The sequence below is a fragment of the Pteropus medius genome, unplaced genomic scaffold (assembly GCF_902729225.1).
Source record: "Pteropus medius unplaced genomic scaffold, Ma_sr-lr_union100, whole genome shotgun sequence".
Taxonomy (NCBI): Eukaryota; Metazoa; Chordata; class Mammalia; order Chiroptera; family Pteropodidae; genus Pteropus; species Pteropus medius.
The window spans coordinates 2714841-2786692 of NW_024341894.1; the positions used below are offsets into that span (position 1 = coordinate 2714841).

The following is a 71852-nucleotide window of genomic DNA, read 5'->3' on the forward strand; positions in this document are numbered from 1 at the left end:
AAATGGTGAGGATAGATTTTAATCAGGAACATACGGCTGCAATAGTAAAGAGGGTTAAGCATGAACTGATGCAACTTTTATTTGCATAGAGATGGCTAGGCATTTTAAATAGAGTTGGGGAAGTAAAAAATTACAAAGAGTTGGTGAGTGTAAATGCTGATTAGACCAGCATGTCTGTTAGCTGGCAATGCTCCAAGTCAGGATTCTATCCTCCCACAGAGTCTAGGAGGCAGTGGTCCTATCCTTCAGAAAGACACTTCTGAGTTGTAAGAGAAACACATACATCTCAAAGAAACAGAAAAAGAATTCACAATTGTAAGTCCCTTTTTAGTAAATGCTCTAAGAAAGAATGGTCAGGGGCCTATGATTAGATAATAGCTAGAATTGTGAATTCTTTGGGCAGCCTCAAGATTTCTCAGGCAGGCACTTAAAGGGAGCTAGCGTCATCCTAGAGATGCAGCCTTGAGACGTTAGAAACTATGTTAGTGTTTGTTAAAATCTTTTAATGTGAGGAAGTGGGTGGATAAAATCATTTGTGTTAAGAGTCTGTAGTTTCTATAGGCCAAGGTTGAGGTGTAGTCAGGAAGGAGACTCAGAGGAGCCTGGCTAGAGTTTGGTCAAAGGGATAATCTTTGTTACAAGACAGATATTTTTGACATCATGATGCTTAGAATATAATGGAATACACAGATATTAAAAAGATAACTTATTATAGTTGCAGTCAAATGTTTTGAAAAATTACGGGGTGCTAAAATGGCTTATAATAATAGAACTGGTACAGTTAAGGGATGTAGGGAGGCTTTTCTGATAAAGTAATGTTTACGCAGATACCTGAATGTTAAGTACCTGAGATTTGAAACCATATTTTAGGTTAATCTGGAACTCCCTCTGCTGGTGCCTAGTGAAAGGAAAAAGAATGGTTTTATACCTTCTGTAGAAGGATAGAGTATGTTCGCTATTTTTTGTTTGTTTGTTTGTTTTTTAACATCCTGGGGAGTTAGTCCAAAGTTTTTTATCAAATATTCTCTATTCTCAAGGGGCCCACAGCAAAAACATTAAGAGGAACAAGTTCAGTCAGATTTCTTACATTTCATTTTACAGGTAGGGAGTCTGAGTCACAGAGCAGAAAGAGGGTCTCGAACAAGTCAGTGACTCAGGTAGAGTTAGGATCTAACCCGCCATCCTCTTCAACTCACAGCCTCTGGTTAATGCCCCCCTAGAGGAAAGGAGCCTTCTGTAAACATCTGCCCCAGGCTCCAGGAGAGGGATGGGGTTTGGGGAGAACCATGCAAAGCAGCTTCCATCCAGGACAACCTGCTGCTGCTACCAGACTAGAAGGAGGTGACTCCACCCACAGAACAGAGTCTGCTGGTTGGTGCCAGAAGGCAGGTGTGATAGGAAAGACCTGGAGCTGTGCCTTTTGGCCTCTGTCTAGACACCCAACAGATTTAAGATCTGTGGTCAGATTAGAAAACAGACAAGGATTACAATTCATAGTGCCTTGAATTGGTTTACCAAATTGGAATACTTCCTGGTAGATGCTCAGTTGAAGAGAAAGAGTGATGGAATTAGACCTTAAAAACATGGATTCAAGTGCCATGTAATGAATAAAAGCTGTCATTTATCGAATGCCTATATATGCCATAAACTACTACACTTTATTTTTCACATATCATCTTATTTCACCCTCGTGACAACCTTGCAAGGTAGCATCTTGCTGCTCGAAGTGTGGTCCTTAGACCAGCAGCGTTGGTACCACCTGGGAGCTATCAGAAATATAATAGCTTGTTTGACATGAAACGCTGAAAATGGTCCCTGCCCAGAGTAGGCACTATATAAATGTTATTAATGCCGATGAGTTGACATCCAGAGAGGGCAAATCCAGCTGGGACCTTAATTCTTTTCATACCTTTTCCCAAATTGAGTACTCTGTCCTTTCCTTGGGTTTGTTATCAGTTTTGTTTGTTTGTTTGTTTGTTGGGGGGGGCTTATTTTTTCTTTGACCACACTATCTCATCTCTTCTCATCTCATCTCATCGGCTGCTTGACCAACAAATAGATTTCTCTAGAAAGCACTTTTGATTTGTTGTATTAGTTTCCTTCATGGGGGTCATTACATCTCTTTTAGAGCTTAATATGACATATGATAGACGTGGTATTTCAAACATTGGTGGGAAAAGATGGCTGATTAGGTCAACGATTGGGGCAACTTGATATCCATTTGTAAAAAAATAAAGTTAAATCCCAGCCTCACACCTTACACCAAAATAAATTCCAAATAATCAAAACATGTCAAAGTAAAAAAGAAAAAACAAATCATGAAAGTACTAGATGAAATAACCCAAAGATGTTCATGGAAAAGATTTATAAATCTGACTAATATATAAAATCTTAAAAAATTTGTAAGGCCCCAAATAATATAAACTCAAAAGACAAATCAGAAAGAGATATTTGCAGATAACATTAACCCAGTATGTGAATTAACAGGGAAATAAAAAAAACAAACAAAAATGGCCAGAGGATTTGAATAGACATTTCCCCAGCCAAAAAAAGAGATAGAAATCTCTATTTAAAATACATGCAAATTAAACTTACTCTGAAGTATTGTTTTACTTATCAGATTGGCAAAGATTAAAAAGGTTATTAATTCCAGTGTTGGCAAGGATATGAATAAACAGACACTTTCCTACACTGCCGGTAGGAATGCAAACTGGTATAACCTTTTGGAAAGCAATTAGGCAACATTTATTAGAAATGTTAATATTCACATCCTTTTGATTCTGCAATCTCACACCTAGGAATTCATCCAACAGTAATAGGTTCACAAGTGCCTAAGAGGTGCCTAAGAAAATTTATTGCAGTATTGTATATAAAAGCGAAAAGTTGGAAACAACTCAAATGTCCACTAATAGAAGATTATAAATAAAGTATTGTACCTCCATATGCTAATATACCACAGCATCATGAACAAGAATGACACTAATTCTGAGCATGTAACATACAAATGTGCTTAAGATGTGTCATTAAGTTAAGAAAAGCAAGTTGTAGAGCTGTATGAATAGTACGATCCTATTTTGGCAAAATATGTTAACATATACACACAAAAAGACTCTACAGGAATATTCACCAAACCATTAACTACATTACGTTTACTTCTGACAACTGAGATTCTGTGGCCCTTTCATTTTCATTCAATTTATTTATTTTTCAAAAAATACTTATTGGTCACCTACAACTTAGCAGGCAGCACGTTAGATTCTAGGTAAACACCCAAAGCCATTCACAACATTGGAATTCTTCACACCAAAAAGTCTTACCTTATTAGGAAAAAAACATTAGACATTTAAAAGCAAACAAAGGGAATAATTTACTTCCTCGCAAACCCTCCTTACCTCCTTTCTAACCCACTGCACCAGTCTCTGGTCTCCCTACCCCACTGCTCTCTCTTTCCAATGTTTCCTCTCTATTCCTATAACTATCCAGACTCCATCCGGTCTTTGGGTCCAACTTGTGGCCAAGCTCTCCCATGAGACTGTCAGTGTTACCCACAAAACTGTGATACTTTCCCCTGAACTGACGATGAGAACTCACAACCATCCTGTTCTGCAATCATGTCTGATTCCCTAGGAGTCGGGGGCTACGTCTCTATCATCCAACACATAGAATGCCTGGCATGCAGGCACTGGATAAACATTGGTTGAATAGGGATCATATTGGCAATGGAGCTGCACTGCTCAGATCGCCCCTTGAGAGAACCTGCTGGAGAGCACAGCTGACTGAGAGCCTTCAGCAGCTATGCCTTTGGAGCCTCTTTGGAATTCTTGCTGAATTCTGCTTCCCTGGGCTTCTCCCAATCAGTGACCGAATGTAGTGAGGGAACCAGAATGCACCATTTCTGTCTGATGCAGGATGCCTTAGTAGGTCACCTTTGTTTGGTGACTCCCCATTAGTCTGGCTGCATGACAGAACTGCTCAGAAGCCTGAATCTCCTCCTATTCAAGCCCCCTTCCTTCCCACTCTCCTTTCTCAGTTGTCAGACCCTGCACCATGGTCTGAAAGCTTTTCTTCCTTTTTCCTCCTCTTTCTCTCTTTATCCTACACGACCATTTCTCCCAGAATAAAAATCATCTTGGCTTTTGATTTTCAGAGGTCCCAAACCAACACAGAGATCAATGGAAAAATACTAGATGAAGAGTTCATAAATACTAAGAATATAAATACACTTGTATAAGAGATTTATATACAAAGATGTGCTGGATCCATGTTTCAAAAATTCTGTGTACATGATCTGGGGATTGTGTTGAAATTCAGATCCTGGCCCCAAGATGCTGTGTTTCTAAGAAGCTCCCAGGCAGTACCAATGCTGCTGGTCCAAGAACTACACTTTGAACAGCAAGGTGCTGGAAACTTTATTTGCCCTGCTGAGTCTCTCTCCTCTCTGTTCTGAATCCTGGGAAGCCCACTGTGAGGACTCCATCAACAGGCTCTGAACCCCTGGCTAAAAGTAGAGTTTGGCCAATGAGGAGCATGGGCAGGAGATCAGAGAGCAGAAGGAGGGTGAGACCAGAGGTTTTTATTCCTCTGGGACTCACTCTCTACTGGGTTGCTGGGGGTTAGCTATGTTCTTCTCCTGAAGGCCATAGCTCCTATCAGGTAGATCTGTCCAGTTTCCTCTCTTGCAAAATTCCAGCAATTGCTCTCTCCTGTTCCCCCTTCAGGTCTGGGGTGTAACAGCCACCAGCCTTGGAGTACTGCACCAACCCTGTGGCTCTTAAACCTGCTCCACATTTCTGGACTTAGTCCATTAGTAAATGTTCCTCATTTCCTTAGCCAAGTGTGCCATCTGTCTCCTACAAGCACAGTTCAATGCAGGATTTTTTAATAATAGCAGAAAACTGGAAACAAGTTAATTGTGCATCATTTAAAATGATTAAATTATGGTACATCTGCTTAATGGTATCACACGCAACCATTAAAAAGGATGTAGTAGATCTATATTCACCTATATGGAAATATGCTCAAACCATTTGCTAAGTGAAACAAACAAACAACAACAACAACAACAAACCCCACAAGATTCAGAACAGCGTGCATTGTATGAACCCATTCATTTCGAAAGTAAAATAGGCATTTGTTAAGGCTTGGATTGCAAGTGACTGATGACAACCCTGCTCAAAACAAACCTAATAAAAAAAAAGGGGAGGGGATTGGAATTTCTGACTCCGTCTTTTCCTATCATTTTCTGCCTCTGTTTTCCTGTGTAGTGGCTTCACTCTCAGGCAGGCTGTCTTCAGGTGGTGGCAGAGCAAGCGTCAGGTTGGCTTGCAATATCCTGACCTCCTGACAGCAGACAACCTCAGAAGAGAGGGCTTCATTTCCAGTGGCTTTAACAAAAAATCCTGGGCTGAAGCAATCAGGATGGGCTTGGACATACACTAACCACTGAACCACATGGACTGAGAGTAGGGGAGGGAGGCTTCCTAAGAGAAAGAAGGTGACTCTTCCCAGAGAAGGTGAGGCAGTACAGGTGTAAGCAACAGGTGTCTACTCTAGAGGGAGTATTTGTAGTGGGCACTTGTTATCCTTTCTGACTGCCCAGCATCTGAATACCTTTCCTATGTTGGAGAGTCTCCTACCTTCTGGGGCACCTATACTGGAGCTTACCTTCCTCTATAGATATTGAAAATGCCAGAAACACAGTTTCCCGGCCTCCCTTTCTGCCAGGCAAAACATGTGACCCAGGCTATTCAGACACTCCTGTCTCAGATTCTGACTCTAAAAAGTTGATGACACCAAAAAGCACTTGTGCAGATGCCACTCTGGTATAGGGTGCAGCCATGGAACGATTTGTTCCTGGTTGTGGGGCCTCTGAGACTGGTTCTCTGGCCCTCATGGGATCTGTGAGCTACGAAGAAATCTTGGATTAAATCTCCTTTCTGCTTAAAATCTCTAGGGTGTTAATTTCTGCTGCTTGCAATCAAGAACCTTAATTAATGCCTATATGAATGTGTGCATTTTGGGAAAAATAAACTAAAATGTGACTATTGGTTACCTATGAGGAATAGGGCTGGGAGGGTGAGAGAGGAAGAAAAGGAGCTTTTTCTTTCTCTTTATGCCCTTTTTTATTGGTGGAATTTATTTATTTTTACCATGTATATTACTTTCATAGTGAACCAACCCCTTAGTAAAAATATAAGATACCAGAATAAATAGAATAAGACAAGATTGCAATTGCTTAGGATTATCACAGAAACAGAAGTCTTCATTAGATCTTCAAAAGGAAGTCATCCTCACCTCTATTGCGGTGAATGGGGCCAAATCTGGAAATGATTGACAATGTACCACCTCCAACACTGGGCCTAAGTGATTCGCTCTATCCCTGTAACTCACCTGCTCAAACATGTTCCATGGCTCCTCACTACTCACAGAATAAATACCATTGTGTTAAACTTGGCACTGAAGCATTTTGCAAGCAGAGCCCTGTGTACTTTCAAGACTTTTCCTTATCTCTACACTTTGCCTGGAAGACCTTTCCTTCCAGCTCTACTGGCCCAGATCCTAAGAGCATCACCACCTTCTTTAATCTGCCAACACCATAACTCATTCCTTCCTCGCGCCCTCATCAAATGTTGCTCTATATTATAACTCTCTATATATGAGACTCAGTCATTTAAAATTCATGTACTGATCACCTACTGAATGGCTTGGTCTTTTGCTAGGCTTTGGGACCACAGCTCGCAATCTATGGAAACCAATTAGCCCATAACAGAATGCTAATGTTATCATAATGAGCAGATGGCATCAGCAATTTGCAGGCAGGACTGCTCTTGTTAGAATCCTTCTTTTTCCCTCTGCCTGGATTGCACCCTCCTCAAATGTCCATATAAGTCGACTTCTCAATTCCTTCGGGTCTCTGTGAAAACGTCACTTTCTCAGTGACCCCTTCTCTACTCACCCTATTATAAAATAACATCGCATCCTCTGTCCTACCGACTTAGATTTATGTTACATTCTTTCTATTTATTGTTTGAATAGACATCCATCTTGTTTGTGTGGTTATAGCCTGTCTCTTTCCACTGTCAGGTCCAGGAAGGTAGGGAGTTTATATTGTTCCCTGTAGCTTTTCCAGCACCTAGAACAGTACCTGGCACATAGCGGGTACTCAGTATTTGTTGAGAATAGAAAGAGAATTGGACTAGATGTCAGAAGACCTGGGTTCCAGTCAAGCTCTCCCGCAGAATAGTTGTGTGGCCTATCGCAAGACACAGTTGTCTCCTCTGTAAATTGGGAGTGATCATCTGGTGGCTGACAGGACTGCTGTGAAGGTCAAACAGTGGGTCCTAAGATTTAGTTTGCATCAGAATCACCTGGGGGGCTTGTTAAAATTAGGCGACAGGACTCCACACTCAGTTTGTAAGTAGGTCTCAGTGAGGTCAGAAAGTTTGCATTTATAACGTCTGCCATGGTGCTGTTTCCAGAACCAATAATGAAGAGAAATAAGATAAGGGCGCCTGTAGCCCTAACGGCCCGGCTCAGCTAAGGTCTGGCACTAAAGGCCCCGCAGAACATTCTGGAGGGACAGAGTGGACTCATCCCTTCTTTAATTCAGTCAGCAACTACTTAGGACGTGCCCTGGCCAGGCAGATACGACGGTGGACTCAGACTCGGCCTAAAGGTCCGGCACTAGCGGCAAGTCTGGTCAGCCAGGCTGGTCAGCCAGTCCGTCCTCCGCAAGGGAAAGGAAGTTTGTGGAGCAGCGAGGACGGCTATAAGCGAGCGCGGAGAAGGCAAAGGTGGACCAGCGAGCTAGAGCCTCGGACGCCGCTGGGAGCTTCCGGGAACTCGCAGCTCCTCACCCCGCCCCGCGACGCGGCAGTGTAGGCGCGACCTCGCCCCCCAGGCGCGCCCCCGGCACACAGTAGGCGCGCGGCCCCGCTCCCGGCGCGCGCCCGGCACACAGTAGGCGCGCGAGCGGGCGGAAGGGGGCGCCAGCGCATGGTATCCGGGGGGCGGAGCCCGCGCAGCCTGCGGGGCAGACGGGCGTGGGCCGCGGGCTGCGGGCCGCGATGGGCGAGGGTGGGCTGCCCCCGGCCTTCCAGTTGCTGTTGCGCGCCTGCGACCAGGGCGACACCGAGACGGCGCGGCGGCTGCTGGAGCCGGGGGCAGCGGAACCGGCGGAGCTCAGCGCGGAGCCCGAGGTGGGCACGGAGCCGGCGGGGGCCGAGGCGGCCGGGCCCGGGGCGGCGGCGGCCGGAGCGCCGGTGCCGGTGGACTGCTCGGATGAGGCGGGTAACACGGCGCTGCAGTTCGCGGCGGCCGGAGGCCACGAGCCGCTGGTGCGCTTCCTGCTGCGCCGCGGCGCCTCGGTCAACAGCCGCAACCACTACGGCTGGAGTGCGCTCATGCAGGCGGCCAGGTGAGGGGTCAGGGGCACCGGGGGTGGTGTCCAGCGGTGTCCGGGTTCAGGCGGCAGGAACTGCCCGGAGGCCCCCGCAGACGCCCCGAGAGGTAAAGAGTCAAGGACTCGTTGGAGAGTTGGAATGGTAAACTTTGAGCAGCTTTGGGATACAAGGAGAAGTGGAAGTGCATTTTAATAACATCATAATCTTGGAAACACTGGGCTTTAAAAACAATCCGGACACTTGAGAGTAGAGTCTTAGAGACTCAGAATCTTAGAGGTGTTCATTCATTCCTTCTGCAAGAAGATTTTCCTAAGAACCTACCTACCTACTCTAGATTGGTGATGGGCATACCGTGGGACTCAGGTAAAGACCCCGTTGGGAGGAGCTCACTGCCATTGGGCAAGCCAGACAAGGGAACAGGATTGACAGGGAAAGTTCAGGGAGTTCTGGAAGTTCCAGACCCAGTTTGGGGAGGTGGAGGAAAGTTTCTAGTAAGGATGATGTATGTATTCAAGTGGAGACCTGAGGATGTCTAAGAATTAACCAGAAGTAGGAGGTGGGTTACCAGGTGATAGGAGGCCCATGTAAAGGTTTGGAAGCAAAAGCGAACATGAGGAGTTAGTCGGACTGTCAGATGTTATGGTGGGAGTTGTAGGATATGAGCTCTCCCTGCAGAGAAAGTGGCAGTTGCTAGGTAGCAGGTCTGAGAAAAGTGAGGTATCCTAAGGGCACTGGGGAGTAATGAAAGGTTCTAGGTACAGCGATTGACTGAATCAGATTGTTTTGGAAAGATCACTTTTCCTGTGGTGTGAAGATGGATTGGAGTGGTAGGCTAGAATCAGAAATTCTGGTTAGGAAGGGATCGCAGCAGACTATGAACAGGTGATGCTGGCCTGGACCAGAGCAGAGACAGCAGCGGGACAGCAAAGAGATGGGTTTGAGAGGTACAGGCATACCTCAGAGATATTGCGGGTTCCATTCCAGACCACTGCAATAAAGCAAGTATCCCAATAAAGTGAGTCATAATCTTTTTGCTAGTGGAGGGTCTTGCCTTCAATTTGTAAAAAAACAAACAAAACAAACAAACAAAAAACTCCACAACATCTGTGAAGCACAATAAAGTGAAGCATGGTAAAACAAGATATGCCAGTACTCAGGAAACAGGATGAAAGGACTTGAGACCTTGATATAAAGAAACTAGTACACAGTGAATTCTCTCACTCCTTTTGGCCATCAACTTAGGTCCCACCCACCCATTTTCTTGCAGGAGTTCCCCAAGGAGGGAATGCAGGTCATTTGCAACTGCGGTGAATATTGCCAACTTGCTTTCCATATAGGTGTATTAGTTTCCTATGGCTGCTGTAACAACTCGCCACAAAGCCAGCAGCAATCACATAACTCCGACCCCTGTTTCTGTCATCACATCCTCTAACTTTGACTCTTCTGTCCCTCTTCCTCCATATTAAAGGACCCTTGTGATTACATTGGGCCCACCTGGGTAATCTAGGCTACTCTCCCCATCTCAAGATCAGCTGATTAGCAGCCTTAATGATTATTCTATCTGCAACCTTAATGATTATTCTATCTGCAACCTTAATTTCCCTTTTGCCGTGAATCCTAACATATGTTCTGAGGGTTAGTATGTGGACATCTTTGGGAGCCCATTTTTCTACTGGCCACAGCAGCTGCACCAGTTTACCCAATTTATCCTCCCAGCAGCAGTATGAATGATTGTTTTTCTACAGGCTCACCAACAGAGTATATTATTAGACTTTTGGATTTTTATGTCTGATGGGTGAAAAATCTTATTTCAGTGTAGCTGTGATTTGCATTTGTTAAATTGTGAGTGAAGTAAAGCATTTTTCCATATGTAAGGGCCATTTGTTTTTCTAAAAGGCATTGAAAACGCAACGTTCTTACACATAATGTTCTCATTGTGACCCACAGTATTTTATTCCTCTGAATTCTGACTATTACACAGTTCTAATCTAATTTGTATTGCTGGAAAATTTTTATTCTGCATTATTTTCAAGTAGATTATTTTCAACCGCTGCGTGATATTCCAAGTGTGATGGTACTGTGTTTTGCTTAACCATTCTCCAGCCCTTGGGCGTTTATTTCAATCAGTCTATTGAAACTTTGGCAATGCATTCCATTTAGGGAATGCACACCTGGGGCATGGCAGTGTTATATGCTCTTACCGGTGTGTTGGGACCCTTTGTCTTAAGATATTTAATATCATGCCAGTCTGGGGTGACCATAAAGCCTTTTGGGCTACCTACCTTTCTTTCTGAGGTTCCCTGTCTCTCTTAGTGGCCCCTTTCCACTCTTCCAGTTTTTAAAATACCAGGTGAATCCTCAGCCCTGGTAACTGTCTGTGCCGTGGCCATATCTGCCCATCTGTCTCTGCCACACCCTCTCTTGAATTCACACCCTCTCTCCTGCCTCTCTGCCTTAGTCCAGGCCACACCTTTGGAGTGGCCTTCCACTGCTTTCCTTTTTTCAGGTGTACCTTCTCTAATCCATCCTCTATAGAGCTTCCAGATCTTTCTGAAGTGAATGTTTGATTGTTCCTCCCCTGTGATGGCTTTCTAGTAAGAGCCCTTAGCATGGCATTTGCGGGCTCTCACGCTCCTCACATCCTTTCCTCTGCTTTCCGCCTGGCTGCCTAAACGAAACTTCCTAAACTAAACCTAAACTCAGGCCAAGATGATTTCATCCAGACTTTCCCTGTCTCCCTTTGGCTTTGTTTGTTTGTTTTTTGGTTAGCATTTATTGAGCATTTCCTATGTGCCAAGAATATTATCTCCACTTTATAGATGATAATCTAAAATTACAAAATTTGCTCATGAGCATATAGCGAGTCAGCAGACTTGGGGCATCCAGCTGCAGAGCCCTTACCATAACCACATACAGGAAGCCCCTTCTACCCTCAGTGAAGCGCCCCTGTTCTTCCTGGCTTAACTTCTTCCAGGAAGCCTGCCACGATACCCTTCCCTTCTCTGTTTCCTCAGCACGGGAAGGGCACCAGCAGTAGCGCCCACTACCCCATGCTATAGCTGGTCCCCTTCCTCAGTGGCACCCAATCCTGGCCACACACCAGAATCACTGGATGCTTTTTCAAATCAGATTCTTGAGTTTCCTTTATGGAGATTGTGATTCAGAAGATCTAGTGGGAAAGGGACTGTGTGAGAAGAGGCTCCCCAGTGATTTTTGGAACGCACTGATGTGAGCCTAATCTCTGAACTCCTACTTGCTGAGTGAGGTTTGTGACTGTAGTGTCTGGCAGGCTTCAGGGTGTCTCAGAGACCTCCGATCGCCAGTTTTTTTGCTATTAACCAAGTTCTACAGGATAGTCAAAGTCATCCGATTAAGTTCATCTAATTTCTGTTCATCTTGATGGGGCAGGAAACTCAGAAGAATTAACCTAAACTCTGTTAACTAATAAGTTAACATTTTTAAAGAATTTTTCTTCCTCTCTATAACTTGATACTGTTTGCTGGAATTTGTGGTCCAAGTGTCCTGACTTTGTCACTTGCAAATCAAGAGGCTCTGGACTGATTATGTTCCTTTTTATTCCTCTGTTTATCGTCTAGGTGCTGTTTGGGGAGCGTTAGCTATGACATACTCTTGTTTACTCCTAAGAGAATGTACTAGAATGTGACAGTCCTATGAGAGGATTAGAATTGACTCTCGACCTTTAGCTGGGCCTCTACAGGGCCTGGGTACTTCAAAATGTATTGTCCCTCAGTTGGCGAGACTGACCATCTGTACTCAGGTATCCCCTCTGCCTGTGTTGGGTTGTATTTGAGCTTTCTGCTGCCTAATCTGTATGTGGAGGAATAGTATATACAGAGAAGGATATACAATCTGTCTGTCTCTCGGATCAGGACAGGCAAATGCATGGCTTGTGCCGACACGTTCCAGTCTTTGTTCTTCCTCCCTGAATCTAGATACCCATTCAAGTGCCTCAACATGATGCTCCCAGCAGCCACCACTTTTGGTGGAAGAGAGCATCTATTTATCATCGCAACTCTGTTCCAAAGCTGGTCATTGGATCAAACCAGGCCATCAGAGGCCCTGTGCCTGAACTGCAGTTTGGTTGCTTGGGGATGTTTTAGTATTAGAAATGGTTACATTCATATTTTTTCCTTATTCTTAAAATGATAACCATTATTGGGCACTTTGTGTCAAGCACCGTGCTCAATGCTTTAACTGAATTAACTCATTCAACCCACACAAAACCTTGGAAAGCAGGTATTGTTGCTCTCTCTATTTTATAGATGAAGAATCAAGGCTCAGAGGAGTTAAGTAACTTACCTAAGGCCACACACCCAGGTATATGGCTCCAGAGCTTGTGCTCCCAGCCATGAATCCTGTAGCTGACCATTTTCCACTTGGCGTTGGCCACAAGGAAGCTACTTGCCAAATTTGCCTTATGCTAAAGGGACAGGTTGCATGGTGTTTACTTTGGCTCTAACTTCATCCTTGGCCTCTTTACTTTCCTCCTCCTGCCCTTTATTTCTCTGCCTTCCAGTGTAGCAGAGCTGGACTCTCTGCCCAGTGCTTTGAGTGGTGGGAGTATGTGCCAGGTCTTTAAACACAGGTGTTAATTGCAGAAATTAATTGGTAATCGTAGCAGCTGTTCAGAAAACCCCAGCTTCCCTGTCTTTAGTAATCACCTATTAGCAATTTAGCATCCACAAAATTATTTTAGCTTTTGTTGAATCCTTTTATATTTTCAGTCTAATTGAATGACCTCTTGGGCTACCCATGAGTTCAGAAAGCATTCCAAGTGTCAACATTTCTGCTGAAATTCAGCCCTTTTGTGGCTCTGTGAAAATTTGTTATACCAGAAGAGCAAGATTTGGGGTTTTAGGGTCTAAATTCAAGTTTTGACTCTGTCACTTTCAAATTTCTGGATTATTGCTGTCCATTCTAATCTTGATTTCCTCATCTGTGAAATGGGAGGGTTATCTCAGGATTTGTTAAGATCAATGAGATAAAAATATGACAGTACCTTTAATCTGCTGTTAGGAACTATACTAGATTTTATCTCATGCTTGGTAACTATAGTATAATCTTTTAAAAATTCACCACTCCAATGGAGGATATACCAGTTCTTCAGACAATTCACTTGCCTATCTTTGGACTGCCCTCTACATGGTTATACCGTTCATTCATTCACTCACTTATTCATTTGACAGTATTTACTGAGCTCCACTCTGGGTCAGCCACCCAGTCCTGTCTTTGGAGAGTCTAATAATTGGCGAGTACAGGAGCGCATGGCCAGAGCGTACGGTGTGGGAGTTGGGAGAAGATGAGGTTGACAAAGTTGGCAGGCGTTTGGGCAGTAGGAAGTTGCCGTCAGATTTAGGGTTTGGGAATGTCATTTTAGGTTTTGAGAATGACATCATGGATGAGCAGGAAGGAAGCACAGAGACAGATTGGGGTTGCAGCTTCTGCCTTTGAGTTTATTTCAGCTTGTCTTGACCTCTCTCTGCTCTTAGAGAAAAGGCGGGCAGGCCCAGCCTTCTATAGCTGGGGGAGCCAGTTCATTAAGCTTTCCCTCTGAGAGCCGTGCTTTGTAGGCTGAGGTGACCTGGTGCTGTTAAGGTTCATGTCCCAGAAGGTATTTGTTAAGTTCAAACCAGAGTTAAGCCTTGGCTCTGCCTCCACAGGGCGGAGGGAGGCCCTGGGTTTAGTTGAGCTACAAAACCCGTGTCCAGAAAGGAGGGGTGTGCACTAAGAGATTCAAAAAAACTGCCTCACAGGATGCAGACGTTATGCAGACAGCATGGTCTTGTACAACCTAGCACAGCCGGCCCCCCTCTTGTTGTCATTCTTTCCTTTCCTAGTTCAGGGGCCCCTTCCAGCTCTGACATACACAGCTCTGAGCTCAGAAAGTGTGCCAACCCAAAATGCTACAAAACAGAACTTTTCCGCCCTCTGGTGGCTAAAGGAGAAAGAGATTTTGCTGGGAAGAAGCATCTGTTCTCTTCCTGGTATGAGAGAGTTGGTGGGCACATGTTTGTCTTCCCAGTGTCCCAGCTTCTTTGAAGAGGGTCTGGCCCAAGCCCAGTTCTCAGCCTCCTGCAGTGGACATTCCTGCCAGCAGGTGGCAGCATGCCTCGGATGAGAAGTGAGAGCCCATCTCTGCTGACCACAGTCACAGCCACACCTCTTGGCATGGGGTCCACTGCCTCATTTGGAAGGACCTTCTCTGTGTGTACATTTGGGGAGGAGAAGGGTACACATGAGTCAGACATAGGCCCTGCCCATGGGAAAATCAGCATAGGCAGAAAGACAGATTACCACACTATAAAGCAGAATAAAGTGACCTTTCTGAGATGTGGGAGGCAACATGGTGTAGGGGAAAGAGGGAGGGCAGCACGATTCAGACAGACCTGGATTCTGACCCCGACGCAGCTCCTGACCGGCTAGGTAACCTTGCCGTATTGCATAATGTAAAACGATTACAATGATCAAAGCTAACATTTATATGGTGCTTCCTTTGGCCAATCATTGTTCTAGCTGCTTTATATAATATATTTAGGCATATTAACTCAATCCTTAACATTGTCCTGAAGTAGATACAATTATATCCCCCATTTTACAGATGAGGAAATGAAAGCACAAAGAAACTAAAGGTCTTTCTCAAGGTCATGCAGAGAGTAGATGGTAGAGCTGGATTTGAACTTAGGCAAGGCAGTTGCTCATCTCTGTGGTTTCACATGTGCAGGGCCAGCACAATTCCTGGCACCAGAAGAAGGCCTTTTATTATAAGCAGCTCTTATGACTTAAATAATTAATGATAAATGGGGATTACATAAGTGTTTCCTTATCAGTGCTCCATATTTAGTGTCACTAATTCTCCATCTTCCTGGCAGATTTGGGCATGTGAGTGTGGCACACCTGCTTCTGGATCACGGGGCTGATGTCAATGCCCAGAACCGGCTGGGGACCAGTGTGCTCACTGTGGCCTCTCGGGGTGGCCATTTGGGCGTGGTGAAACTGCTCCTGGAAGCTGGTGCCTTTGTGGACCATCACAGCCCCTCAGGCGAGCAGCCAGGGGCAGCAGACAGCAGGGATGAGCTGCTGGACATCACAGCCTTGATGGCTGCCATCCAGCACGGGCATGAGGCCGTGGTGCGTCTGCTGCTAGACTGGGGTGCAGATCCCAACCATGCAACCCAGACTGTGGGCTGGAGCCCGTTGATGCTGGCAGCGCTCATTGGAAGGCTCAGCATGGCCCAGCAGCTGGTGGAGAAGGGGGCCAACCCTGACCACCTCAGCGTCCTGGAGAAGACTGCCTTCGAGGTTGCACTGGACTGCAAGCACAGGGACCTTGCAGATTACTTGGACCCAATGACCACCATCAGGCCCAAGACAGGTCAGGCTTCCCCTCCCTGCCCCACCCCTACCATGGCTTCACAGAGGATCCCAAATTGTGTTTTAAAGACTCAAGCCATGGATTGCCCATCCAAAGGGCATACAGACATCAGAGTCCAGCCTGCAGGGCCATGGGACGTAAGCTGTGCTGTGTGTAAGAGTCAGTTGAGAGTGCCTGTCACATGCAAGGTTCTTGGCTCACACACCAAAAAGAGATTTGGGTAGCTCTGGGAAGAGCCTGGAAACCTACAAAGCAAGGCCCCTCCTCCCTAACTCTGATGCAGATGGCTCTGGGATCCTTCTAGAACAGAGTCAGCAAACTTTTTTTTGTAAAGGAACAGATCAGTATTTTAGACTTTGTGGGTCATACGGTCTGTGTCTTAATCACTCATTTCTGCTAGTGAAAGCAGCCTTACGTGATATGTAAATGAGTGGGTATGTTGCAGTAAAACTATAATTATAAAAACAGGCAGCGGGTCAGGTTTGGCCCATGGACTGTAGTGTGCCAGCCTTGCTCTAGAACAGTGTGCCTGATCTCGTCAGTGATCGGTCCTCAGAGACTAATTCACATAAAGTTCAGCCCACTTTAGAGGTTTTCAACACCTATTAATGTGTCCTGTTTCTTTTTTCTTTTTGCCATCTTTCTGGATTTTAAAGGGCTGTCTAAACAGTCCTTAGCAAATCTGCCACAGGACACATCATGTTTCAAAACCTCTAGTTGTACAGTAGGACCATGAAATGCAGTGTCACACACAGCCTCAGCGCCCTCTTCCTGTGATGGGTCTGACTTTGGTGATAGGACTGAGACAGTCCAGGCTGTAGGGACCAGCTGCACTGTATAAGCATCTAGGGCTGAAAAGTAAAAAATCTGAAGAAAAGGCCAGGCAAGGGACGTTGGACTGGTTGCCTGAATTCACCAAGCTTCCATTTGCCATCCATAAGTGGGGGACAGGAGTAACACCCACCCCACAGGACTGCTGTGAGGATTAAGTGAGGTCACCTCGGCCAACAGGGAGTATGTGAGAGATGTTGGCAGCTGCCATTACCCCTATTACTGTTGTCATATTTGACAAGATCGGGTCATGTCTGTGAGTACAGACTTCCCTGTCACGCATACCTAGGTTTGAAGCTAGTTCTCCAATTTGTAGCGGCGTGGCCTTGGGCATGTTCACTGTCCTGTCAGGGCCTCAGTGTCCTTCCTGTTATAAAACAGTTGTAATAAATGCACTTACCTTATAAGGTTTTGTGAGCAGTTGGAAGATTATGCCTATAAAATGTATATCCACAACCTGGAACGTAGATAGCACTGAGTAAATGGAAGCTATTATAATAGGTTTTTATTGACCATTTGTTCATTCAGTTATTCTACAAATATTTACTGAGTGCCTACTATGTACCAGGCATCATTCTTGGCACCTGGGATATATCAGATCCAATCCCTGCCCTTGAGGACCTTGGCAATAAACAGGAAATAGACTATTAAATAAAGTAAGTTACATAGCATGATAGGTGGGGGGTAAGAGAGGGTTTGGGGTGGCAGAGTGGGGGCGATGCATGTTGCAGTGTGAAGAAGGACAGTCAGGTGGCCTCCTTGAGGAGATGAGAGTTCCACCAACTGGCAAGAGCTGAGGGAATGCTCCACGTGGGCTCTCAGGGAAAAGTCTTCAGGTAAGACAGCAGCAAGGACCAAGGCTGTGTTATTAATAATGATAGGTCATTAAATAAATAATAGCCCCCAGCTGTTTTTGCGAGATGCCAGGAAATCTAACCCACTGGGGCCTTAGGGACCCCCAGGGTGTAATTGTCATTGTGACCCCCCTCCCCACCCTCACCGTGGTTGTACCTTGAGCTGCTGTCGTGTTGACATGAAAACTGCAGCCCAGAGCAAGGAAAGGACCAGCTCAGGGTCACTTGGCATCTGGAGCACAGCTACCTCAGCCTCGTGGGGTCAGACTAGATTGTCAGCGATTCATTTGTTCCAGATGGTTGCTTAGCAACCAACACCAAGGCCAGGTGACAGGCTTTTTTTTTTTTTTTTTGTCAAAGGGTCTTGACATGAGAAGGCATCAGCCCACATTAAATTAGAATCTGAAACACTTAAAGGAACATGACATATTCCTTAAAACTAAGATGCAATATCGTTGTATACTAGTATTTCAGAGGCAAAATCAGATACTTGGTTCCATGTCTACTTTCTTTAAGAACCCTGGAATTAAGTACTTACCTTTGCTGAGGTGATTGCTGGTCACTAGTAAAGATAACAAAAATTGCTCTTTGAACAGGCCTGTTTCTGAAGCATTTGCCCATCTATATTATTAATCTCTGAACTGTCATGTGGTCTCCACATTAGCATGTTATCCCATTTTAGCGATGAAGAGACACATCACTCTAGAAACGAGTATTCATTCTGATATGCTGACTCCAGACTCAGTGCCCCTTGTACTGTTCTTCACCTTCCTCCCAGCTGCCTACTGGGGCTGATCTGGACCGGAGGTTCGGCTCAGAGCCACAGGCTTCCTGCAGCTGCTCCATCCCTGGAGCTGGTGCAAGGCTGCAGGAAGTCCTGCCTTCCACTGCCAGCGAGGGGCCTGGCCTGGTCATGAGAATGTCTACTTTCTGACAGGAGCAGGGTCCCCACTAGCCCAAGCTTGGAAGAAGGTGACGGATGAGCAGATGAGGGAGGGGCTGGCATAGGGTGGGTGCAGCAAGCCCCAGTGTTGGGGGTAGGCAGGAGATGCAGGGGTCCTGCACCAGTTGAGCACTGGGCTTTGGGGACCAACATGAGGACAGCGGGTGGGCAGTTGCCTGTAGAGAGCTGTGTTTACAGGTCTGGGGCAGAGACGACTCAAAATCATGCAGATTACTTCTTATTTGGGAAGGAAAGCAAAAATTAACGTTGGCTTTTCTGGCGGCCACATTCATGGCCTTCCTCTGGGCTTAGCTGCTCAGCATATCAGGGGTCCTCTGCTCTGGAATTATCTCATGGTTGTCCATTTAGGAGAAAAGAATCATTGTTTCTTTTTAAACATTTCATAGCAATTCAGAGTTTTCCCAAGACTGTGCTTTTCTATCATATCTAAGAAAGGACATCCCAAAAGTTTGGAATGCATAAGAGCTTTATGAGTATGGGATCAGGAAATGGTCCACTATTCATTCATGTCATTTTGGCCAAACGACCTCCCCAGCTCTGTCTCTCAAGCGTTTTTGGACACTATGATAATAACCCTTCCAGAAGGGCTGCTAGATTTGTCTGCTGCTTAGGTTTTCAATTAGATCGCTTCTGAAAAGTAGATCATTTTAAAAGCGAGGCTATGTCATTCTTACACCCTTGTGACTTTTCTGTTATATTGAACCTTTCGGTGCTTAACTTTTAAAACCTTTGTTTACCCAGATGAGGAGAAAAGACGACCCGATATTTTCCATGCATTGAAAATGGGTAAGCACTTTAGAAAATCTTTTTGGATATTTCAGAATTCAGTGCTAAATTCTCCCAACCTAATATTTCGAGTCTTCTTCAAGGCCACTCAGAGAAAGAAACAGGCACTTTGTTGTTTCCTAACTCTGTAGTTTCCCCCGTGAACACTCAGACCCAAGAGGCTGGTGGTTATGATGGTGCTTTACACACAGACTCCCCTCCCAGGCTTCGCTACCTCTCTGGCCAAACCCTATGGTGAGGTCCTGGCTTTTCCCTACTTCAGAAATGCCTGGCTGCCACCTACCCACTTCAGTTTCCCTGTGATAAAGGACCATTTAGCCTAACATTTCTTCTTCTGATATAGACCCACCTTCAGGAAGTTCTCTCTGATCCTTAGCCCCTAGCCAGACCTGACCTCTCTTTCTGCATGGGCATTGCCCTTCATCTGTCTTCTTTATCTGTCCTTTTAAGACATCAAAACTTCTCTCTTTTAGTAAAGCTACTTGTATGTTGGTCTCTGTCCCTCATAAACTGAGGATTTGAGAGTAGGGCCTACCTCCGTCTCATCCTTGGAGCCCCTGTGATGCCCAGCAGCCTAGGGCAGAGGCAAGCTCAGCATATGTTTGTTAAATGAACCCACTGGATATGTAAGCCTGCAGTGCCAGGCCCATGGCTCATCAGGGCTACCGTTTCTGTTTGTAGGAAACTTCCAGCTGGTCAAAGAGATTGCTGACGAAGACCCCAACCACGTGAACCTGGTCAATGGGGACGGGGCGACCCCGCTGATGCTGGCAGCTGTCATGGGCCAGCTGCCTCTGGTGCAGCTGCTGGTGGAGAGGCATGCCGAAGTTGACAAGCAGGACAGCGTGCATGGCTGGACAGCCCTCATGCAGGCCACGTACCATGGGTCAGTGCCAGCTCTACTTTCTCAGCGATGAGGCTGATGAGATACTCAGGCTGAGATGAGGTTCTCGATGTAGACTCCTTCTTTGCTGTGTTCCCACCCTTCTGTATCCAGATTTCCCATGACCTCATCACACAGCTTCACCAGTGGCCATGAAAATCCAGGCAGCAGGAATGTTTTATTGAGAGAGACAAGTTTTTGTAGGTTGCTTTCAGTTGAGCAGAGTGCTTGGTTCATTGGGGTTTTCACACAGACGTATGAGTGGCCTCCTATACTGCAAAATGAACATGGAAATGAACATGGGCCTTTCACACATTGGCTTCTCAGATGGCGACACTTGCTCTAACCCCCTCATTTTAAGCAAGTGTCAGCAATGACTGGTGCTTCTGAATCCTTTGTCATCCAGGAGCCCTCCTGGAGGCCTCCTCCTTAGGGGACCAGCTGACCGAGAGTCGGGGATCTGCACACAGTCGTGCAGCTGCTTATGTCTGATTCCAGGTTAGGGGCTCCATCCTTGCTCTGTTTTAGGTGATCGTAGTATTTGTCTGCGTTATGGCCAAGTAGTTTGTTTTCTTATTTGATGAGCCTCAGACTTCCACATCAAACACCTTGGCCTATGATCTGTAGTTTTCCAGTTTTCCACACCCTCCTACCTGCTCAGAGATGGGGCTCTGTAGTTAACATCACGTTTTGTTTCCCAGGAGTAAAGCCGTGCTTTCACTTTCAGTGGGCCTAACTCTGGCTTTTTCTTTCCTCCCCAGGAATAAGGAAATTGTCAAATATCTGCTAAACCAAGGGGCTGATGTAACTCTCCGTGCAAAAAACGGGTACACGGCCTTTGACCTAGTGATGCTGCTGAGTGATCCTGGTGGGTTATTTCAAGAAAAAGGTTGTAAACCTGTATCATCTTTCTCTGGCTGGGAATCCAGATAATCGCCTGTGTGTTAAGCACTTTTCTTATTATCGAGGAAGGCACTCTCAAGCCCCTAGAGCTCTCCACGTGGCCCTAGGCAAGTTTTTCCCTTCCCAGAAAGGGCTGGGCTGGGGTAGTCCCTGAGGCCTCTTCCCACCACCAGCATCTGGGAGTCTCTAAGGAGGGAAGGCCAGCAAAGCATCTGTCTGCCTTGGCAATTCACAGATCCTAGAATGGTACCTGTGCTTTGTAGCCAGAAACTCTGAGTGACTCAGGAGTAAACAGAAATGCCTTTGACAAGCAGAATCAGAGACAGAGCAATGACCCCTCAGCTAAATTGTGTAGGTAGAGGCTGCCTAGGCTTTCAAGAGTACTGTGATGGGGGTGTGGCCATTACTAGCCCCACCTCCCTTGGTTCTGGGCTGGCTGGCACCTGCTGCTCTCCTCAGCCCTTCCCCCTAAGTGTTACAGGCTGTCCTCTGGGACCTGCGTTTTCCAATTAGCCAGCTCAAGGGGCAGGGTCTCTCTCTAAATCTGTTTATAATCTTGGAGCATCAGCCCAGAGAGGGAGGGGCTGGGAGGCCCTCCTGACCCCACAGGCTTTGAGCCCCGAGCCAGATCTCATCCTGCTGGTCGTGAGGATGAGACTTTTACCTCTTTGGCCCCAAATAGGGTTATTCCTGCTGCTGCTCTTAGCTACGGGAGTGCCAGGCCAGAACGTCCTTCCTCATCGCCAGCATTGCCATCCCCCTCACCCCATCCCCCGCTGCAGGGCCCACACGTCCCAGATACACTGCTTGGTTCTATTTCATCCTTGCAGAGTGTGCAAGGGAAGCAAAGCTTCGCATCCTCTAGGTAGGGGAGGTGACAGACCAGGAGAAACGAGTGACGCAGCCGGAGAGGTGGGGCCCTCGCCTAAGTCCAGCAGTCTCTCTCACATCATTCAGATTCAGCCTCCTGGGACCCCAGGCCGAATGACGCGTGCTTTTCTCTGACAAATTCTTTGTCGCTGTGTCTCTTCTCCTTCACTCCCTGCCTGTTTTCCCACTCCCTTTCCCCATAAAGCAATCAACCCTGAGTGGATTTTTTTTGCCCCTAGTGGGTTTTTAAATGAAGTTTTTGCCTGAAATTTTCAAAGAAACACGTGCTTATTATTGAACACTTGGAGAGAAAGAAATGATTGTCAAGAGAAAAGCACTGTTAATAGTCTGTAGTAGTTTCTTTTTAATCTTGTCGCTTTTTAAGATAACCTAGTTGAGTTAATACTAACTAATGATACTTAACCATGCTTAAGCATTTACCATATGCCAGGAGTTCCCTTGATACCTCCAGATACCTTTAACGTCACCCCTTTTACAGAGGCACAGAGAGGTTCCTGAATTTACTTGCAATTACACAAGCCGAGAAGGGCAGAGGCAGAATTTGAACCTCTGCCATCTGGGTGCAGATCCTGTACTTTTTAAAACATATCACCCCCCTGCCTTCTTCGGGGAAGAGGGCTTCTGGTTTTTCTTTCTGGTTAAGTGGGTTAACCCCTGCTGGTCTTTTTGCCACCTTTTGAAGATCCGATGGCAAGGCAAGTGCCTTGATCCTGGAGTAACACAGACTCTGGAGTTGCAGGGCTGACAGGGGTCGTCTTGGGCCCACTATCCATAGCTTGACAGATTTGCAAGTAAAACGCTACCTTTTGTGCCCATAGATACAGAACTTGTTCGACTGCTGGCATCTGTCTGCATGCAGGTGAATAAAGACAAAGGCCGGCCCAGCCACCCACCACCCCTACCCCACTCGAAGATCCGACAGCCCTGGAGTGTCCCAGTGCTGCCTGATGACAAAGGCGGGCTTAAGGTTTGCCTTTTTCTTCCTTAAAGGGCTTTAGAAAGCCAGGTCAATGGAGTTGGGGATACCTGCTGCTACTTCCTATTAACTGAGGCTGGTTTACGCTGCGGGGGTTGGGGATTGGCAGGGATGGGGAGTAAGATGGAGATGAGCAGTAGGGAATGGTGGCGGCCAGGGAAAATGGGTGATTGTAACCACTTAATGGCATCAGCGGCTGCTTGGTAAGAATGTGGGTCCGTGTTGCAAGATCTTCCCTTTTTTTTTCAGGGAAAACTAGAAATCCAGGTTTTTATGTGGAAACTCAATTTATAAATGTAGGGAATTTTTTAAAAAATTCTGCACGATGTACTGAGCTGGCTGAACCGAACACCTCTCCTCCCAGAGGCCGTCTGTCTGCGGCCTCTGCTTGAGCGGGGAGAACATCTGCTGATCACACCGTTCTGGGATCTCCCTGTGGTCTGCAGGCCCCCACCAGCTTCTTCCCGGAAATGCCAAAACCAGACTCCAGTTGCTTATTTCTTACTACAAGCCTAGTATTTTTCTTTGAACTTTTTATCCTCTCCATCCTTCTCTACTTCTTTGAAATAAAAAATTCCACCCCACCCCCTGCCACCTCTATCCTGTCTGAGGTTCTAGTACCTTCTCAGATCTGCAGACTTGGCATTTGTTTTGTATTGGTCACTCACTCAAGCCCCCGATTCTTTCTCACGGTGCTGCTTGCATAGATCCCTTCATCCCCATCTTCACTGCCATATCTATAGGCCAGGCCCTCACAGCCTCCCTTTGGGCTGTGCCAGTACCTCTGAGCTGTCATGGGGTTGTGAGGACACCCTGGGAGGTGGCAACTGTCCTCTCTGTAGGTGGGGAGACATTAACTACAGGAGCAGATGGCCAGGCCTTGGTATGGACCCCCAGCATCTCTCATGTTGTCACTGGAATAGGGACAAAGGGGCGATGCAGCGATAGATGGTTAAGGTGTTCAGCATGGCCTCTGTCCATCTGTCTGTCTCTGACTCACTGTAAGACTTTGAGCAAGTTGGCATCCCTGTCTGAGTCTCCATTTGTCAGTCTGTGCAATGAGGAAATTCATTAGATGGGGGGTGGCAGTTGGGGTTCACGGCCACCTTCAGTCTATTGGAAATGGCACCTGAGGACAAGGTCAGGAAGAATTCAGAGAGAACCAGGGCTAGTTGGGAAAGGTGCTGTGGTCGATTGCTAATGCCTACCATAGGCCCAGGAGAGGGGAGAGGAGATATGTGTGAAAGGCAGTCACTGTCCCTGGGTGGGGTGTTCCTGGGGCATGACTCTGCTCTGTGTTCCTTTGGCAGTCCTGGTGGAACCGAATGTCCAACAGGTTCCGGAAGCTGAAACTGATGCAGACCCTGCCCCGTGGGCTGTCCAGCAACCAGCCGTTGCCTTTCTGTGATGAGCCGGAGCCAGCGCTAGACTCTACAATGAGGGCAGCCCCCCAGGACAAGACAAACCGCTCTGGGCTCTCTGATGCAGCCCCGACACTGAAAGACAATGGTAAGAAAAAGTCACAGGTGTGGTAGAATTTCCAGAATGGCCAAACCCAAATCCTTTGCCCTGTGTCCTACCTCCTAGGCTGATGTCAAAGGTGAGATGTTGGAATGCAACGCTGGAACAGAGTGGCTGGTCTGGCAAAGAAGAAACTTAGGCACACAAATGCTGTCAGTGTGGTAGAATGGGGGAACTGCTGGCAAGAGTCCCAGGCTCCTGTCCTCCACACTCTGCAAAGGCACCTGAGGCCACTGATGTGCGATTTTCCCACCTATCAAATGCAATCGGTCTCTGGGACTGAAAGTATTTTGAAATAGAACGAGTTACCCAGGTGAAGGAAGGGTCGTGAGCTCCCCACCTGCTAGAGGTATTCAACAGGTAGAATGACTTGGCCAGGGTGCCGAAGGAGATTCCCAAACTGATTGGGAAATTGGTTAGATCAGATGCCTTCTGACAGACTCCCCACACCCGGACTGTCTTCTTTGGCACCATCGTTTGAGACAGACTATTGAGTTGGGTGCACCACTGTCTGACCCAGCACAGCAGTGGTTTATGGAAAAAGCTGAAAACACACTCTGAGATACATTTTTAATGCTTTCCTTCTATTCAGATATTGAATACCAATTATTATTAAATATTTAATCACTCAGGAGAATTGATTTATCAGGATGAAGGCCAACCTGGTCACTCATCTTCATGCTGTGCACTCATGGCGGGGGAGCGGAGGGACGTCATTTCAGGAAACTTCCATTTGTCTCTCAGGTCCTGGGAGCACGAGAGGAGAAAAGGAAGATGTGTTATTGACAACCATGGTGAGTGTGGGGCTTTACTAAAAGCATTTCAGATATCTACCAGTCATTAGTTGATTGATTAGCAGAGGAGGAACGTGGGCGTTTGTCTTTCTTTGTGGTGGTCATGGATGGGGTTGCTCTCAAAATGTGTAACAATGAGTACAGCTCTGGCACCAATGAGTCAGAACAGATGCCAGCCCTAAACCATAGGTAAGTTTGTACTGGTGCTTAATGGCCAGATGTAAGCGCCGATCACATTCTGAGGGAGGCAGCCCTGAGGACAGGCCATTGAAGGGGTAGGAGTTGATAGGACACATTGGACTCACCGTTTTGGTTATGAAGAGCTAGGGGGAGAGGAGTCATAGGATTTTCCAGCCTGAGAGGCTTCAGTTTCCTCATCTATAAACTAAAGATGTCTTAGGATTAGGTTCAGCTGTGAGTCATAATCCCCAAATCGCAGTGGCATAAATAAGATAGCAGCTTATTTCTCTTAAATAAGTGAACTTCAGGACTGGTACATTGTTTAATGGAGTTAGGGACCTAGGTTTCTTCTACCTGTTGGTCTCCTAGGTATGGCTTCTATTACCAAGGTCACCTCTTAGTCCAAGAGCTCTGAGCATTATTTCCTCTTTCCAGCCAGCAGGAAAGACGAGGAAAGAGGTGGCCATGAGTACATGTCAGGTATCTTTAAAGAATTTTCCTGGAAACTCATACATCACTCTATTGACATCAAATTGGCCAGAATTTAGTTACATTGCCACATCACATTGCACAAGAAGTTGGGAAATGAAGTCTTTATTCCAGGTGGTTGTGGGCCCAATAACTAAATAACAAGGGTGTCTACTAAAGAGGGTGTGGAAGATGGATACTGGGGGCAGCCAGCAGTCTCCGACTTAGGGATGCTATCCCGCATGGTTGTGGTTTTTAAATAAGTTCATCCACAGGAAGACCTTAGCCCAGAGTGAGCTCTCAGTTAGCTGCCTTTTGAACTTGGATGTGTTACCTCACCTCTCTGGGCTCCATGTTCCTCTTCTCCAAAATGAGAGCCTTCTGACTGGGGTAGACTCAAGTCCATTGATCTTTGAGACCCTAATCTGGAGGCTGACCAGGAGAGGGCAGTATTGGAGAGGAGAAGGGAGCAGAAGTGCTCCAGGGGAAGGCCTAGGTAGCCCCAGGACCTGGGTGCTGCTGCGAGGGGTCCTGACCAGGAACTGCCAGCTCCACCCTGCCCCACTGTGCAAAGTGCTGTCTCTACACACTGACTGTGGGAGCTTGCACTGCCCAACATTCAATGATATCATTAAATCGTAATAATTACTGTCAGCATGAAGACAGAAATGTTGTTACTGAAATTTTGGAAGATGCAGTAGAATGTAAAAAAGAACAATCACCCTTGATCACACATATAATGATGATTGACATTTTGTGGCATATATCATTTGAGTAATTTTCCTACCATTTTTAGCATCTATGAATATATCATGTTATATATAATAGCAGATACTTAACACAGCACTTACCAAGTACCAGCCACTGTTCATAGCACTTTACGTATATTCGCTTATTTAATCTCCCCAGCAACCATGCAGAGTAGGCACCGTTATCTTCCCCATACTGTACTCAGCCTGATTTATTAACAGTTTGTCACGACCATATTTTCCATGTCACTGAACACTCTTTGGCCACATCACATCTTAAATGGCTTTGTGACACAACATCCCATCGAGGAGATGTGCCTGACTGACCATTGGAGACTGGCGTGGAGGACTTTGGGGTTTCCAGTTTCCTCATGCCTCAGTTTTCCCCACTTACCTGATTATTTCCTCAGGATAAAGATTTAGAAATGGAATTCCAAGGATATGAATATCATTGCCTTCCAGAAAGTGTGCAACAATTTTAGACTCTCGCCCAAAGGAGGGGAAATGTCCATCTGTGGTGGGCTTGCAGCTGCGAATGTCCTTAGTCATCTTCCAGTCCAGCCCCCCATTTGCTGAATGAAATGGCTGAGGTCCATAGGAGAGAACACTTGTTCACGGACTGGGTGGGAGAAGCTCAGAACAGCCTGGGTGGGATGCCCTGCTTTCTGCCTTAGAGCACTGCCGTCCTGCCTCATGCTCTGTAGAGGGCAGTAGTGTGTCTGCTTGCCTCCTGATAGATGGAGGCTGGCCAGGGAGCCTTGCTGAGTGGGCGTTTGCAGCCATCCTTGCGGAGATGCCCGGCTCAGAGGCAGGTTTAGCTGTGGGATGCCCTTCCCTGCAAAGCACCATCTGGCACCAGGTTCACTGTCTTTTCTTAATTAAAGTTAGTGTGGACTGTGCGAATGCTTTTCTTTGACAATCCACCAGTCTTCATTGTGTGGATTTTATACTGACCCCAAATTACATTTTCAAAATTTAAAATTCAATGACAGTTAAAAATGTCAGCAGTGGGAGGTGTAGCTAGAGAGTAGGATGGGTGTGGTGGGATGGGGAAGGGAGAGTTTGCTGGGCTCACAGAGAGCTAGCCTGGGCCTCCCAGGCCCCTTATCCCCTGCCGCTTCCTCCTGAAAGCCCCAGTTCTGGTCACACCAGTCTCCTTGCTGTTCTGCATACTTGTCCTGCTCCTCTTGTCTCCAGGCCTTTCCACATTCTGTTCCCTCTGTCCGCAGTGCCCTTTTCCCTGTCTTCACTGGCCAGCTTGCATTGGCCTTGGGCTCAGCTCAGATGCCCCTACTCTAAGATGCCCTCTCTACCTGCAGTAGGGGATGCCTCCTCTGTTTTCTCCAGCTTCCCTGTCTCCCACCCCCCCACCTCCACCCCCTCACCCCGCCCTGCAGCACACCAAACATCACTTGGCTGTACCTTGGCTCTCTGTCCTTGTTCTAATCTTGCTGCTGTGGATGCATCCAAGAGAAGCTGGGAGCTGGAACAGAGCAGACACAAGTATTGCTCGGTTTCTGGGAGGAGAGCCGAGGACACCACGTGGGTTTCTGACTCAGGTGGAGGGGTAGATGGTGCCATTCTCTGAGAAGCAGGAAAAACCTGGAGTCTTTCTCCCAGAGCTGGGAGCCCTCTGGAGCCTTTGTCTAATCCACGACCTATCTTTTTCAGCTTCGAAATGGAGCCCCCTTCACCAGACTCCCGAGTGACAAGCTGAAGGCAGTCATCCCTCCTTTCTTACCCCCTTCCAGCTTTGAGCTGTGGAGCTCAGACAGGTCCCGGACATGTCACAATGGGAAGGCAGACCCCACGAAGACTGTGCTGCCCCAGAGAGCCAGCAGGGGCCATCCCGTGGGCAGCGGGAGCACAGATACTGTAAGTCGCCCAGCTGACATGCTTTGATGCATCACTCACTGCTCACTGAAATCATAATGTGTTTCAGGCAGAAGGGCCTTCAGACCCGCTAATCCAGAGGAGTTAAAGCTTTTTGTTTTCTTTTAAACGAGTGATGATATCTTTTGTCTAATGAAATCCTACAAAGGAACTTAATATATAAACAGATTACAGTGTCAGAGGGAAGGGAATGAAAATGGGAGCCCCCCTTCTCTGTCCCCTCTCTGGAGCCCTGGTGCTCCAAAGAACACAGTTCGAGGACCTGCTCTAATCTAACCTTCCCTTTAGTAGGTGAGGACACTGGGGCCCCGAGAGGGGAAGTAGTTTGATGAAGATCACCAGATGGGGTGGGCCTGGGACCAAAAATCAGATTCTTGGCTTTTAATCAAGTTCCACACTACATATTACCCAGGTCCATGACCAAGAACAAACACTAGGAGGCAACTGTGTACGTTACTGGTGTTTTCTTGCACCTGGAAGGAGCGTGACTTTTATCCTCTGGACCACGGTGGTTTGTGTCCTCATGGCCCTTGATATCCCTCTCGAGATGGGAAGTTATCACCTTATGTAGGGACTGTCTACATTGTGGATATAGTAAATGGACAAACCAAAGACGAGGATTTCAGACCTGACCTGCCGCTGTATGCCGAGTGATTGCAGAAGCTTGCTGCCTCCCTGGCTATTGTAATGGCAAGTCTCTACAAGCTGACCAAAAGCCTGGTCTCTGGAGATGCTCAGGGTGGTCAGGGCAGGTTTGCATTTGGTCCACAGTGGGAGGAGTCGAGTGATCCTAAAAGCAGGGTGACCCGTGGGAACTAATGTCACAGGGCCCAGCCTGAGCTAATGGTCGGGTTGCCAGTAGCTGGAAGTAGACTCCCATCCCTCAGGAGACTCCTAGCAGGCTGAGCACTCGTGGGCAAGGACATGCCAGGCCGATGCAGACACTGGCTGCAATGGGCTGGCTGAACTTCAAGTTCTCCCTGCTGTGATTCTGTGTGTCCAGAGAAAGGAACCAAAAACCCTAACCGAGACATCCACTGTACTCTTTTACAGACTCCTGTCAGGCCAGTTAAATTTCCATCTCTCTCCAGAAGCCCAGCCTCTCCTGCCAGTTCTGGGAACTTCAACCACTCACCTCATTCCTCAGGCGGCTCCAGTGGGGTAGGGAGCATGAGCAGGCACGGTGGAGAGCTGCATAACCGCTCAGGTGTGTACCTGGGCAGGGCCCCTGGTGAAGGGTGGGTGAGAATACCCCTGGGGGCTGAGGGCAAGACAATCCCTTAAAAAACCGCATGTCCTATATCTTCTCGATGTGGCCACAGGATTTTTCAGCGAATTCATAATTCAAAGTTTCTTTTACACACTTGTCGGAGGGTGGCAAGGGGAGTGGAAACTGAGAAAGTCTATGATGCTTTATTTTGTTGGAAAATTTTATAAGAAATTGGAAGCAATGCATGGCGTTTTCATGGTGTTTAAAACCCTTTAAGGTTAAAACTTCGAGAGCGTCTCATCCTACCTTTTTGTTGAACAGATGAGGAAACTGAAGCTCAGAGTGGGCAAGAGATTTGCCCCGGGATGTACAGCAACTCGGTGATAATTAGGGCTCAAGCTGGAGTGCTCCACAGTTATTTTGCGTTTACAGCATAGTTTCTTGTCCTCCATGAGCGCATTCAGGATTAACCAAAGTCACCTTTGCAGGAAGGGCACCCCTGCGTTATGGTACTATGTAAGGAATGCATGCTTCTTGTAGAAAAGCTTTAAGACCAGATAAACCAAAATAATAATAATAATAATAATAATAATAATAATAATAATAATAATGATGGTATATTCTCATTTACTAGAGATCATTAACATTTTGGTGTCTATCTTTGTAAAGTACTTTTATGCATACTATATTTACGGAAGTGGAATAATAATTTATTGAGCACTTCGTACATGCCGAGCATAGTACCAAGCCCTTTAAATGGATGATTATCTTCTTCAGTCTCCCAATAACCTGCAAGGCCATCATCTCCATTTTACAGAAGAGGGAAATGGGGTTCAGGAAAGTTAAATAACTTGGCCAATGTCACACAGCTGTGAAGTAGCTGAGCCAGGACCTGAACCCAGGCAGGCTGACTTCAGAGTACGGACCGCTCTGCAACCTTTTTCTTCTTTGCACCCATCACCATGTCGTGACACCTTTTCGCATCCATACACTTATATCTATAGCATCTTTTAAATAACCAGACAGCATTCCATTCACGTGAAGTATCACATTTTCATGTAACCAGTTTCCTCTTATTGAACACTGACGCCGTTCTAGATTTTTGCTCTTGTAGATCACCAGACTAAGTAATGCCTTCACACCTCTATATTTGCATACTCTGTCGGTGATTTGCTTGATGGAAGTTCTCTCAAATCAGAGTGGTGGGATCAATGGGTTTGCCTATTTTTGAGGCTTTTGATAATGTTTTGCCTTCCAGAACGACACTGTTTATACATGTAAAATACTTAACAGCAGTGCCTGGCACCTGGTAAATGCTCTGTGTTAGTTATCGGTGTTCTCCCTCTAGCACACTCCCTGGCTCTGGGTATTATCACATTCCTTTTTTTCTTTTATAATAATTCACAGTTGCTCGTAGATTAGGGAAACTGGGCGAGGGAATAATGGCAGTCAGGATTCACTCAGGGAAGCTGACATCACTTGAGTATTATAGAATGAGGAAGTTACCGACACAACTGCAGGAGGAGCCTTGCGTGTGAAGCTCCAAAAAGGGGGAGTAGGAGGGTGAGGGAGGAGCCCTGGTGTGGCTGGGTGGCTGGAAGGTACTATGTGGCGGGCAGAAGTGGGAATCCAGGGCAGAGCAGGCATCTGTGCCTGCTGGAGGCTGGCCAGGCTGGCTATGGTGCCAGGGGATGGGGAGGGAGCAAGGACAAGCTGATCTTGCTGGCACCGTATCGTTCACCACCTCTTACCATGACACTTTCATCACATGATGGCCACTGCATCATGGCTGCCTTCTGGTTCTCATGCAGAGTCCTCTTGTGGTCAGCCCTGACCCAGAGCCACATGGGGAGAGGGTCTAGGAAGTACGGTTCTGGCTCAGCCACGTCAGCACAGGAAGTCAGTAGTACTCTGGACCCGTGGCAGTCATTCCTATTCCTGTTTCCTCAGGTGGCAGCATAGACAGTGTCCTATCTCAGATTGCTGCCCAGAGGAAAAAAGCAGCCGGACTATCTGAGCCGAAGCCCAGCCATCGATCAAGTCCTGTTGGGCCAGTGCCGGCTTCCAGCCCCGTCGAGCTCCCTGTCTCCCCTACAGGTGGTGGCGGTCCCAGTGGCAAGGTGCTTGTTCTCTTTCTGTCTCCTCCCCTTACACTCATAGATTCTGTCCTAACATGGCCCGCATGCTGGGGAATATGGGCAGTGCTGCAATTCTAGGATAGGGCTAAAGACAGGCCCCCTTCCAGCAGTCACTCCTGGACTTCCTGAAAGGGCTGGGTCATGAGAGCAGTCACTGAGATCATACCCTGTGCCCTCGGTCCCCAGCGCACATGTTCACTTCCCGCCTGATCTGCCGGGCACTAGCAGGTGCCTCATCCAGTCTCGTGCTGCACAGATTTGTTCATTGATTAGAGCAAAAGAGTTCAGAGTATGGGTTCAGGACCAGAGTGCTGGGGTTCAAATACGAGCCCCAAATCTTTAGCATTTAGAATGGAACATGGCCCCTGGTAAGCCTGTGTGTCAGCCGTAAGTGTTGACATTACTAGCACTACTTTATTCATGCATTGTACACATCTTTGGAATGTCTGCTCTGTGCCTAGTGCTGCTAGCAGTGAGGATCCAGCAGCGAACTGGGAGTTTGGTAACTGCTCTCAGGGTGTCACTGGATAGAGGCAGTCTCACCTTAGTGTGGTAGGGGCTGTTGTGGAGAAGGGCAGATGCCCTACCAGGCTTGAGGGTGTCAGTGACATCTAAATTGGGACCTAAAGAATGAACAGGCAGATAGAATGGGCAGGGGTGGGGCAGGGTGAGAGACTGTTGCAGGGTGAGGGGATAGCGTGTGCAGCACTCCAGAGGCCAGAGTGTGGTAGAGGGGAGGAGCTGAAGGAAGGTTGGTGGGCAGGAGAGGACCGGAGCCTCACCTCCCCGCTCTGGCACCATTACTTCCATTAATGCAGCCCTGGAGCTAGCCCCACATTGTTAGCAGCTATGGAGTTTGCAATGGATTAGAAACCCTAAATGCCTCTCTGGAATGAGAAACCTTTTAGTATCTTCACAATGCCCCCTCTACCTGGATTGATTAATGGAGGAAGCCCCTAGAGTGTGGGTGTGAACCAGCTCCTTCCCCCGGTGGCCCTCTAAGGGCCTTCTCCCAGTGGTGCAGTGAAGCCCATTTCCACCTCTGAGTGGACCCCAAATCCAGGCACAGCCCCACTCTTCATCATATATTCTAGATCTTAAGCTTTCTCCCTGAGGACAGTTAGATCACCTGAGAGCCTCACCCCTGGACCGTTGCCCAGAAGTGCCTCCAGAGATTGATGTTTTAATGGATGAATAAGAAATAATCTTTATTTTATGTCCAACCAGAAGAGCTGGTCACACAACTCTTTGTGTTATTCAAAATCCCTTTTGCAATTGGACCTACAATACAGCTCCAGGAAAAAGTTTTTCTCTCCTTATACATTAGCATATTTTCCATTATATTGAAAATTACTTGTGTAATAGAATCTATGTAATTAAATTCCTTTTAGAATTTGGCTCTAGGAAAAAATGTCTCTACTGATACTTTGATACATTTTCTTTCCTCAGTAAGAATTATATGATTATTTCTCATTTTGCCTTTGCTGCTAGGAAACTCAGCTACTCATTAAAGTAAGTTGGCTAGTCTAGGCTTTCATATAGTTCTTCTCTGTTGCCTAAAATTTTCTGTTTCTATTTTGATGATCTTAATAGATGTGTCATATTATTAGCTTCCTTTAATTGGTGCTAGAAATAGGCATCTAAGTTATAAATACATTAACTTTTATCTCCCTTGAATGCATCTATTACATATAATCTATATACAAGTGTATTCTGATGGAAAGAATATTGTATCAAAAGATGCATGCAGGAAATAGTAAACTGGGGAAATGATCCAGTTCAATCATCAGCTGATATTCTTAATATAATAATATGCTGTGATCTTCAGGTTTCTGGGCTCCACCCAGCACAACTGAATGAGATTCTCAGCACAGGGTTTGGGGAATCTGTCCCCCGACCCTCACCGCAGAGGGTGTTGCAGCCAGCCCAGCCAGGGCTCTTAGAAACCATTGCACTAAATCAAAGGATACCAGGAGTGGGCTTTCTGTCAGTGGCTCCAGCAGCAAAACGAAGACATGAAGTGCTTTTCAAAGACTCCCTTAGGAAGAATTAGAAATTAGTATTCAAAATATGAGCCTCCTGGATCTGGTTTTTGTACTTTGCTTAAAACAAGTACCACCGTAATAGTGGAACATTCACAAGGCATGGCTTCTATCTAGCGTGTTCGTGAATCAGCATGAAGTGAGCTTTAGGAGGCACAAAATGGGGGGAGTCAGAGTATTTGTCTACACTTCCCAGATCGCTGAAAGCCCAAAGGCCCAGTGGGTATATCAGCTTTCTCTTCCTACCCTAAGCTCAGTGGTTTAAAACAAAAGGCATTTCTTTAGCTTGTGAATCTGTGGGTCAGCAGTGTAGAGTCTGGACTTAACTAGGCAGTTTTTCTGGTTCTGGGGGGATAACTTACATGTCTGGCTGTTGGCTGGGGTGACCAGGATAACTGGGCCATGTGTGTCCACAGCAAGCTTGGACATGTTCTCATGGCAATGGCTGAAGCCATGAGTTGAAAACCAATCAAGTTTTTTAAGTAAATCAGCACACCCAGTGCAGGAGAAAACACGGAATTACGTAGCAAAGGGTATAGATCAGAGAGGAGTGGCGATGAGGCCATTAACACAGTCCACCTGCTACCCTGGGGACATAGGGAATGGTTTAGATATTTCACAACATCTTAAATCTTATATTTACCTGCCCCCTCCACAGTCATGCTGCCCACAGATCCAGAGTATCATGTTTCTTTGCCTTTGGCTGGGATATATCTGTTTTGTAGGGATATACTAATTATCTCCTGCTTAATCAGAACCTTTATTATTGAATGTTTTTCTTTATAGAAAAAGCAGAGGGAAGAATTTATTAATAATATAGGTAGCTAAATGACAAAGTGTTTCAAAACGTAAGGGAGGAATTTCTTCCCCGCCCTCCACCCCTGGGATGTAGTTAGTTAGAAGGGGCTCAGCAGGAGAAATGTACCCATTTCCAGACATAAAAACTCTTTATCTTAGTCTCTACTATCATATTCAAGATGTCTAGTTGTTAACAAAATTTATGAGGCACACAAAAAGGCAAGAAAAACTACACTCCCAAGAAACAAAGCAATCATCAGAAGAATCTCACTTAGATATGACTCAGGAGTTGGAATTATCTGACGAGGAATTTAAAAGAACAACTATTAATATGTTAAAGGCTCTAATGTAAAATATGAACACATGCGAGATCATATAGTAACTTTCAGCAGAGATATGGAAACTATTAGAAAGAATCAAATGGAAATGCTAGAAAGAAAAAACACATGACAGAGATGAAGAATGCCTTTGATGGGCTCCTCAGTAGACTTGATGCAGCCAAGAAAAGGATCAGTGAACTTGCAGACAGAGCAATAGAACTTACCCAAACAGAAACACAAAGAAAAAGAGAAGTTAAAGCAAAAACAAGAACAAAAAACAGAGCACCTGGAAATTGTAGAATAGTATCAAATGCTCTCATATATGATTAATTGCAATTCCCAAAGGAAAAGAAAGAAATGACGGGGCAGAAGGAATATTTTTAAATAATGGCTGAGAATTTTCCCAAATTAATGATAGATGCCAAACCACAGATCCAAGAAGTTCAGAAAACACTAAATAGGGTAAGTATAAAAGTGAATACACCTAGCCATATCATATTTAAACTACTGGGTAAAGAACTTTTAAAACCCAACAATAAGAAAACAATCAACAAATTAAAAGCATAAAATATCTGAATAGATACTGCATCAAAGATATCCAGATGGCAAACATATGAAAAGATGTTGAACATCATTAATTGTCAGCGTGGGGAATTTGGAAATGATGGAACTGTTTTGGGTGGTACTCTCGTTGGGTACACAACTCTATGCATTTGTCAAAACCCATAGAATTGTACACAACAGAATTATATCTACTGTATGAAAATTTAAAAAAAAGAACAGGAACAAAAGATGGAATGCAGACTATGACAACAGATTTAACTATATTATGAATGACAAAACACAGTGTAGTAGGTGGGGAAAAACCCATATGTCAAGTAGATACAATAAACCTAAAGACAAAAAGAACCATACACAAGCACTGTACTTTAGGTGATAAATTTTTTTTCTTGCAGGGATATGGGTTAAATTCTGAAACCACTTTACATATATAAGTATATACTAAGGTTGAACAAATAAGTAAATATAATGAGCCCAGTTTTAAACTGTCAGAGATTGAATTAAAGGGGAAATGCTAGAACCAATCCTTTGGATGTTGACGTCAGATATATCAGTTTTGAATCAGCGTGAATGCATGCTTATAAATAAATACACATGCAGAGGTTGATAGATAAAGAAGTATCTTTGGTTATGTGTGTATACATGGGCTAGTATATTTCATATATTTCCTTGGTCTGTCCACTGAGAGGACCTAGAAGTAGTGACATCCCAGTAGTGATGAGCAATCTAGAACCCAGATTTTGGTTTCTAAATACCATTCTCCAATAAAAGATACCAGAGCCTTGGAGAAGTAGCTTACTCCAATAGTGGGTTGGAGAAAACACAGGATGAGCCTGAAGCATTTTGTGGTGTCAAGAAAGTAAGGAAATGCTTTAAAGAGAAAGGAAGAAAAAAAGAGGGGGCATAGCAAAAGGACACAGGAGCCAACCTGAAAGGTCTCAGTGACTAAAGCTGGAATAATTTGAGCAACTCTAAATAACAGTAGTATTGAGTGACAGCCCAAAGAATAAAATAAATATCTACAAGCCCATACTGAAATGAATAAATAACTGAATAAAGGGGAGAGAAGGAACAACTCTTCCCTACTGAAAAATTCCAAATAATGTGTAATGAATAAGGGAAATAGCAAATAGAATATCACAGTAGAAATTGCTCTAGAAAAGATCCACCAAAAAAATGCTAAAATTAATGGGCACAGCTTTAAGGGGAAACAATATTTAGCTCAAAATATCTGCCCCCGAGAATTTATTAATTATTAAGGGAAAAAATAGTAACTTCTCCGTGGAGAAACCTGACAGACACCTCCTTAACTAGGTGATGAAGGTCGAAATCATCGATAATAAGATCCTGATACTTTGTGTCTGGTACAGTGTGCTAAAAATGGCATATCACTGCTGTGGTCGTCTACCCTAAAAGCCATAAGCAGATCTAAGTATGGGAAAATGTAAGAGAAACCCAAATTGAAGAATAGTTTTCAAATACCTGACCAGGACTCTGCAGAGGTGTCAAGATCATGAAAGACAAGGCCAAACTGGGAGCTGTGGCAGAGTGGAGGAGACTGAGTTGATGTGAGAAGTCAGTGCAGCAGGGGCTCCTGGACCAGGTCCTGGATCAGAGTAAGGGTGTTAGTGGAACGACTGACGCAATCTGAGTGAAGTCTGTAGTTTAGCTAATAGTATGCCCCAGTGTTAATTTCTTAGTTTCGATCATTGTACTATGGTTATGTAAGACGTTAACATCAGGGGAAGCTGGCTGAGGGATACACAGGGACTCTCTGTTCTATCTTTGTAATTCTTCTAGAGGTCGAAAAGTATTTCCAAATACAAAAGGCTTTTTTAGAAAGGCTAAATCACACACACACACACACACAGACACGGGGAACATGTACTTTTTGGTGAAAGGTTGGAAGCAACTGGTTTCGATGAGGAAACGTCAAGAGCAGAAAGGGACTTTGTGTATCTATAAGCCACACTTCCATTTCAGAGCTGGGTTAACTGAGAGGCAAGGAGACTTGGCCAAGGATACAACGCTAGTAGGGGCAGGACTAATGCCCGGGTTTCCTGACTTCATGGGCTGCTTTTTCCATTCCACTCCCTGCCTCTGCTTCAGGGGAGGATTCTCCTGTAACTGTTCGATAGTATTGTTTCTGCTTTGCATGTTTTGTTTTTTTTTTAAGTAGATTTCACAGTCCTGGTTAGATGTCTTGTTGAGTCAAATATCACCAGTGTTCCCTGTTGTAGGTGTCTGTTTTAATCATTTCTACCATCCAGGTGATAGCTATGTATTTGTCTTATTCTTTTCTGCAGAAACTGGAGACGAGCAAAAGGCCTCCGTCTGGAACTTCCACTACCTCTAAAAGCACCTCCCCCACCCTCACACCGTCCCCTTCCCCCAAAGGCCATGCAGCCGAGTCCTCTGTGTCCTCCTCCTCATCCCACCGGCAATCCAAGAGCAGCGGGGGCTCTAGTAGTGGCACCATCACCGATGAGGGTGAGTCCTCTGAGATCCTGAAACCCCACTCTTTCCTCTTTGCCGTGGTGACTTGGCAGGTGCTTTTAATGGCAGTAGCCATCCTAGGTCAGATTTATTTGAAACAAACAACATTTCTCTCCCCTTCCCTGATTCTACCTCGTATTTTTGTCTTCACCGTGTTTAAGATATGGTAAGCTCCCTCAAATACTTTTTGAATGTAGGTGAGTTTTGTTTTTATATACAAACATACACCCTTAGAAATGTTTCCCCAACACCAGTTATGTACCATTCCCTGAACCTCGTACAAATCAATTCTTTCAGTTGCAAGTCATGGAATCTCCACTCAAACTGGTTTAAGCAAAAACAAAACCAAAAAAACTGATAATTTGTGGGCTTATGTGATGGCAGTGTCTAGGGTGTGCCTCAGGTAGGTCTGGATCCAGGTGTCTTGGGACTGTTTCTATCCATATATCAGGTTCTCTCCAAGTGGTGGCAAAGATGCCCCTAGCAGCTTCCGGCTTACTTCCTTAGCCACCCCAGCAAAAGGAGTACCACTTTCTTGGTAGGTTCTGCAAAATCCCAGGGGTAAAGGTCATTGGCCTGCCTTGGCTGTATTTATAACGACTTCGGTCATTTGCCAATCCTTGCCTACCTCTGTGTCTATGGGGGTGGAATGTGCTGTTGGCCAGGCCTAGGTCATGTGTCTTTGGAGCCTGAATCCGGATCTGCCCTGCCCAAACCGTGTGTATTGGGAGAGGAAGAGAAGCGGCTCCTCAAAGGAAAATTAAAGTGCTGTTTCCAGAAAGAGGAGGAGGATGGATATTGGGCAAGCAAAAAGGAGATGTCTATTGCAACCAGGAGAACTTTGGAACCTTCATGCTTGAATCACAAGCCCCTCCCACGGGGATGATGAGAAAAGGAAGATAGAGTGGACAGCAGGGCAGGAGCAGAGGCCCTGCAGTAAGTCCCCAGGAAAGATAAAGGGAGACGAACAGAAGAATGTTGTCTTTTAAAACTGCCCTTTTGTGGCTTCTGGGAGTGGGGAGGCAGGAAAGGGGGCATGGAGCTTCGGCGAGAGATGGGGTCCAGGCAGATACAAATCAGGGAGTATGATAGATCAGAGGGCGGGGGGGAAATCTCGTGTGTGTGAGCCTCACCAGTGCATTTGCGGGCACCTCCCTGCAACTGCTGGAAGGAAGTGCCGAGCAGGTTCCGCCCAGCAAGTGATAAGTTGAAGTCAACTGCACAGACTCTAGTCTGTCTCGAGTTGATAAATGCGTGCCGCCATTGACATCCTCTTTATTTGGGAGCTGCTTTATTGTTTTGTGATATCTAGTACAATCATTTATAAAAGCTTCAGAAATTCACTAGCAACCCCATTCCTCTCTAACCACGTTTTCTATGTGAAGTCTCAACTTTCCACTCATGAATTCTCCCTCCTCAGAGGCTTTTAGGAATCAAAACCCCTACGGTTCAGTTAGGTATTTGTACCCCACTCTTTTTTTTGACACATTCATTATTTTAAAAAGTTTATAGAGCCCTAGTTGGGATGAGAACAGAGGAGAACCTGACAATGATTTCTTTTTAGATTAATTTCTTTTGCTTAGAAAGCCTAGTTTTCCCTTCTGAAATTTCTGGGTCCTGAGGCAGTGGGACCCTTGTCATTTGGACATTAGATTGTCACAGGACAGAGGCTATAGTCCATCCCCAAACAGTTATTCTTCATGGTATTTTTGTGGGAAATGTGTGGCCCCAATTGAGGACTGCATGCATGAGGCCTGTCACCTTCTCAGCCTCTCATTCTTTCCATGAAGGCTTCTAGGGCAAGCACTGGGTATTGTAACCTGTGCTGGGCATTAGGATAACTCACAGTCAGCCTGGGGAGTCAGATACATTCAACATAATCACATTAAATGAGTGTAACCCCAGGTGGGATGAGACCTATGTGATCAGCAAAGTACAGAGTGCCACGGCAGGCGTCACTGAAGAGAGGGCATTTGGGCTGGGCCACGAGGGCCGAGGAGAGATGGAGCAGTGGCGGGCCAGAGCTGATTATTACATCTATAGGAAATATATAAGCTGGTGGTTAAACAGCTGTTAAAAGTCAAATTACAACAATAAAATATTAAAAAATAGACAAAAAAGGAAAAACAAAAAAAAATTACATGAACTTATATTAAATATAAAGGTATGTAGTATTTAAAACAAAATTATTATTTGCTGATTTTAAGTGCATTTTACTAATATCTGTGCTCTTGAGATTATTTATATCTCCTTTTATCTGTATGGTAAGAATATTATGTAATGATGTATTACTTCTATGCATCTCTTCCCAATTCCACGTTCAGGAACGTTACATTGGTAGGTTGAAATCGGCTATGATGTGGGGGACGGTATTTATACCATGGAAATCAGTGAACAGCAGCAGTCAGGACTTGAGCTATTGTTTTATAGATCATCTAGACATAATCTAGACAGCGATGAAGAGAATGTTATTTATGCAAGTTAAATGTAAAAGTGTCATGTCTGTAGCTGTTATATTGTGAATAGCACAAAAATTGAGAAAATATTCATCTAGGATTCGAAATCGGTTTCTGATTCAGCACAGTTGCTCGCATGAAGTTTTAGTGTATGTCTTCGTTGTTTCATTTCATCTTACGCGTTCACGTAAACGGAGGTATCAGCTAGCCTTCGCGTTGGAACTGCACTCGTAGCTATGGGTATAGGAGTAAGGCAAAAATCAGTGAAAGAATTCAGTGAAGTGCCTGAAATGCAATGAAAATATTGGCTACACGAAATTTATAATAGAGTACTGTATAATTTATTATTATATGTAAGTCGTATGTTACATATTTAAATCAGTAAAATCTGCAGTAAACTTATGTACCTACATAGGTGCATACGTTTCCCCAGAAGATCCAATTGTTAAACATTTACTAGCACACCACTGTGGAGAGAGACTGCATGTGGAGGGAAAGGTTTGGTGCCCTGAAGGTTTGGTGTCATGAAGCTACAATGGATTTTGTCTGCATTGGGACTTGATTCATCTCATATATCCGAGCTCAGTAGCAGCTCTTCTGTGCAGGCTTCTCCAGTTCCTTGGGCTGGGTCAGTTGTTTTCTCTGACCCCAGATTTCTTTGTTCGTGGCCTTTACCCTAGAACTCATCACCAATGGGAGAAGTGCCAGAGCGGTATGCATAGCACAGGCCTGGTGGCCAGACCATGGGTTTGAATCCCTGCCCTGCCGTGGGTTAGCAACAAGACCCTCCCAAGATATGGTGCCCAACCTTTCTGTGCCTCGCTTTCTCATCTGTAAATGAAGATAGTAATAGGGTCTATCTCATAGAGTTGCCATAAAGAGCAAATGGGTCTTCCAGGACAAGTTACTGGATGGTGAGCAATGTGCATCAGCTGTCACCCTCTTCATTGTATCTTCCCAGCCACACAGAGCTCTTGCACAGAAGGGAACTTCCTGTCCTTGCATTCCCAGCATGTAGTAGGCACATTAGTAGCCATTGCTCAGTGAGTGAATAAAAGAAGGAACTCGGGCCTTCTACCCTCCAGTCTACTCTTCTGTGAACTGCTCCCACTGCCCCAGAACCTTTGCACTTACTGTTCCCTCTGCCTGATGCTGCCTGCTATCCTTTCCCTTGAAATCTGCACATCTTGCTCCTTCATTTAGTGCTCAAATGTCACTTATAAAAGAGGCTTTCCCTGACCACTCTCTATAAAACAGCGTCCTCCCATGCTCTGTTAGCCTGCCCCACACATTTGTGTTCTTCGCTGCCTTTGGCCTATCAACCTGCTTATTGTCTGTTTTGGCCTCTGTAGAGTCTCTAATGCCTAGTCTGGTGTTTATACTTACTGAATATGTGAATAAATATTTCTTCAAGCCCCGCAGATGCTGGTCTTGTTTCCTTTATGTACTCTTCCTGCTCTGATATCTCGATACCCCTGGTCTCCGCCCCTTTGGCTCTGCTGCTCTACTGAGATGTGTCCTTCCTTTGGGAAGCCCATAGTCTCTGCACACTTGAGCCAAACTCTCTTTTCAAGCCCTGTTCTCTTCAGTTCCTTCTCTGACTAACTGACGACTTGCTGGCATTATTAGCATATACTGCAGACGCAGTGGCCAGCAGTCAAGAAATCATGGTTAAAAACTGTTCTAGGACAGAAGGCAGAGCTTTAGTCCCAGCATCTAGAATTCTGAGGACTTGGCTGCAGCTGTTGGAGAGTCAGCCTGACCATGAACGTCCCTGTCTTCTGTCTTTATAGCTCACCATGCACCTTTGGTTGATGCCTAGGGCCTGCCCTGAGGGGAGGAGTGTGGCCTCCAGCTTCACATGCAAGCACCCAGCTTAGATGTGCTTTCTGGGTTGGGCTTTCTTGTAGTATTTCATATGAAAAGAGATTACCACTGCTTTATGAAAGTTTGAAGATCACTCTTTTGATACATTTACCATTCTAAAATGTGTTATTTTTACATCTTTCCCTCTTGAAGATGAACTGACCGGAATCCTTAAGAAATTATCACTTGAGAAATATCAGCCCATTTTTGAGGAGCAAGAGGTAAGGATGTTCTTTTTGAGTGTTAATTTAAATCATTGTAAAAAAAAATGTCTAAATATGTGGATTTTCATTCTGCTAGTCTAGATTGATCTTTTTCACTGAGACAGCTGAAGAAATAGAATTCATGTTCACATTTAATTCAGTTCATTACAGTGAAATCCTGGGGACCTTTTGTTGTAATAGAATTTTTGTAATTTTGAGCACTGTTCTCTCTCATAAAGTTTGTCTGGCAGCCTTTTAGGTTTAAAGTGGGTCAAAAGCAAATCCTAATGAATCTATGTTAAATGTCTGGATATAGAGTCTGTATTAATCTGAGTATTCCTATTTGCTTAAAAGCACTCACAGTCACATATTTAAAATATTACTGTTCTGCAGTTTGGCATTTTCTCGAAATGATCAACATACATTTACAGTATGACCCATCAATCCCACTCCTAGGTATACACCCAAAAGAGTTAAAAACATGTCTGTACACAGAAGTTCATAGCAGCCCTATTCATAGTAGCCAAAAAGTGGAAACAACCCAAATGTCCATCAGCTGATGAATGGATAAACAAAACGTGTTATCTCTATACAACGGAATGTAACTTGGCATTAAAAAAGGAATGACGCACCGACACATGCTACGACATGGATGACTCTCGAAAACATGACGCTAAGTCAAAGAAGCTAAACGCAAAAAGCCACATATGCTACGATTCCATTTATATGAAGTGTCCAGAATAGGCAAATCTGTAGAGACAGAAAGTAGATTAGTGGTTGCCAGGGAATATGGGGAGGAGAGAATGGGGAGTGATTGCTAATAGGGATGAAAATGTTCTAAAATTGAGTATGGCGATGGTTGCACAACTCTGTACTAAAAATCATCGAATTGTACACTTTAAATGGATGAATCGTTTGGTTGGTAAATTATATCTCAATAAGCTGTTAAAAATTTTTCATTTTGTTCAAATAAATACAGTAGTAATCACAGGAATCACTCATTGTCCCTAAACAGCTTGAGATGCAATTGAGGAGTTTTTGTATTTTGGTTCAAGAAACAGACTGGGGTGCCGTGGCTTTCTTCCTTGGTTTGCTTTCTGCCCTATCTTTCCTGCCTCCTTGGCGTTTTGAACTTGAGCAGTGATTTTTCTTGTCAAGAAAATCTTTCCTGATTTTCTTGCTAATGGCTGCCTACTTCTGTTTTTTATGTTCTGTGCCTTCTGAGGAGCTGGCCATGGGGACTGGGTGTGGGGTCTCTGCCACAGGTCTGCGTGGTGGGGAATGGGGAGAGTCCTGCGGGGCCAGGGAACAGGTGGTTTCAGCCAAAACCATGTCACTTTTTCGTTCAGCCCCTCGGCATCTCATGAGCTGTAAAGCCCCAGAGGAGCTAGTTGTCGTAGAGGTGGGGGATGTCTGCATCTCAGAGAGAGCTTGGAGTTGGAGATCCTTCCCCACTGGCTCAAACCTGGTTCAAGATTTTTTTTTTTCAATCGAGGATTTTAAAGTGACTATTAAAAGAGAGAAGGAAAGATGGGGCGGGAGCTATTTCTCCCGGAGCTGAGGTGCAGGTGGGATGACAGAAATGTTAGGATTTCTCCCGTGGAAACCAAGGGCTGTGTGGCTTTGAGGTGCCCTTATTCAGAGCCTTTCTCTGCCTCAGTTCTCCATGGCTCTTCTTTTCTTATTGCTTCTGCTTGTTTATTTTTTCACTCTGTCTCTCCACAGTCTGCATCTCTTGTCCTCTGGGGGGAGACATGGTGAGTACCACCATATACCCACATTTTCTGTGCAGTGGCCGATATTGTTAAAAGTGTAGCAAAACTGGAATTCACTTTCTAATAGCAGGACTTGGATTTTTACCCCTCTAGCCACTCAGATTACTGCCTTGGAGACTTTCCTTACTTGTTTCATTGTCAGGGTCTTTTCAAAGTGTACCTACCTATCCTGAAAATCCCAGGGCTAGAGCTGAGGAGAGTTACTTCTTAATGATGCTTTCAACTAAACTTTTAGCGTAAAGCCAGGAATTGGAAAGAGTCATAATTAATGCACTACTAATAAGCACTAATAGCTCATAATCATGATATTCCTGTTGTGGTTGGGAAAAAAGAGGTGTGGCATCAAGCAGATGGTAGCGAATCCCCCTTCTTTCTTCCCAGGTGGATATGGAGGCATTCCTCACGCTTACCGATGGTGACTTGAAGGAGCTGGGTATTAAGACAGATGGATCCAGGCAGCAGATTCTGGCAGCAATTTCTGAACTGAATGCAGGCAAGGTATTGTTCTCAATCTTGTTTTCTTTTTCTTTTTCTTTTCCTCCTGTTTCAAACAGCTGAGAGCTTCACTAGGATCTTAGGCCCTCGGTATTCCCAAGGACCTTTGGAGTCTAATTGCATCTCTGGCATATCTGGCAGAGGCTGACTCCGCTTGCATGCTTCTCATGACCAAGTGCTCACTGCCTCCCAGTGTAGCCTGTTCCTTCTCTCTTCCTGAAAGGTTGTTTCTTCTTAGATTGAGCTAAAATAGTCCCTCCAGTAATTTTAATCCACAGGGCTGGATTTTGCCCTCCAGAGCACAAAGGAAGCAAAGTCGTTGGTTAAGATGTGCCCTGGGGTCAGGCTGACCTGCCTTTGAATTGCAGTACCTCCACTTACTCGCTGTGTTTCCCTGGGCAAGTCATGAACCTCTCTGAGCCCTGCTTTCCTTGTCTGTAGGGTCGGGATGATGGCATTGTTACCAAGACTAAAATGCTTAGCAGAGCTCCTGGCACTGTTGCCAATAACAACGTCAATCACTGTTGTTATTGTTGGTATCCTGCATTTTTGTCTGATGTTAAATTTCCATGTCATCAGCTTTAAAGCTAAGGATTAGCAGTGCTCCCCCCACCCCCAGGCACACACACCAAAAGGCACACATGTGTGAAAAATAAGCAAGCAAAAAACATGAAAAGCAAATCACACTTTGCAGACATTAACTGTTTAATTGCCATTGGGCTAGTCACACTCCTTTGCCTTCTGCTTTTTTCTCTAATATGAGCTGGATATTTGTCTCTCATTCCAACTTGCTTATTTGTTGTTTTTTCACACTTTGCCTGACAGTGCCCCACTTGTTGCGCAGTAAGCCTTGTCTGGGATTTAGCCATCGTAAATACTACTGTAATGGACATCTCTGCCTCTTTTCTTTCTTTTCTGTTGTTTTGTTCCTCAGGCTGTGTTTCACAGTCCGAGGTTATGTCAGAGAGTGTGACTGGTTTTATGGTTCTTTCTATATATTGCTAGATATGCACAGAAATACTGAATAGACTTGTAGCGCCAACAGCAAATAAATATTCCTGTAGCACTTTATCATTCACAGGCCACTTTGTGTACATTTCCTCAATCTGGCTCAGTTGATCCTGAGGACTCTTCCTCCTCCTGGCCTCCAGAGGCCAGATGTGTGAGCCAAGGTGAAGATGGAGGTGGGGAAAGCTAGGCTTAGGCCAGAGAAGGTTCTAGATGTAGAGCCAGTGAGGACCGTGGAAGCGTGGGAGGACATGGAACAGCTGGAAGTCCCTAGAGCCTGGTCTGGGCTTGGTAGATGGTAACTACTAATGCTTCCGGAACCTCCCCTCTGCCCCTGGTGGCCCTGGCCTCCTTTGCCCAGGATCACAAAAGGAAGACAGACTGGACTAGTTGGAAAAATCTTAGGAAACTTAACTGGCATCATCATGGAGTGGACAGTGTGACATCTAGAGAAGCTGGGATCCAAAGGAGAACATTTTTCTTAAAGTTTATATAGACTGGAAACTTTTTTTCATTTTTCTCTCGAATTCATCCCCCCACCCCCACCCCCCAAACCCCTCCTCTATTTCTATAACAGTTCTGTATCCTATACTAAACGGCTCCATCTAGAGACACAGAAGTGACAGCTGTTGGTAGTTATCTTAGTTGGTTTGGGCTGCATAACAAAGTACCATAGGCTGGGTGGCTTGTAAACAATAGAAATTTCTCACACTATGGAGTCTGGAAGCCTAAGAACAGGGTGCCAGCATGGTAAGTTGTGGTGTGGGTCTCCTTCCAAGCTACAGACTGTCAACTTCTCATGTACCCTCACATGGCAGAGAGCAGAGAGAAGCAAGCTCTCACCTGTCTCTTCTTATAGGGGCACCGATCCCATCATGGAAGCCCTACCCCCATGACCTCATCTAAGTATAACCACCTCCCAATCACCATCGCATTGTGGGTAGGGTTTCAACATAAGAATTTGGGGGACACAAACATTCAGTCCATAACAGTGATCTTCCTCATGGAGGCCCCAGCTGACCAGCTCCCAGCTAAGAGACCCAGATGCTTCTGACATAACAAGCCATGGGGACTGCTTAATCCCACCCATGTCCGCCCATAGGCAGCATCCACCCTGCAAAGTCAGGCAATTCCACATAGAGATAGGTGCAAGAGGAAGGAGCGGGTCTAAACTAATCACTGGAAAAAAGAAAGGCCATGTTATTCTGTGGTAAATAGCACCAAAGTCCTATGGAAGTAAGAGCCATGTATCACAGTGTGTTGTAGAGCCAAGGCGTGGTTAGGAGAAATTTAATATTACAAAAACAAGTTTATCTTCTGCTGTTCTACCTTAGGTTACCACTGCAACTATATGCTGGTTATTAGAGCAAAGAAGTCCTCAGGCTGAGATGGCTTCCAGGAGCTGTTTGGATGCCCTGGGCCTTGGCTGTTCTGGGGCTGGACCTGCCTGACCTCGACTGCAAGGGCTTCTGCCCCTTTCTTGATTGCTAGAAGGCGTGCACTTTCCTTTCTAACATTCATCCTTTTTCTTTCACAACCCAGTCTTGGCCAGGAGAGTACTTGTTGTGGCTCAAATACTCTGTACACCTTTGAGAACCCAGACCAGGACATGTGAGAGAAGGGAGGCCCAGCTTTCCTTGTCCACCAGTGTCTTCCTAGCTGTGGTCCACAGCATGCTGGAGGGTAGTGGAATCAATTTAGTGGTTCACGAGCAGCATTTTGAAAAACAGTAGAAAACAACATTCTTTGCAGGTTGGAAGGGTAAAATTTGTTTTTGTCGTATATATTTATGTGTAATGGGGTTGCGATATAAAATATTTCTTAAAAAGTCAAAAAAAAGTTTGAACATTTTTAACTTAAATTAAAAAATATATATATTAACTGAAAACCTGGCTCAGCCCTAAAAAAAAAATTCAGTAAAGCACCATTGACCCTCAGCCTGCAAGCCATGTTACTTCTGCATAAACCCATTCTAGTATGCAAGTTGTGATATGTTTGCAAGTCTGCTTATTGGTTTCTTAGTTTCTCACAGTTTTATGTATGTTGGAGAAGGTTACCCAGAAAAAATGACCTTCGTTTCACCTTTGGCTGGTCCTAAGCCATTGATTGATTCTTTCTGTTCCCACTTTTTGTGATTATCAAAGCAGTGCATATTCATTTTACTAAATCTGCACAGTACCCAAAAGGTGAATTTTCAAAGAAATCACGATCCAACCACCCAGAGGCCAATGCTGTTCACATTTGGGAAGATCACTCTGCAGTGTTTTGTGCCAAATGTTTTTCTTTATGTGGCTGAGATATATTTGGATATATAATTTTACAGCCTACTTTCTTCATTTAACATTAAATATATGCAGTTACCCATGTCATTAAGAGCTCATTTTAATATAGTAAATTTGCATGGATGTACTAAAATTATTTTTTTTAATTCCTACTTGTTGGATATGTAGATATCCAAACTTTCTATAAATAGTGTTGCAGCGAGCAACTTTGTGTATAAGGCATTCTAGTTATCTGCTCAAATAGATGTTTAAAAGTAGAATTGCAGAGTCAGGGAGTCTAATTCAAGGTATATGTTATCACTTACTGAATTACTTTCCAGAAAAAGCCAATGAGCATCCCCACCAGCTGTGGGTGTGAGAGTTTGGTTTGTTTTTTTCATTTTTATTAATATGAAAGGCAAAAAAAAAAAAGTGCCTTATTTTAATTTGCATTTCTTTACCTATTAGACCGAACACTTTTTTCTTCTTTGAATGGCCGTTTTTTCATTTTGAGTATTATCAGACAGGTGCTTTGAAACATAGGGGTTTTTAAAGGGCAGTTATCATTATCATCTTCAGTCAGTTGTGGATGCAGGACCAATGATGGTTTTCATCATCCACTGCTCCCACCTAAGGTTAGGAGGCAGAGAGTACCGGAACCCTGTCTGGCCCTGACCTCATTTCTCAGGCCATTGAGGCTAAGGCCATGTTTAATAATGACTGCTGTCTCCCCTCCTATTTATTGTTTTCTTCCTCTACAGTTTGCACAGTGTCACCCTATTCCATTATCTCAGGTTGAGCTTCAGCACAGCCCCAGCATGTAACATTATCCCCATTTTACAGACACGGCTACTCTCAGCAGGGAGTCATGCCTGGGATGTCCCCACTCGTGAGCAGTGGAGTGGGGATTCAGGGTCTTCTGACCCCATATCTGCTTCTCTGTCCTATGCCCTGCAGCCTTCAGGTTTCTGTTGGTGGGATTCCGACAGCATTTTTCTAGCTTATTTAAAATGACCTGGAAGGATTGGTCTGAAGGGAAACTAATCACTGCCCTCTCAGGTGTATGGGAGGCCACATCAGTGCTAGAAGTCACCACTTGGAGTCTGGAGAGGGACACACCTCAGGGTGTGGGGAGTTCCTGAAATGAAAGAAGAGAAAGTATGAAGTCTGGGCTCATTCAATGGATTTTTTTTTTTTTCTTTTCACTCCTGGCAGAGAACAATCTGCCAGAGATTGTTCATTTTTAATTTGCTTTACATTTGACCACATTTACTTGGTTTTAAAAATATATGTTTAATCTACACTGCTGCCTTTTGAGGGCAGGACCTGTAGGCCTCCTGATGCCTACAAAGGGTCCGATGCAGCTGCAACCATTTAGGATACTATTATCATCCCCTTTTTATAGATGAGGAAACCAAAGCCCAGAGAGATGAAGTATCTTGCTCAAGATCACCCCACTAGTAAATGAGACAGATGGGATTTCAACCCAGGCTGTTTATTCCCATCTCTGTTCTTAACCTCTGTTCTATCACTGCCTCTTGGCCAGGTATTCAGTGAAGATGTTCTCTGTACTTAAAGGAACATCCACATCTCTCCTCTTTTCCTATCTCACAATGTGTGTGCGAGGCGGGGGGAGGTGGGGGAGGTCTAGCAGGAATGGGATGAGAAATGAATCACTGACTTCTTTGGAGCAAGGGAGAGTAAGGCCATTCAAACTCTCTGTAGCAGAAAGAAGTTTGGCTGTCACTGAATTCCCTGGAAATCCGAGGGCTGGGAAGATGCACAGTGAGGCAGGAGAGGAGACCTCCATTCCAGGCCATGTGACCCGGGGCAAGTTAGTCCTGCTTCCTGGGTTCTGCAGTCCATCCTCATCTCTGGGGGGGTTGGACTCCTGTATCTCTGGGGCCTCTCCAGCCCTTGTCATGCTGTGAGTGGAGGTGCTGGGGGAGAGTCTGACTCAGTGTTTTTATTAAACTTGGTACTGTCTCTGTTAGGTAATTTATTTTCCCCAAGATGCCCATAGGTTTTTGAAGTATGAGTTGAGCATTAACAACACTGTGTCAATTGGATTAATGGTTAAAAGATTTAACAAGACTTTGTATCTGTTTTCAATTTCCTCCACAGGGACGTGAGAGACAAATTTTACAGGAAACCATTCACAACTTCCATTCTTCCTTTGAGAGCAGCGCCAGCAACACCAGGGCCCCTGGAAATAATCCCTGTACATGATCCTCCTTCCTGTGGTTACCAGTGTGAGCTTTCTGAATTTCAGTACTGTCTTCACACAGCCAGTGTTTCAGCCACCCTCAGCTCTTCACCATGCTTTGTCACCGCTATGCTTGGGTCACACTATTCCCTTTGCCTGGAACACCTGTTTTCCCTTCTCTGCTGTAGTAGTTGGTGGTGCTTGTTGCTTTAACAAACTTTAACACAGGAGACACTTATTCTTATATAAAGTCCAGTATGGCTGCTTCTGCTTGGCCAGGTGGTTTTACACAGTGATTTGGGGACCCAGCTCCTTTCATTTGTGGCTCTGCTGTTCTCAGGAGCCTCAGACTCTTTGCTTCTGGCTGGCAGGAGAAAGGGATGGTGAAGAAGGCACAGCCATTTCTTAATTGCCTTGCTCTTAACTGCTCACATTCTGTTGGCTCCTCCTACTCACATTCCATTGGTCGCCAATAGTCACATGGCCCCACCTGGATGCAGAGGACCTTGGGAAATGTAGTCTTTGTTCAGGTAGTGGCTTCACAGCAACGACTCTATACCTAGATGGGCAGTGCATATTTTGGCAAGAGATTAGCCTACTCTGCCATATCTTCCCTTAAAACTTCTAACTTGTCCCTCCCAGTCCAAGTCACCTCTCAAATGAAGCCTTTCTTGACTTCCTTACACAGAACCAACTCCTCCAGCCACTATTGCTTTGCATATAACTCTGTTCTAGCACTTAACTGCACCTACTGCATACAACATACAACAGGAGTGCAGGGCATGTATGTTGAATGCATTTTTCTGTATTGCAAAGGCAGCCTTTTATGTAGGAAAAAAGAGGAAGCTCATTGTATGATCTTGAGAGACCCCTTCTTTCTGGCCTTTAGTTTCCTCATCTGTGGTCAGGCAAGATGATGCTCTGATACTCCACACTGCTCACCGTAGGGCTTTCTGCACTTCAGTGGGAGCAGAAGACTCTAATGCATTGTGGAAGGACTTCAGTGCTCACATTTTCTAGTCAAAGAAGCAGAGAATTTGGAATTTCCTCTAAACCGCATTAATGGGACATCCCTCAAAAGGGCATCAGCCCATGTAGTTTTCTACCATGTTAAATCAGAAGGACTCTTGACTTTTAAATGTAGTAGCTTTTTGAAGTGTTTTCAAGTGCGTAACTTATTCATCCAACACTTGCTGCATTTCTGTTTTGCTGGGTGTCGGGGGTACAGAGACAAGCCAGATCCAGTCCCCACCCTTGAGGACTTCAGCATGCAAGAAAAGACATGAATGGATGATCCAGTCTCAACCTCATGGTGCAGCATGGTGGAGTGGAAAGAGTTTGCATTCTGGACTAAGGCTCAGAATTCAAGTCCAGCCCTGCACTGGCCAGCTGTGTAGCCAGAGATGGGTTACATAGCCTCTTAATTGGAGCTTGGAGCCAGTTGCATAAAGTACTTGGTCTGTGGGATGAACCCAAGAGATGGCAGCCTTCGCAGAATTCTCATCTTTACCATGAGCTCTGCCAACCACCAATTCCTGCTCTACTGGCTTTCAGAGGCAGTTGTTACCACATTGCCCGGAACCTAACTGTGTTCTCCCTCTGCCCGTCAATCCAGTTGGTGCTGTTCCTTCATCCTCCCATCCTCCCACTTGCTAAAGCCAACTTTTCACATGATTGGAGAGAAAAGATATCATTTTAGCCATCACTGACAGACGTCTTTATAATTGTTCCTCACGTCCTAGCCTTCTTTAAGTAGACAGGCATTGGGCATCTACTGCGTGCAGCAGCTTGACTTCATTGTCATCCGTTCTCACTGCCACCCTGGAAGCCAGCATCCTTTCACCCCATCCTGCACACTGGGGAAACAGACATGGAAGAGTGAAGCTGCATGCCCATTACATACCCAAAAGGAGCAGAGCTGGCTTAGAACTGATCTGGTGGGCTTCTGAGCCTGTGCTTTTCCCACGGACTCCTAGAGGCTCCTGGAGCTAGAAGCACCAGAGATTTTTGCTGATTTAAAGTACTCACATCTTCAAGGGTTATGGACAGGCCTAGGGCCGTTTGCCCATGAAATATATGGCCCTTGAGTTATGTGCTTTGAGGTTCTGTGACAGCTTTTCGCTGTTGTCCTGTTCTTTTTGTAAGCTCTGTATTTGTGCAGACTCCACTCTGATAAGTTTGATCGAATGCTCACAATATGCAAGAGCTATGCTGGGTGTCAGTTTTCTACAAATGCAAACCTCCGTGATTTCTGATGACCCCAGACAGAGCAAGGCTGATTATTCCCATTTTGCAAATGGGAAAACTAAGGTTCAGAATGGATGCTTATTGTTTTCACTGGACTCAAGTAATTCTAGGGCTTTTTCTCCCAAGCAATTTCTGTGTTGGTTAGTGAGAGACCTCTGGCACCTTTTCTGGGCCATAGTCCCTTTTCTGGTGACCCTTCTCACCTCGCATGTGTCCCTGCCTCCAGGAGGCTATTATCTTCCGCAGTGTTTCCCTCGCCTGATGACTTTCGTTAGCATTTTCCCAACTGTGTCTCTTGGAAGACTAGTTCCACTGGATGTTAATAGGCTTTTAATAAAAAAGAGGGGTGTATATGCAAAAGTGGCATGGGACTCTGTATTCAGGTTTGGCAGATACTGGGTTACAGCCCAGTCACACGATTGTCTGCTGCAGGACATCCTAGAACCTTCAGGATGCTGATGTATTTGGGGCTGCTTGAAGGGAGCCACGTGGCTTGTTGCGTTTCCCACACATTTAATCACAGAATGCTCTTTCATGGTGCTCTTGCTCTGCAGAGGGGGTCTGCTTGGCAGTGAGACAAGGTGAGAGGGTCCCATGACTTCGAGATGCTAGGAGGGCTCTCCATCTTGCAGAGGAGAGGGCACTGTTTTCCAGTATTAGTGCAGTGTCCTGCTTGGCATGTGCTGGGTGTCCGAGCCCTGCCCCACCGATGGCCAGGGGAAGGCTACGCCTCCTTGCTTCAGCGCCAGACTGTTACATGGAGGCTGGCTAGTTACGAGGAAGATGTTTAGTTTTTAATTTATTGAACATTTAAGCAGCTATCCTGTCCCTGCCCCATACTGATGCTTTGGATATAGAGATGAAAACACTTGTCTCTGCCCTCAAGGAACCCACAGTATCTTAGAGGAGACAAACACGTAAATAAAACATTGCAGTACTGTGTGAGGAGTCTTGTAATAAATGTGTGTACTAGGTCCACGGCTCAGAAGATGTCATCAGTGATGGCTCAGGTTTGGCCTGGACAGGAGGGGCCAGAGCTCGAGCTGGTCTGAAAGGGTAGTGGAGAAGAGAAAGGACAGTACGTTCAAAGGCAGGCAGCATATCATATTTGTGAATTAAATATCATCAAGAGTAAGTTAGATACCTGCTTTTCTGATTTCTGATCCTTTGAATTGTATAGAAGCAGTTTTTCGCCCTGGAAAGATCACTGGTTCTTGTGTCAGCCCTAGCTTGGGTTTTGGCTCAGCTACTTCTTACTGGGTAACATCAGGCATGTTTCTTTGACTCCTGGAGCCTCAGTTTCCCTTTTGGTTACAAGGGATAGCACTCCCCAAGGTGCTGAGGATCAGCAAGGATCAGACGAAAATCACTGTGTGGAGTTGTGCAGAAGTGAGAACTCTCCACAGTGGTTGCCTGTGTGAAATCCCCGTTTCCCTCTCCCATCTTCTTCTATATAGCCTGGCTGGGTGATTGAAGCCAGAAGAAGCAGCTTCTGGCCAGAATTAACAGCAGCTTAAACGGCTCTCCTGGCATTGGAGCCCTATAGATGCAAGGGTTGGCAGAGGATCCCCTCCCTCCAGCTGTGCCTGACTCTAGGTGTTTGTGTCATTGGGACTCCCAGCAAGGTAGACAGAAAGAAGCAGGAAGGCCTTCCTGCCAGTCACAGGGCCTGGTCCAGCAGGCAGAGAGGAAGCAGGAAAGCTGTCTATTTTGCTCTTGTGTTATAGCTGCCCAAAGACACCGCCACGCAGGCCAGGCCCAGGCTAGACAGCTGTGACGTCCACACTGACCTGTGTTGCCAAGATGGTGCCTCTTGAAGGCCTGGAACCCATCCTGGGAAGATTCTGCAGCCCAGACTGAAGGTGTTGCGTAGCATCATCCATACCCATCGGTCCTTGTCAATTTCATGCACGATATTCATGTCTTATTAACTAGTAGATCCTATGCAACATATAAGGTGAATACTAATGCTTTCCCTGATAAAGCTGATACATAATTCTGCAGGATGGGCTAGGGTTAGTAAATCTGCTTACTGGGGAGTGTGGCAGGTCCTTTCCCAGAGTGGGTGGGGAGGCGTGGGGGTGGGTGGGGAGGGTGGGGGCTGGAGGTTGTCTCCTGGTATAGTTCTGGAGAGCTTGCTAGGCTCTTACTGGCCTGAGGGGACTCTGCTCCATAATATGCAGCCTAAGAGGGGATTAGACCCTGCCTTAAATTTCAGCTCCTCAGCTGAGAAACCAATCTCTGTACAAGGATTCACTAAAGCTCAGGGATGAGGGAAGGGAAATAAACACAAAGAGTCTCGGGTAGTGGGAGAGAGCAGAAGCCCAGTTCACTTGTCCCTCCTCTTCCAAAGCAGAGACCCCTCAGGGCTCCTGTCCATTGTAAGATCCCTCCCAGGTTCCCAGTTTCTGTTGGAGATCCCTCCCTAGGGCTCACAGACATGGGATGGCTGTCCTCTTCAGGGAAACCTTGTCTCCACCCTCCAGGTAGCTGGGGTAAGGTTCGGCCTCACCCTAAGGCTGTAAGAGACCAGGATGGCATTTTGTTCCAGCCCTGCAGAGTGTTCCATATTCCTTACCACCACACAATTTTATTATTTTAATACAGGGACTTGGTTCTTTGAAGGATTTTTATTTGCCAAATGAATATTAAATAATGATGAATTTGTCTCCTCTGATTTTGCTCATAAAATGCTGCTCAGATTTCTTCCACTGATAACTTATGGAGCAAGTGCCTGTGGTGTGCCGGGTACTTCTGTAAGTGGACTTGCCTCCTTCATGAGAACCCTGTGAGGCAGCCTTAAAATTCCCTTACTACCGATTCAGTGACTGGCATGCAGATATTAACAAACCTCACCAAGGTCACACAGTTAGAAAGAGACAGTTTGAATGCAGGTCTCATCTCTCACTCTCATGAAGAGTCCACCTTTTCTCCATGGTGTCTTTGCTGTCACCCAGCACAGAGAGAAATGTTGAATTGCTATAAATTCAGCCAACAAAACAAACAAAACTTCGTTAGCCTGAATGGCTTGTTCACTTTTTTTTTTTTTTTTTTGAGGTGGGGAGGCACTTTACTATAAATAGCTTAAGAGATTATCTTTATTTCTTTTAAGAACTCTTGTAAGTCAGGGGAATGCCTCATCTCCACCCTTCCTGGTATTAGGATCTCACAGTCAGTGTGCTCAGCCCTATAGAGCATTTGGAAAGCAGAAGGTGGTGTAAGTCCCGGTCCTGAAGCAGGGTGAATGAGGCCAGTGAGGTCTGTGGGGTCCCAGAGGGTAGAGCAGAGATACTGGGGAGACCGCGGGAGCAGGGCCAGCTCTCCATGAGAAAGAACATTCCAGGGACCAGGGCTACTTGGGAGGGGGAGCATCCTCCAGATGGGCCCCCAAAGACTGGTCAAGCCAAGGACAGCTGGAGAAGGGAATTCAGACTTTGGATGAGGAATGGACCAGGCAAATGGTTTCCAAATGACCCAATACTGGAGGTGAGATGAGAAAAACAAGTACAAGGCAGTGAGTTTACCTGACACTAAATATATTCATTTTATAGGGTTGGCCTTGATTCTGATGGAAGGCCCTACTACTTTTGGGGGAGAGGGCGGTAGTGATGGTAATTTTACTAATGTGCGAAATCCAAAAGTCTGAAGAACATTGTTCTAAGTCATTTTTGAGATTCTTTCCAGCCCCATGAGTCTGAAAATCTATAAAAAGGGGGGAGTGGTTCCTCAATAAATTAAACATAGAATTATCATATAACCCAGCAATTTTCTTCCTAAGATGTATACCCCCAAATCAAAAATAGGTATTGAAACAAAAACTTGCATGCAAATATTCATAGCAACACTATTCACAATAGCCAAATGATAGAAACAATTTAGATAGATAGCCATCAGTGGATGAATGGATAAACAAGATATGGCATATATCCACACAATGGAATGTTATACAGCCACAAAAAGGGAGTACTGACACACTACAACATGAACTTCGAAATACTATGCTAAATGAAAGAAGCCAGACACAAAAGATCACATATTATATGATTCCGTTTATCTAAAATGTACAGAATAAGCAAATACATTGATACAGAAAGCCAGGGATTGGGGAAATGGGGAGCCACTTCTTAATGGGTAGGGGATTTCATTTTGAGGTGATGAAAAAGTTCTAGAACTAGATAATAGTGATGGTTATGGGTGTACTGTCACTGAATTGCACACTTTAAAATGGTGAAAATGGCAAGTGTCACATTCTATACATATACATATATGTGTGTGTGTGTATATATATAGAGAGAGAGAGAGAGCGCGCACCATAATTTTACAAGAAATATAAAGGGGACCTTGTAATCTGGCTGGTCTTCCACTCACTGCTGCTGTCAGTCCATTCATCTTCACCTTGTCCTTCAGTGTGAAAGACTTTACCACCCGCAGGTCTTCTCCCTCCTGCGCACACGTACACAGGCCCTTCTTTCCCATTCACCAGCGGGGCCTACGTATACTGAGGGTCTCAAGTCAGTGTCTCCAGAGCTCTGCCCAGAAAACACTTTGTGAACGAGGTGGGGCTGCCTGTGGGCTGTGGGGCAGGCGAGCCGTGGGAAGGTGGGGACCCCCCTGCCAAGCCGGGGCGGGCTCCTCTCCACCATCTTGCCCCTTTCCCGCATCTCCTGCTCCCACGGGCTGCGGAGCTTCTACGCGTCACTTGCTGCGGTTCTTTCAGCAAAATAATCTCCAGTTTCATCACAATCAAAAACACTCCCTTTGAGCCACAGGTGAGTAGTTTCAGACGCGCTCTCCTGTTGGCATGGACACCCGCTGCCCAGATTTCTCCAGCTGTCGATGCCCCCAAGGGGGTCCCAGCCCCATGGACTCCCCCACCCACTTACACCGCCTGGGCCAGCCGGCTTCCTTTGCCCAATCCCGCTTGTCCCCTTCTCTGCCACAGGAGTCCACCCAGAAACCAGTGCCTAAACTACATGCTGCAGCTAATAGCCACAGTCTACTTAGAGGAACCCAGTGAGGCGGGGCCTATATGTGCGTGCGTGTGTGTTGGGGAACTGCAGCCATAAAGAAGGTTCTAGAGCTGGAGGCTGTATACCAGTGTCACTGCAGCTTCTGTCAGTTGGCTTCATGGGTGAGGTGGCCTCAGGGCAAACTGATTTTACTCACTCCTCCTCAGGTCAAGAGCCTGAGTCAGACAGAATCCTCTGAGGCAACATCCATCAGGCCACCTGGAGCCACAGGCTCGGGGAGGCCACGTGGTGGTGATAGCTTCCTCAGGTAAGTGAACCTCGGTTTCCTCCTTGTTGGAGTGAGGGTTGACTCTCGTTCAGTAGATGCTGTTTCGGGACCCAGGTAGGCTCTGGGGATGCACCAGGGAGCAGAGTGAGTCCCTGCCTTTGGGGTGCTATGACCCACGGAGGAGATGACAATCCTGGCTCACAGGATAGTGAGAATTAACTGAGATAATGCAAAGCAAGTGCTCAGCACAGTGCTTGGCATAGGGTAGGTGCTCATGGGGCATAGCCACTTTTTTCTTTCTTTTTTAAATTACAGTTGACATTAGTTTCAGGTGTACAGCATAGTGGTTAAACATTTTAATAGTTCATTTTCTCTTCCCATTCCTTGTGGGTCAGGACCATATGAGTTCTTTGTCACCAGCTGCAGTGCAGGGAACATTGTGCTCTGCCGGAGTGCAACTCTACATTAATGAACCTGAGCTGATAGCAGTCAGGGGAGCTTGGTTATGGACTTGTTAACAGGGCGGGGATGCACCTGGCCAAATAAATTGCAAGAATGAACAAGAAATATTTGTTTATTGCATAGCAATGAACTTAACACACACATAATTCAGTTTACAAACCACAGTTGTATGAGGAAGAATACAGAGCAAAGAAAGAATTGGACAAAAAAGCAGAAGGTGCAGACTGTGTTCTTTAGCCCTCTGTAATAGCTCTGTTTTGATCCACTTTCTGTCATGCGCTTCAATATAGATCACTTAGCATTCCTGGGTCACATTGACTTTTTTTAATTTAAAAAGTTTATTTTTAAAGAATTGCAAAAGTCATTATCAGTATATTTTGACATAACACGATGATGGCTTTATATCCTCTATTGAGAGTCCCAAGATCACCAGAGCCCTGCGGAGGGTTCCAGGAGGCACAGAGCCTAGGGCTGGGGGCCCAAGGAGCCCTTCTTCTGACAGAAATTTCCCACCTGGAAAAACCCTCCCAATAGGCTCCTACTGACATTCCCAGTGGACCCTCCAAACTTCTTGAGCTTTTGACTGAGCTTGTAAACTGGAGGCCTGTGGGCAAGTACTCTGCACGATTGATCGTTACTAACACTGGAATGGTGCTTTTGTAGCTACAGCCTTGGTAATCAAAGTGTGATTCATGGACCAGGAGCTTCAGCATTCCCTGGACACTTATAAGAAATTTAGGTATGCCCACATTACTGAGCCAGCATCTGCACCTTCTCAAGGTTCCCAGGGGATACATTTGTATGCTGCATGGTGAGCAAGGATGCTGCCCAAGCCACCTTCTGTGCATTCATCATATCACTCACAACATTCTTATGAGCACCAAGATGCTGTCACCTCTTACACAGAGGGGGAAACAGGCTGCAACAAACAAAATGGCTCGCCCAAGTTCACAAGATGGTTAAAGTAGAACTGAGACTCACCCAAGCTTCCCATTCAAATCCAGTGAGTACTTACTGCAGTTTTACACATATACTAATTTAATTCTCTCATCCATCTGGAGGTACCATTATTACTATCTATTTTACAGATGAGAAAAGTGAGGCACAGAGAAGTAACTTGCCTAAAGATGTCACACCTTGATCTAGAGTCAATACATGTATGGAATTGACCACTTAGGGATCATAAGCAAGTAGATGGTCTCCAGGGCAGGGCATTCATAATCCTCCTGGCATAGTGGACCCCCCACACGAGGTCCAATATCATAAAACCTGGATTTGGGTCCTTTTGATGTCACTGGAGGCCAAGAAGGCAGATCACCTTGAGGGACTCTGAGGCTTTGGTTTTCCCATCTGAAAAATGGAGGGAATAACAAATGTTATTTGGCAAGGCTGTGGTGAGGAGTAATAAGGGAATAAATGCTGGAGTGTGTTGTAAACTGTAAAGCGCTGTGGGCATGATAGTAGATTTATGCTCCAGGGACCTTGGCACAATGGTGGAAGAGGAAGAAGCTCAGAGAACAGCGAAGTTGCAGTAGGTGGAACTTTGGGGTTGTCATGGGAACCAAAGCTCTGAGGCTGATCAAGGCAGGAAATACCATCTGGTTTTACACATCAAAAAGCCTCGACTCACACTGGACTTATTTCTGTAAACAGCAGAATTCACATCATCCTGTGGCAGCAATGTCAGCCCAGAGCAATCTGGAGATTGTCTTTCCCTTGATTTGCCTGGTTAAATCTGGACAAAGCACCTCAAGTATTCCTTGTCCACCAGCTGTCACTTCTAGAGAAATGTGGACAAATCACTTAGTAAATCTGTGTTTAAATGGAAAGAAAACACGGCTGGAAGACACCCTCTCATTCCCTCCCTGACTTCACAAGCACTAAGAGAAGGCTGGAGGTGGTGTCCAGGGATGGTATGGGGGAGGCCTGGGTCCCCAGTCACAGCTGATACTGGAAGGGCACTTAGAGAACGTCTTACCTGTTGTCTTTCCTCTGAATTATTGGTAATAAAACAGGCCCAGAATGGGATGGTGCCTGCCAAAGGTCACACAGAAAATTAGAGGCAAAACTGAAACTTGCACCTAAGTCTCTCAACTCTGAAGTCAATGTTTCTACACTTTACTGATGACATCTTCCTTTGATATTTGTTTCAGCATCATAGTATTACTCCTCGGGGAAACATTAGGCTTTGGATTTCTCTGGTTCCCCCTGGGCTCTGCGAGATGAGAAGCACAATGTTTCTCAAGTCCTACACCTCCCAGGGATTCATCAAAGGAAGCCATCATTTCTTTGGTGTTTCTATGGGAGAAACAAGATTTCTGTAAACTACATGAGTGCAAATGAATCAAGGTGAAATTGTAAAAACAAGAGGGCTATGCTCTTGAGTTTTCAAAGTCTAGAGGAATCTTCCGGTTTCATTGCAGCCCCCAAATCCAGGAGAAGTCTCCTGGGGATGAGGACTTTCATCATGGGAGCTGCTAGGAATCGTTTGAGCAGGGAGCACTGCTGAGAATATAGGCCTAGGGTTGCCGCTGCCTTGCTGTGCAACTTGGCTTGCCCTCTCTGATCCTGTTTTTCCCATGTATACCAGGCAGGTTTGATGTGACCTTCCAGCTTTGACATTCTGTCACTTGATAACCATTTTCTAAGAAAGGAAAAGAGATCTGTTGCTCCTAGAGTCACCCTGGTGCCTTGTTGTTCATCAGCTGATACATACTTGAGTTGAGAGGCATCAGCACTAGCACTTCAGCTACTTGCTGGCTGGGTATGGGGAGTTTCCTGTAAATGAAACTTGGAGAGAAACAAGTTCTTTATCAAGTTCTCAAGGGAAGTGGGTGTGTGAGATGACTGTATCCAGTCACAGCTTCAGGATCCTTAGCCTAAGCTGCCAGGTGGCACCCAAGGGTAGCAATGACAAAGCGTATGCCCATGGTTGTGTTTACCTGAACTCACCACACCACACTCTGACACCCAGGCTCTGCCCTCAAGTTCCTTGATTCTATGTCCACCCACTGTGTTTGTAGGTGGCTTCATCTCCTGGGAGTAGAGGGGATGTCTGGGGAGCCGGAAAATCCCCTGGCCCCACAGAGCGTGTCTCTGGCTGTTTCTGGGTCCTGTTTTGATGGGATGCTGTGTCTCCCAGGTGCTCTCACTCACCTTCTGCCCTTGGGGTAGGTGATTTCCTTACATCCCTTCCTCACTTGCTCAGAGCCATAGGAACCACTTCATAAGTATCTCAAGGGAGCCCCCAAGCCTCAGCAACCAGGTCTAGGGATCCCTAGGGCTGCACGGGTACCTGAGCTGTGGGGAGGAAGACCTGGACAGCACCATCTACAATTCATTTCCAACCTGGTGCCCAGGTCAGGAAAACGGAAACTGTGGCTCTTTATTATTTCCTAGGAGTTCGTGTTTCAGTCTGAAAGAACTTGAGAAGTACCTAATAGAAGAGCTAAAAGTCCCAACACCAAAGAGCTCCATGTTCCCAGTCTAACTAAAGGCAAGGGCATAGCAATCCTAGCTATTTGAGCCTGGAAACTGACTTAATCTCTCTGAATCTCTGAATTTTTCAGTCTTCTCGTGTGTAAAATGGGGATAATAAATTTCTATTCCTGTGGTGGTTGTGAGAATTAGATGAGAAAAAGTAATCCCAGAGCCTAGCACAAAGGAGGTGCTTAAAAAGCATTTCTATTTCCACTCTGATCGAAGCTTCTTAGGAAAGGTGTACATGGTAAATCTCATTTTCCAGGACAGGGCGAAACTACAGCTCAAAGAAATGTGGTGACTTATGAAAAATCACAAATCAGGTGCATGTCAGACTGCGGTCTAACATCTGAGTACAAAGCTCTTTCTGTCTCTCCACAACCATAAAATGTAACACTTTCTAAACCCTTATAAAGAAATTATGGGAATGACAATGAACTTGACACATGTATATTTTCTTGAGACATGACACCTGAGGAAAGTGAGAACTGAGAGATGCCGACTTTCAACTTTTTATTTACTTCCTGTTCTTGCCGTTTCCTGAGAGGGACCTGGTTTGGAAACCAACTTTTTACATGCATCTTTCCTTCATATTCTGCCCTGCTATTTCCAACTGTGGTGTTGTTTGTGAAGACAATGTCTAGTATGTTCTCTGGGAAGTTAACACCCCCAAAAACTAGGTCTTCTGTAGCAGTGAATACTCAGCCTGGGAAACCGAGAAGAGAATATCTATCTCCCTGAGACAATAGCTCGAAATTGGGCCATGTAGGAAGTGTGGAGAAAAGACCAAGTTTCTTCCTCTCTCTATAGTTATAGGCTTATAGAATTGAAATACAGGCAACCAAGGGGACATGACCTGCCCGAGGTCACAGAGCTGGTAAGTGGGGACAGACTTCTTAATAAGACACAAAAAGCACAGAGCATTGTACTAATAATAGTAATAGATTTGTGTACAAGCAAGTTAAAGATCTCTTTTTAAATGAAGGGCACAAGTTAACAGAGAGAAGAAATTTGTAATATCTAAATCTGACAAGGATTTATAAGAGATTAATAGCTAGATTCTATAAGAAATTTCTGCAAACCAAGAAGAGGAAGTTTCAGAAAGGCAAAAACTTGAATGGTTGACAAATATATGAAGAGATAGATGCTCGGCTTCACCAGTAATTGAGAGAAATGTAATTGATAACACCAAGATTCCATTTTATACCCATCAATCAAAAAAATTGGAAAGTTTGATAATGCTAAGTGTTGGCAACATGTGGGCCGTGTTAAGTAGGCACAGCCATTTGGAGAGCAGACTGGCAGGTTTTAGTGATGTTGGGTATGTGTCTGCTGAGGTGCCAGCCCTAGGTTTGTATGCTCTGAGATCCAGTTCATGTCTTTCTCCTGCTCTGCTCTGTATCATGGGGATCTGGTCCCTGCAGGTTGTGTTTCCCAGTGTCCTTGTTAGCTAACTTCCACTGCGAGTAACAGACAGGAAGTTGGAGGGCAGGAGGAAGGAGGCAGACCTGAGCATCACAATGATAGTTGGGTGCACCCAGTGGACAGAGCATTCAGAAGGCAGAGAGGTCATCAAAGAGGAAGGGCTTCATGGGGAAGGTGAAATTTAATTTGGGCCCTGAAAACTGGGTGTAGTTTAGAGTTGAAGGGAAAGACTTCCCAGGCAAAGGGTTTCACATGCACAAAGACACGAAGTTGGTGTTTGGGTTGTTATGGAGCCCCAAAGGGCCAGTATAAAGCAGATCAGATCATCACAATGAGAGATGGTAGTCCTGCCCTCTGTCTTGGTAAATCCTCCAGACACATGTAATACATGTATGCAGAGATATTTTAAAATCAAAGCAAGCCCTAGTGACACTCTGGTTATGTGTGTTAGGGAGAAAATGATCCCAAAGTGAGTAAGATTTCTTCCAAAGTAGTTCATATTATCGTCATGGATTGAGAAAAAATAAATGCCTAAAAATAGACATAGACCATTAATTTTTCATTGATCATAATATCACTTTCATGAATATTAAAAATGTAGACTTTTAGAACGAAATAATTTTCACAAAAAGAGAGAAAGATATTTGGAAGGGTGTGGCATTTCTTTTTCATATCCCTTGATATTTTGCCAATCGTTTAGGGAAGGTAGGCCAGTAGTGGGTAAGGCACAGGGTAATAGTGTAGAAGGCTCTGGAGGCTTTCTGACCCAGTTTGGAATCCCAGCTTTGCCTCTTTCTAGTTATAAAGTGTTAAGCACAGGATCAGGTACATAGATCGATACTTTTTTTTTTTTTTAATTAAAATTGCTCACCACCAACATTCACCCCATTTGAAAATAAGGAAACCGAGGCTAAGGGGCTTCCCAAGTGCCAGTGTATTGGGAACAGAATGTAGTTCTCGTATCTCTGCCTCTCCTTCGTGTATCCCATCTCCCTTTCTTGCCCCTATCAAGTGCCTGGGGTTCCTAAAGAAGGCCCTATGACTCCCTCTGGGTTGTTCCTTGAGGACCTTCAAAGTGACAATAAGTCAAATGACTCCCTTGGAGACTCATACCCAGCATAAAATGATGTCCAGAGTAGAACATGCAAACTACGGGGGACTTTGCCAAAAGAAACAGCAAAGAAACAACATGAGGCATCTGGTACACACTTTTAACAAATGGAACAAAAACAATATGAGTAGCTAGAAAATCAAGAGTTCAGTTACCCTTGAGGCTGTCGTGTGGTGGGAAAGACCAATTGGCTCCTTAAGTCCAGAAGTATAGCCCAAAGGTTGTCACTTTCCCTGTGCTGTCTTGGGAAAATCATTCAACCTCTCTAAAACCCCATTTCTCTTCTGTAAAATGGACATAAGAACACCTCACAGAATAATTAATGAGATAATATATGCAAAGGGCATTACACACTAGATTAATAGATATTCAGGGGGTACAACTCCTGAAGCTGTGTATCTGTGCCTCCCCTCTGCAGAGAGATCTGTAGCTCCCTCAGATTCTCTAAAGGGTCCCTAACTACCCCCAAATAAGTTTATTTTTTAGACATAAGGGTTTTATTTGGTTTCTATTATAAGATTAAATCTAATATTGAAAAAATCAGAGCATAGATAAAAAAAATTTGAAAAGGAAGAGCAATAGTAAACAATAGAAACCAAAATGTAGTGGTTTTTTAAAAAAAATCTTTTTGTTTTGTTGTTGGACTTTTTTTTAATGAACTGAGTCATCCTTTGGCTAAACTCAAAATGAAAATATAAAAGGGAGAAAAATAGAGCTAAAGGCAATAAGAAAACAAAGAGCAAAGTGATAAAAGAAACATTTTTTTCTTTAAAGGAATACACGTTAATGGGAAAAATACAAACAGTACAGAAGGATATAAGGTAAAAAACAAATCTATTTTCACCTCTCTATTACCTCTTACCCTTGGTCTTATTAGCCAGAGGTCACTGCTCTTGACAGCAAGAAACTTTTTATTTGTTATTTTCACATTGCCTGCAAGTGATTGAATCTGTCTTTTAAAGAAGATGAAATTTAGAAAATTCCCAGAGGCATCTAATTTGCCAAAAGATAATGAATATTGTATAAAAGAATTAAGTGCTTTCCTAGATCTTGACAAAGTAAAGATATCAATCAAAGAAACTCTCCAAAGGAAGTCCAGATGGCCATGCAATTGAACTTTACCAAGCTCATTGGCCTGGCAGTCCCATGCCTTTGAAATACCCAGGAAAACCATCCAATGGAAAGTTACACTTGATACCTACAGTGAATTCTTTATCAAACTGACCTAAAACTGGAGAAAACTCTGTAAAATTGTTACCTTGTTCAGGATCCCTGTTGAACACAGGGACAAACTTCCTTTCTTTCCAAGCTAATCCTTTAAACATGGATACAGATCCATCCATCCAAAGTCAGGGGATCTCATGCCCACTTGTGCAGGGTGATGCAATAAAAGGATAAGACAATATCGTTGATCACATAAAGTGAATCATTCCGAAGCATATGACAGTGTATGCTGTATTTCCCAATTTTAGAAGCACGTGAAAAAAATGGAATATGCTAGATTTTACTAAAATCACTAATGAAACTGAATGGCTGGAATATCAAGAAACTGGCAAAGAAAACTAAAATATCACTAAAGTCAGACGCCAGCCTCTCTTTGTCCTTTGTTATTTAATATAATATACAATTGGGTTTGGGGGTGGGCAGGGGGAATAACTGATTTCATTAGGAAAAAGCAAACAAAAAGACATTATTCAAAGAAGGAGGCTTGGAACAAGATTGGCTGGATGGGAGGTACTGCTTTCTGTCACAGTGTGCTCCTGAAAACCACGCCATAAATCAGAACCTTGAAAAGCAAATCATATTTACCCGGTAGGAGGATGTTATAATTGAAGCTCGCTTTGCTGATCAAGGATTCAGCATTAAATTATAATTATTACTATATAATGTTCCCCACACCCCCTCCCCCCTGCCCCAGGAAGCTATGCCAGCCACAAGGAATCACAATCTCTGTGGCTGACTCCAGCTCTCCCCCACTGTCACCTGGCCCTCAGTACCCCCAAGGAAAGAGTAATCCTCATCCCCTTGTGAGGAACCTCATGAGGAGCCACATTGAGAGGACTTCCGTGTGCCACCTTCTCTCCCCACAGTAGAAACACGTGCAGAAGTTGTCCAGGTAATAATGAATGACGTATACTTATTTATTCAACAAGCACATACTGCGTGGTTTGTGTATGGTTATGGAAAGGTACCCAGAGATGTAAACTAACTATACAATGCAGTGTGGTGCCAGAGTTGTTCTAGAATGTACTGCGATAAAAAATGAAATAGTGTACTTCATCCAATCTAAGACACCATCATTTTATGTATCATCAAGAAAGAAAAAAATATTGCCAATTATAAGATGCTGTCAGTGGCAAGGTGCACCCAGACTCCAAAGAGAAATAAAAATGTATGTCTTAGAATGGGTGAAATATGGTAATTAACTTTTAAAGAGGTGATATGATATCTCTCAGCATGAACCAAGCTTTATGATGGGAAGTGAGAAAAGGTAGCAATTTTTTCTTCTGGAATGGCTAGAGGAGGTATCATAGGGGAGGTGACATTTGATTTGGTCTCAAATGATTTTGCCAGTGGGAGAAAGAATGGGAAGAATATCCCAGGTTGCAGGAATAGCATGAGCAAAGATATGGAGGCAGAAAAGGGCAGGCATGTTTATGGACCAGTTAATGTATTCTAGATAGTTAGAACATAGAAGGTGTGGGGAGGAAGCTGGAGCTGGAAACATTGAAGGCAGATTATAAATAGCCTATAACCCCAGCCTTGGGAGTTTGTACACTATAGATAACAGGGAGCCATAGAATCTTTTGAGCTGGGAGAGGCTCTGGAAAGGTTAGACTGGCAGGGTAGAAGAAGCCTTTGTTGGAGAAGAGTAAGACTAGAGGCAGGAATACTATTACAGCCAGCCAGTTTGGGGATGAGTGGAGAGAAAATCAAGGTCTGCACACAGGATTCATGTGATGAAGTCAGATTGTAAAAGGCTAAGGCAACCGTACAGCTCTGAGAATAAAATATCTACAACCATAAACCACAATATAGATGAATTTCACAAACATAATGTTGAGTTGAAAGAAGCCAGACACAAAAGAGGACAGTCGGTGATTCCATTTGTATTAAGACTAAGAAAAGGCCAACGCCAATCTATTGTGTTAGCAGTCAGGGTGGTGGTTACCCTGCGGGATGGTGGTGACTGGCAAGGGATCCAATGGGGGCTTCTGGATGTGGGTAATGTTCTGGATCTTGATGCAGTTTACACAGATGTCTCACTTTGTGAAAATTCATTGAGCTGTGCATGTAAAACTTGTGTAGTTTTCTGTATATATGTTATAGTTCTATACTGTTAGTCCCCTAAGCCCCCAAAAATTAGGGCCATGGAGAGATACTGAAATAGGGGTCCAGAATGGAGGAATCTGCTGGAACACACAGGCGCTCAATCCCAGAATGAGCTGAAGTTTTGGGAGAATGTCATGGACCAACCAAGGGGCTTTTGGAGGGTGTTCTTAGAGCAAGCATGGGTGGGTGATGAAGAAAACAGAGTTTTCTCACTTCCAGGCCTGTGACAGAGACACTAGACATTTTAGTGGAGCGAGCATAACTAAAGGGGAGACAAAGATGAGGAGAATCTCAAAGGGCACCTATGAACATACTTTCAATGAGCCCATGTCTCCAGGTCCATGAAGTACCTGTGAGGGCAGGGCAGGAAGCTGATGATCCAGAGAGAACACCTAAGGATCTTTGGGAGATCAGTGAAAGAAAGGACTAGGTGGTGGGGGATGCCACCGAGTTTTGCTATTCTGAAAGGCTTAACAGGTGACTTCAGCAGTAAAGGATTTGAGTGTTGACCCTTAGCAACATTTGGGAAAAATATTGTACAAATGATGTGTGATCCCATAGAGAAGAGAGGGATAGTCCCTAGGAGTGGATGTGGGTTCACCAAGAACCAATCCAGCTACAGTCGCCTGTATTTGTGGGGTTACTGGCCTGCAGGTCAGAGAGATTGAGATGCATCAGACTTTCATGATATGCGGGAGCAAGGTGGGGGGAAACAGAGGCTGCAGAATGTGGAAGTTGGAATTTTCAATGGGTTTAATCATAGGACTAGAAGGGTAGGTCCCTCCCAGTGTGGGCAGATATGAGCGATTGACACCAGGATGTCAAAGGGTGTTCAGCCCAATACAGAAGGAGGACAGATAGCAGTGGGGAGGCCTGGTTAGTCTTCCAGAGCTTTGTCTTTGGCTTTCTGCTTTTTAACATTTGACCACTGCTTCAGGTTAAGAAAGAAAAGCAGATTGTCCAGTAAGAGTGGCATTGAGAGAGATGGTGAATATGAGAGAAAACAGATCCAAGATGTAGGATGCCCTCAATAGACTGCACATTGGGACACAATCATGAATGGAACGTTTCAATCCTGTCCATAGGCTCCCGAATTAAACTGCTGATAAATAGGATGAGAGAGATCTGGCTTGCTGTTCATTTGAAACAGCACAACAGCCCCATATAAAACAAATCTGGGGTTCTCAGGGTAGCACAAGCTTTCTATGATCCAAAGGCATGATATGGCTGTGAGCAAAAGGCAGGTGACTCTGGACTGCAAAGATAGCAGAGACGGCAGGTCCAGAGGCCTGAGCAGCATTCTTTACTTCTTTAAGACTCTTTCCTCCTCAGTCACATTAGGGTGTCTCCAAGGAGAGAAATGTGGAGTAGAGGCACGTGTGGGAGTTTGGGGTCAGATAAACTGGGTTTGGGCCCTGTCACTGCCTCTGCTGAGTATTATTAGGCACATCATTTAATCTCTCTGGACTTCAGTCTTGTCATTTGCAAAACTGGGATCCTAACATCTATTTTTTAAGCAGTTGTGAAGATTAAGATGATGCATACAAAGGTGTCTGGCACAGAGTAGGTAGGTGTTTAATAAATGGTAGCTATTATTATTACTCGAACTGTGTCACCAGACCACATTTGATGCCTAAAACCCAATTTTACGGTTTAAAAAACACGCCTTGTGAAAAGGGAAGAGCAACTTAGATTCATTCAACTAATCTTTTTGGGGGCCATCATTCATAACTTATCCATTAAAAAAAAGAAATGAAAACAAACAATGTACTTCAGAAAAAATCCCACCTGAGCTACTTGGTTGAAAGAAACATTTTAGTGTAATCACAAATAAGAAATATATGGGAGATGTTTGCAAAGGTGGCTTGTGATTTCTTTTTAAATGGGAGTTAGAGGTGACAGGTCAGACTGGGAACAGGGTGTTGGAAACTGGGCCCAGGCCTGGGAGGAGGTAGCTTCAGGAGGGCAGATATGAGCAATTGACACCAGGGTGTCAAAGGGTGTTCAGCCCAATACAGAAGGAGGACAGATAGCAGTGGGGAGGCCTGGTTAGTCTTCCAGTGTCGGGATCCTGCTCAGAGGAAAGGGTTGTCCTTCTGATAGGCAGCCAGTGGACCATGAGGCCCCCCAAATCTTCATAAAGGTAAAAGGCATCATCTCTCAACACAGACCCAACCTCTGAATTGTGATTTAGAGACTGGCTTCTGGTTTTTGTGTGTAAGGAGAAGACGTGGGAGAAAGGATTGCTAAGAAGGAAGGGTTTGGGAAGAAGATAAGAATTTAAGCCATGGAGACCTGAACTGACATTCATCACTTTCCAGGGGTGTGCCCGTGACCATGTTGCTTTCTAAAGTCTCTACTTCGTCTCTTATAAGGTAGATGAGCTTGTAAGGATCAGTGTTTATAACAGCTCTGGAACTTGGCATCTGCCAATGTGTTTTATTCCCTCTGTTAAGGAGAACAATTATTAACCTAGCCACTTCTCACTACCTTCTCTGTCTGCACCTGATTCTTGACATCTTACCTGGCTTATTGTAATAACCTCCTAATCAATTTTCCTTCTTCTACCCTCCTGCCGTACCAACGGTTCTTCACTTGATAGCCAGAGTGATCCTATTGTAATATATCAGATCATGTCACTGCTCCACTCAGTACTCTCTGGTAGTTCCCACTTCATTATGTGCAAGCCAAAGTCCTCACATGCCTACGTCCCCCCTGATCCCACCTGCCTTTGACCTTGAGTGCTGCTGCTTTTCTCTTTGCTTCAGCCACACTGGCTTCCTGACCATTCCTTGAACATATCAGGCACATTCCTGTCTCAGAGCTTCTGACCTTGTTTGTCCCTCTACCTGGAATGTCATTTGCGTGTCTTGCTTATTTACCTCCTTTAGGCCTTTGCTGAAAAGTCACTTCAGTGTGTCCTTCTATGGCCTCCCCATTTAAAACTGCAGTTTCACCCTGTCAGTCTCAATCCTCTTTCCTACTTTATTGTTCTTCATAGCATTTTTCACAAACTGACATACTAAAATATTTTCTTATTTCTGTTTATTGTCTCTCTCCATTAGAACGTTGATTTTATGAGAACAGGATTTTACTTTGGCTTCATTATTCCTATATCCTCAGCTCCTAGGATACTGGACAGCACATAGTAGACACTGCAAAACATTGGCTGAAGGAATGAATGATTATTATAAAGCAAAAGGCTTGACTTCAACTCTGAGAAATGTGGACTTGAGGCTGGTGACCGAGGCAGGAACTCAGAAGCAGGAAGCACACCAGGGATTCAGTTATTCAAACTGGAACACAGGCCAGGTTAGGACCTGGGAATCAGAGAGATGCCCAGGCATCAGAAGTATGGCAGGAGATCAGAGCTTGGCCTTAAGCCAGGCTGATGGATAGTGAGTCTGGTGCTCCTCAGGTCGGGGCTGGTCTTAGGCCACATATCTTGGGGCCAGGTCACCCTATAAGTGGAGACAGAGGGCCTGAAAGGCAGGTTGCCAGGCAAGGCCTTTAACCACTTAGTAAATGTCAAGCACAGTTATCCCAGCTCTCAACTTATTCCCAGATGTAGGTGTCAGTGGATATTCCATATTGGCACAACTTATAAGGAAAACACAAATGACTAAGGGAAAAAAGGAAAAAAAGTGAAAATGCTCATTCAGAAACCTGAGCTGAGAGTTGAGGAATGGCAGATGCCAGAAGCCTATGACTAGAGGATATCTGTGCTGTCAAGTGAGACACCAGCTGAGAGAGCATCTGGGGATTACATTATTCTCTGGATCATTTTTTTTTGGTGGAGATGCTCAGGTGAGCTCCACCTAGGCAAACCCTCTAGTTTGGGGAGGAGAAAAGGCTAAGTGCAGCCAGTGAGGTGGCGTTTGCAGAGCTCTAGACAGAGGAATTGTGGCAGGGAGAATTTGGCCAGGTTTCCCCAGAGCTGTCCAAGGTACTCTCCAGGACTTGGGCTCAGCCTCCCTTCTTCTTCATGCTTCCTGAGAACCTAGACTGTAATTCAGGACTGCCCCTACCTCACTCCAGAAGAGCAAGTTTGTGGACACAGTCTGGTCCAACTCCATCAGCACATGCCTGAAGGAAACGAGGTCCAGAACAATTCAGAGTCAGGGCAGAGCCCCTTCTGCCTGTTAAGGAAGCTATCTCCCTTCCTGATTCCCCTGCATTTTGTAGAGGGCTCCTGCCGGCTCTGGGTTCCAGTCCTCCCTGGGTATCGCTATA

The 71852-nt window shown here is 45.1% G+C and overlaps 1 protein-coding gene across 1 annotated transcript; it reads left to right on the plus strand.

Moving 5' to 3' along the window:
* The first annotated feature begins 8066 nt into the window (after positions 1 to 8066).
* Positions 8067 to 53515, plus strand: ANKS6 (ankyrin repeat and sterile alpha motif domain containing 6). Its single transcript, XM_039856047.1, has 16 exons — positions 8067 to 8416; positions 15293 to 15795; positions 19186 to 19230; positions 19912 to 20116; positions 20875 to 20981; positions 22726 to 22874; positions 24194 to 24392; positions 25149 to 25198; positions 28267 to 28470; positions 29542 to 29695; positions 31649 to 31818; positions 37864 to 38047; positions 42529 to 42596; positions 44735 to 44851; positions 50242 to 50369; positions 51552 to 53515. The coding sequence occupies exons 1-15, from the start codon at positions 8067 to 8069 to the stop codon at positions 50344 to 50346; spliced, it is 2610 nt and encodes an 869-aa protein (XP_039711981.1). The 3' UTR covers positions 50347 to 50369; positions 51552 to 53515.
* Positions 53516 to 71852: the final 18337 nt, after the last annotated feature.

Excerpts from the sequence above, each read along its gene's own strand:
- ANKS6 (XM_039856047.1), top strand. The coding sequence starts at position 8,067 with ATGGGCGAGGGTGGGCTGCCCCCGGCCTTCCAGTTGCTGTTGCGCGCC. Across the intron at positions 15,796-19,185 it reads CACCATCAGGCCCAAGACAG|ATGAGGAGAAAAGACGACCC; the intron begins GTCAGGCTTCCC and ends TTGTTTACCCAG. Across the intron at positions 31,819-37,863 it reads GTGGCGGTCCCAGTGGCAAG|AAACTGGAGACGAGCAAAAG; the intron begins GTGCTTGTTCTC and ends TCTTTTCTGCAG.